At 37.8% G+C, this 72,089-nt stretch overlaps 10 protein-coding genes across 10 annotated transcripts; all 10 read right to left on the bottom strand.

The window, feature by feature from the left end:
* Positions 1-18,020: 18,020 nt before the first annotated feature.
* On the bottom strand, positions 18,021-27,487 carry LOC149286832 (olfactory receptor 5AR1-like). The gene is made up of 2 exons (XM_089493657.1): positions 26,600-27,487; positions 18,021-18,092 (listed from the first exon to the last, which is right to left on the bottom strand). The coding sequence occupies exons 1-2, from the start codon at positions 27,485-27,487 to the stop codon at positions 18,021-18,023; spliced, it is 960 nt and encodes a 319-aa protein (XP_089349783.1).
* Positions 27,488-31,009: 3,522 nt separating this feature from the next.
* On the bottom strand, positions 31,010-31,954 carry LOC149286831 (olfactory receptor 5G9-like). Its single transcript, XM_089493656.1, has one exon. It carries the CDS (start codon positions 31,952-31,954, stop codon positions 31,010-31,012), a length of 945 nt encoding a protein of 314 aa, XP_089349782.1.
* Positions 31,955-36,091: 4,137 nt separating this feature from the next.
* LOC149286830 (olfactory receptor 5AR1-like) lies at positions 36,092-37,027 on the bottom strand. The gene has a single exon (XM_089493748.1). It carries the CDS (start codon positions 37,025-37,027, stop codon positions 36,092-36,094), a length of 936 nt encoding a protein of 311 aa, XP_089349874.1.
* Positions 37,028-41,318: 4,291 nt separating this feature from the next.
* Positions 41,319-42,284, bottom strand: LOC149286829 (olfactory receptor 5AR1-like). Its single transcript, XM_089493654.1, has one exon. It carries the CDS (start codon positions 42,282-42,284, stop codon positions 41,319-41,321), a length of 966 nt encoding a protein of 321 aa, XP_089349780.1.
* A 2,797-nt stretch (positions 42,285-45,081) lies between these two features.
* Positions 45,082-46,482, bottom strand: LOC149286828 (olfactory receptor OR9H1-like). The gene is made up of 2 exons (XM_089493653.1): positions 46,473-46,482; positions 45,082-46,022 (listed from the first exon to the last, which is right to left on the bottom strand). The coding sequence occupies exons 1-2, from the start codon at positions 46,480-46,482 to the stop codon at positions 45,082-45,084; spliced, it is 951 nt and encodes a 316-aa protein (XP_089349779.1).
* A 2,345-nt stretch (positions 46,483-48,827) lies between these two features.
* On the bottom strand, positions 48,828-49,766 carry LOC149286827 (olfactory receptor 5V1-like). The gene has a single exon (XM_089493716.1). It carries the CDS (start codon positions 49,764-49,766, stop codon positions 48,828-48,830), a length of 939 nt encoding a protein of 312 aa, XP_089349842.1.
* Positions 49,767-52,861: 3,095 nt separating this feature from the next.
* LOC149286826 (olfactory receptor 5V1-like) lies at positions 52,862-53,800 on the bottom strand. Its single transcript, XM_089493735.1, has one exon. The coding sequence runs from the start codon at positions 53,798-53,800 to the stop codon at positions 52,862-52,864; it is 939 nt and encodes a 312-aa protein (XP_089349861.1).
* Positions 53,801-57,529: 3,729 nt separating this feature from the next.
* Positions 57,530-58,601, bottom strand: LOC149286825 (olfactory receptor 5A2-like). Its single transcript, XM_089493652.1, has 2 exons — positions 57,841-58,601; positions 57,530-57,689 (listed from the first exon to the last, which is right to left on the bottom strand). The coding sequence occupies exons 1-2, from the start codon at positions 58,599-58,601 to the stop codon at positions 57,530-57,532; spliced, it is 921 nt and encodes a 306-aa protein (XP_089349778.1).
* A 6,898-nt stretch (positions 58,602-65,499) lies between these two features.
* On the bottom strand, positions 65,500-66,435 carry LOC149286824 (olfactory receptor 5A2-like). Its single transcript, XM_089493616.1, has one exon. The coding sequence runs from the start codon at positions 66,265-66,267 to the stop codon at positions 65,500-65,502; it is 768 nt and encodes a 255-aa protein (XP_089349742.1). The 5' UTR covers positions 66,268-66,435.
* Positions 66,436-69,000: 2,565 nt separating this feature from the next.
* LOC149286823 (olfactory receptor 5A2-like) lies at positions 69,001-69,918 on the bottom strand. Its single transcript, XM_089493651.1, has one exon. The coding sequence runs from the start codon at positions 69,916-69,918 to the stop codon at positions 69,001-69,003; it is 918 nt and encodes a 305-aa protein (XP_089349777.1).
* Between the last annotated feature and the right edge of the window lie 2,171 nt (positions 69,919-72,089).

Raw genomic sequence — 72,089 nt, 5'->3', positions numbered from 1 at the left:
TTAAACTTTTTTAAAAAAAATCTAATTTCACCATGGTTTCAGTTCTGTGTCACGCAACAAATGTATTTATTTTTTCTTGCTAAGGCGAAGGCAATAATACCACAAAAATGTATTATAGCCTTATGTTTTCTAAGGCAAACTAAATATTTTATATATTTTATTAATTTTTTTATTAAAAATAAATTAATTGAAAAAATAAAAAAAAATGAGTATTTAGAAAAACACCTGTAATAAACTTAACTTAATATTTAATAATACATATTATTTATTCTAACACATGATAAATATCTAAAGAAAATACAATTTGTAATTATTTTTTACTTGTTATACCACATTCCAATTTAAAAAAAGCTTTAAAAAAATATTGGTACTTCTTGCCATTACGGATTTCCACTCTCTTAAGGGAATTGGTTAATTAAAGTGTTCCATCTTTCTGTCCATATAACTTAATGAATTCATACTTTCTGTTTTTGATTTTATTTTTTTACTATCTTCTGAGTAATATGGCTAGGCTAGTCATTAACTTAACACTTTGTGCAAAGGAAGCCCGTAAAAATGATTTTAACGAGTATATTTTGTTGCGAATGAATATATGTAGTGGAATCTTGCGCAGCCGCGGCATATGTTTATAGGTTCTATCTATTTGTTCGGGGTTGCTATGGGTTTTAAATCATTCATAGCTTTTATATCCCTTCGAAGCCTAGGAATATGTTTGTATTATTTTTTCTTATTCATATGGAACTTTCTACCTGTGTCGGTCTCAGAATAATTTGGAAGTTTGGATACGGCAAGCAGCATACCAATCAGGCCATGATGTAGGTTAGGTCGGCCAAACGTCCTCACTTTAAAAGGACGGTCTTCTGATTGAGATATTTATCGCTGGTTATTATTTGACCCTGTAAGTGTTCCCTGCCAAAAATGGATGTAGCCATATTAGTTCAAGAGAAAATGGGGTTGATACATTTCATGGAGCCAACATTAAAAAAGATCTGAAGTTACATCAGGTCCGGACCGGCCATCTGGCACACTGGAGGGGCGGATTAGGTGAGTGAGTGGCTCTGACGGCCAGTGCCCCCCCCTGGGCTTTGGCCCAATGTGCCAGATGGCAAGTCCAAGCCTGACTACATATATGTGTGTCTATACACAGAATGTGTTTCTCTCTATTAACTTGTACTTCAGTAAATTCTCTCCATAAACTTATATTTTTAGTCTCTGAATCCCAGTGTACATAACTATGCTAAGATAGCTAAAATTTTCCTTAAAATGATAAAAAAAGCATGTTATGTCTTCTATTGGAATTTTTACTGATCAGCAAACTCAGAGTGAACAAATTCTGTATAAAAAAGTAGTAAATAAACTATTTTAGATTTTTTTTCTCGATTTAATCGTCTACATGACCTTCCACCATTTAACAACAAAAAGCTGTCATTATTCAGCCTCCCTCCCAAGCTACGTCTCTGGAACGATGTTCTCTTAAACAGATAGACAGAATTAGTTGAAAGCACCTGCTATTCGTTCAGCGACCAAAAAAATCTTCTCACACTTAAAATACTTGTATGATTCTGAATTAATGTATGGCTATAAGGTATTTTCCACTGTCTCTGTCTAGATACAAAATGCAAATCTTAAGTTAAAAAAAATTCTCCTTATATTTGAGTCTGCTTTCCTCCCACTTCCTATCATCAATTCTTCTGAGATAAACCCCCTTCATACAACAAACTGTAACTCTGACATCATCCCTTTTGCCAAGCGTTGCGCCGCATTCTAAAAGCAGAAGAGTTAATTATATAGAATGCTTTCCTATCGGTCTTGGCTGCAATCATGTTGCTTAGCAACCTATGAAACGAATGTGGCGTCAAAGATAACGGAAAAAAAAAATACACATAAAATCTCTCTTGGGAAAAATGTACTGTTGAGAGAAATGATTAGACGCTACTTAATGTCGGGTGTATTTGATGATCGCGTTGACCTTTTGCTTGGTAATTTACATTTAGTTAAGTAGGCAGGAATTTTAGGCTTGTTTCCTGAATCTTTACTAACTGGATATGATACATCTCCCTTGGATACAAAGTATCAGCGTGAGTGGATTCCTATTATACAAGTCACAGGGGACGGAGGAAACTTTTTTACAATGGCAAAGACTCGGAGAAGTTGGAGCGCACGCGGTGATTCGGCTTAGCTTTTTATTGGCACTTTGGTAGCATTTTGTAGGGTAAGACACTTTAGCTATACATTGTGCTAGCCAATTTGCTAGGAAATGTATAGGTGCAAAGTTATTAAAAATAGTAAATACGTATTATCTTTGGAAGCATGTCGATAAATGTGTCGAATGGCTGTGGATTGGTTTGTGAGTGATCCTTGGTGTCTCCATATGAACACATTCTTCATGTTGAAGATGTTATATGTGTTAGCCGTTAACCTTATAACCTTATAACCTTATGTAGGTTCACGTTTGTGAATACCAGGTAAAGATGGGGACGTTTTGGCCATATCCAAGGAACCATTGGAAAAGCAATCATTTGAAATATGAGCGTTATGGCAAATATTATTGGGTTTCTATCCTTGATCTGGCCCAAAGCAGCTCCCCTTTTCCCCCCAGGACCCACATTGTGCTTTCTGAACGCCTGGACATGATGTCATGTCCCATCACTCCTCTTTTGAAGACAGACAACAATGGCTGTGCCAGCTGTACCTTACTACTTTTCTAATTAGGGGAGGATTAGCATTTCCAAAATCAATATGGATTCATCTAGCGTTGATATCTATCGAGCAGAGGTCGACCTTGATGAACTTAGGCCTCTTTTCAACATTAAAACCTTAATTACTTCTTAATTAGTTTAATATCATTCATAAGTTGGTATGGATTGGGGCCCCAAAACAAAAGACATAAAACTTGACTGGCAACTAAATGAAAAACACAATGCCAAAGCAAACATTGTTCTCTTCAGAAATCTGACCAAGGAGTGCTTTATAAGGTGCAGCGTGATGTAAGTCGGGGTTAGAAGGAATATATGTGTGATGTATATCAGGGTTGAGAGAAATACAAATCCAATTTGAAAGGAGGAGGAAGCATCCGCTTATATGAGACATGTGCCGATGTAAAAAGTATTATCCTTTCTTTAAAAATACCTTTTAAGGGCAAATGTATGCTATATTTATAGAGTTTCTCTCTTTCTTTTTAAACAATCAGCCATTCCCCTCAGCCTTTACGGCTCATTTAAGAAACTAATCTCTTTTTTAGTAAACTAAGCTTTTCAAGTTTTTTTTTAATAGAATATTTCAGTTTAATGGTTATTTCAAATTAACTTTGAAAAATGTAAAAATAAATCAGTGTTATATTTACCAGCCTGACCATTATCATCATACTTTTATTATTATTATTATTATTATTTGTTATGATTATTATTATTATGATTATTATTATGATTGTTATTATTTGTTATTATTATTAATATTATTATGATTATTAGTATTGAAGTTGGGATGATACGGCCTCATTGTTACTTTGTTACATTTGCTCTTTTTGGAACAATAAAATTGTTAATTGAACAGTCCTTTCAACCTAAAATTTATAAGCTCTGCATGAAATGCATGGTTAAAAAACGCAACTCTCCCGATGGCATTGAGATACAAAAAGCTATTTTTCTGATTTGATTAACACATTGAACATGGCATTGTTCCTGTCACTAGCTTAACAAATTGTATTTTCAATCCATTTCTTTGGCAATCTTTTATTATGTAGAAGTCACATCTGTCAAAAACAGTCTTCTACCGGTACCATAAATAAAAGAAAAATGAAACTGCTTGGAAAAATTGGATCTCAAACTTATGATTAGCATTCGCAATGTTCTAATCCGATTGACTATATATTATTATAGACTTTCAGGCAGGGCAATTAAGTGCTTATGTCTGAATGCGTCTCACCACCTGGAGATATCGGGGAGGAAGCCTCTCTTGTACCTTTCGGTGCATGCGCCACCAGTTGAGAAGGCGTAGGATAAATCAACGACAAGTCGAAAGAGAAATAGAAGGGCCTTTGAGTGCTGATTACAAGTTAAATGGAACAAAAAGGAAAAAGAGGATTGGGAAATGGCACATTTTATTCGGTTTAATTGAGTCTTTAGAGGAACTTGATCCTTTTTTTTGGTATCCAACATTGGAAAAGATGTAGAGCTACATCTTTACAGAAAACTTTAATCCTCAACTTCAACAATGAAACCAAAAATTGTGATTCCAAGGATATATTTTATATAATATCAAATATTATTTTATTATTATAATATATTATTATTAATATAATAATATTATTAATTAATATTAAAATTAATAATAATATAATAATAATATATTATTATAAATATATATATATGATATATTCATTTTAAATATATATATATATATATATATATATATACAAAATTTATTGTATTGTTTTCTACCTATGAGTGGTTTAATTAAATTTATTGGAGTCTGTCTATCTATCTGTCTATCTATCTATATCTGTCTGTCTGTCTATCTAAATATCTATCTAATTTTCAGCGCCTTGTTATGCTCTCCAGATGCTACTCCAAGGTCTTTTCTTAAAGTATGAAGGTAACTCTATCCCAATAATAGTTGCAGAGAGGATTCGATGAGCACTGGAGATTCTAAAAGTCTAACATTCATAGCGTCTTTTTTATTTTTTGGTCAGGCCATGGGTTTTTCTGCCATGTGCTTTAGAGCAAATGTCACCCTTTTTTTGACGATAATTATTTAAATCACATCATTTTTCTCATTATGGCTATACTCCCGTCCTCTTCAATGCCAAAGGAGCACGCCACCGCCATTATTTCCTTCCACCTCAGCACATAATTCTACAATTTGAGTGGCTTAAGTGGGTTACTGTCCTTAGTAATCAATTCTTGCATTAACCTTTTATCTCCCGTAGGACATGTATTGTATGTATATGGTTTTTTTTATTGGTACAGCATCAATAGATATGTTGTAGGCGACTAAACATTATAATAGATGCATTCGTACGAAATCTTCGTATTATGAAGATCTGCGTGGGCCTTATGTATTTCTGCTTCAAAGTCTTTATGGTATAGAAAATACTTTATATTTTTTGTATTTAAATAAATAAACGTGTGTATTGGCTAACATAAGCAGCTCTAAACTCCCTGGGGTTCTCCATATTTTCTATATAAATGCAAAAAATCAAAATTCGGCCCATGAATAATGGAAACTAAGTAGTATAACATACTGTGAGAAAATCACACATTTTCAAACAAATAATGCTCATAATAAGTGCAAAATACGAATGAATGTGAATAGCACAAAGTTCAAAGTAATACATATTTTGAAGAACGTATCTGTTCTTTCACCAAAATAGGAATAACGTGGGCTTAATGTTGCCTAGTTAGACCACTCTGGTTATTTTATTGCATTTAACAAAACGATATTTTAGCCTTAAAATCAGGTTTTAAATTATAAAATTGGGGTTTACTCACCAATGGCAGATATTTGTAAGTGGATTTGCAGAAGATTTGGAGCTCACTGGTTTAACAATATGTTATGAAGGTGCAAAAACTTTCCTGGCGGAAATGGCATCATGGCGGTTATTGGCATATTAATGCGGGACAACGGTTTCCAAGTAATGGTTGGTACCAGATAATTAAAGGGGGTACCATGCTGTTAGCGTCTGTCACTTACTTGTCTAAAGATGGTGGGCTCCATGGGTTGTTTAAAGATGGTGGGCTCCATGGGTTGTCTAAAGATGGTGGGCTCCATGGGTTGTCTAAAGATGGTGGGCTCCATGGGTTGTCTAAAGATGGTGGGCTCCATGGGTTGTCTAAAGATGGTGGGCTCCATAGTCAGAGTTAATAATCCAATAAATGGCCAGTGTTGGTTATTCTTTCCAGAATATGTAGGTGGACATTACCAATATGTAGAAAGATAGGACTCGTGGGTAACCAACTAGACCCCATAGAATTCTGCGCTATCCTCTATAGACGCTCCATTAATAAGATGTGTCGGTCTAATCAATCTTGGATATACTTTTCCTAAAGGTTAGGAGCGTGGCCTGATTGAGTAGACATCGTCATAACGCATCCTTATTTAGACCTCATCAGATAAATTGATAGAATGTTTCAATAACCTTGACGTCTTCGGGAGAAATAGATCAGCCTCATACAGGAATATAATAAAGAATATTTATTAACGTATATTATTTTCTCATGCCTTCAGGAACTATTTAATATTGTTTGATATTGGTTTTAAATTAAACCCTTAAGGATTGTGGTGATTATGTCTTGCAACTTAGAAATAATGTACTACGAAGACGTGATTAGATTATGAGTGTGTCTGACAATCGTATTAAATGCCATATTACAGAAGGAATGGATTTGATTTTATACAATGAGTTTTTGCTTAAGAAAGAGGGAAAAAGGTAACTTTGAATATTCAGCAAGACTGGGTTTTAAAAGTAGGAGATTGTTACTTTTTTTGAATATTTATGTGCTATTTAAAGGCATATCTGGAGACACAGAAGGACATCAAAAAATGAGGTGTATAAAAGCAGATTATCTTGCAGAATTGGAGGCAACCAATGGAGTATTCCAATCAGCTAACTTGTTTTAATGGTTTCTATAGCTGTGAAGCCTCTTTAATGCGCTCTACAACATTTGTTAAGTATAGTTATTGGCGGAACCATTTTCAACTCATTTTTGGTTTGAGTGCACTTGACTATTATAATACAAACATTCATCCTAAAGACATTTTGCGAAAAGAAAGAACAGTCCATGGCCGTAGATAATATTTATTTCTTGCAAAGACTTAATTTGTTATTCTTATCTTGTCTGTCTGCATCGTATCAGAAAGGTTGTGTTGCTCTGATACTGTGACTTCTGTCAATCCTATAGAACCAGGATTCAAGCTACCCATCCATATGTGGACAGATTTGAACATTTGTTCCTATGGGAAGAGGGGGACGCCTCAAAATGTTCTCCGGTAATTCCAATGGGAACAATGCCATCCATTAAAAAGTTGGGGGAAAACTACCAGTTTCTGATGCCACCCTGGGTGGGGGCAAGTCATCTCTTTACAAAGGAGAAACCTACTGAGGTTGTTTCAACACTTTCGAAAACTTAGAACTAGGCCTGCGCATTCAGAATCGCCTAAATTTAAATTTTTACAAAATCTGCCAATTTTAAGTTACACGAAAACGGAGCTCGGAATTTTCCTTTGCATCTCATTGTTTTTTTCACATTCTCTCTCTCTCTGACGAAAAGTTTGTCCGTTTTTGGTCCATTGTTGGTCTACTTAGCGCTTAGTTCATGATTTACAAACGTGGTCCTGTATATGAAGGATTTGAGAAAAAAAACACTCTTGTAGACAGAGTTTAGATTAATTAAAAAAAAATGGTTTTAGGGTAATTGTTGTAACCCAGCATTTTTTTTTTTGTTTAAAATACATTTTGATCGCAATCTCATCTCTCGGTGTCCTTTATACTTGTGTTATGATAATTGATAACATGTTTATCCATGGTTCCTCCTTTGTGGCAATACTTACAGATAACGTGTTTCTGTTAACGAGCTGCATGCAGATGGTGAATGTCTCGCCTCCAAGCATGAACATTTATCAAACAGATGCGGACGTTCTGCGCTATATACAAACCGCAGCTGTGACCCGTGCCGAACAATTCAATAACAGCTCCCATCCCTTCGTTTCCACGGAGAAATGCACCCAGAACCCATCTGACATAGAAATATTATAATGTTTTTTTGTGTTAAACTGTAATAGATTGTAAGCTCACTAGAGTAGGACCTTCCTCTTCTTCTTCTGCATCGTTCTCTTAACGTGTGTTAATCGTAAACTTTGTGTATTGTCACTCTAAATGTTACTGTTAATTTTTGGGTGTCCTCCTATTATAACAGCGCCGCAGTCGCTCTATTTATAAATCTAATTTAATATTCAAATATTTTAAGTCATGAAGCTCGGTGAGAATCAGTTCTTGTGGTCAGTAAGAGTAAGTTTTTTTGTGACTTTCACTAGTTATAGGTAAATTACGGCGCCCTTGTCATTGTAAAAATGATATAATACTGTTTAGATTTTTTCACGCTTGCATTTCTTGATTTTAGTTCTTTAAATTTCTGACTTATTGATCACAGTCACAGGTCTATTGAAGAGAATTTATTTATTGAAAGCTTGCATTTCTCTGTCAATTTACATAACTCTTTTGGAGAGATTTTAAGTAAACGTTCGGCGATACGTATGTAGCATTTTTTTAAACTCTTATCCAGCTCTGTTAAAGCGATAATATATCCATACTAATAAAGTGGTATCATAGCAGGTAAAACAGCTTATTAATTGCTTATAGATCATTTTAATATCAATGATATACACTATATGTCCAAAGGTATGTTGACGCCTGACCATCACACCTATATGAGCTTGTTAGACATCCTTTATCTAAACCATGGGTATTAATATGAAGTCGGTCCCCGCTTTGCAGATATAACGGCTTCCGCTCTTCTGGGAAGGCTTTCCACAAGATTTTGGGGAGTTTCTGTGGGATTTTTTGCCCGTTCATCCAGTAGAGCGTTTGTGACGTCAGGGGCTGATGTTGGACGAGACGCCCGGCTCACAATCTCCGTTCCAGTTCTTCCCAAAGGTGTTCGATGGGGTTAAGGTCAGGACTCATCAGGACTCATTAGGTTCTATGCACTCCAATAGGTAGCGTTCTGCTGGCATCCAACAAACCCAGATTCCTCCATCCAACTTCCAGATAGTGAAGCGCGATTCACCACTCCAGAGAACACGTTTCCGCTGATCCCGAGTCCAGTAAGGGTGGCTTTACACCACCCAACGCTCATCATTGCACATAATGATCTTCGGCTTGTGGCTGATAACAATAGATGTGGCTGAAACACCTTAACCCGATATTCAGGAGGGCTGTCCATGTACTTTTGTTCATATAGTTTATTGTGCTCGCTCTCCAAAACAAATTTTAAAACTTTCCTCTTATATTTCATAAAAGTTAAATATTTGTAAATGTTCTGATTAAATAATGTGTCTTGCTTTGTGTTATTATTATGGAAACCATAACTTATTAAGAAGTATATAGTTAATATTCCTCTGGTATTTACTGGAAGAAAAAGGCTTGTAAAGGTTTTAATTACATTATTTTCTACCACAACTTTGTTTTTAATGTTCCGACGGTAGCTGTTTCAATTTGAAATGTAAATTGGGCTGCATCTATTAAAAAAGTCAACAAATGAATAGTAAAAAAAACAAACATGTTAACAAAGTCAATAATTAAGCAAAGAATAAATAGTACATATAAAAAATCGTATTTTCTTGAGATATTAGCCACGTGAAATCTGTACAGCAAAATTATGAATACGCTGCATGGTGTGCCAAATAAATTGTCAACATAAGACAAAAAATACTTCTATGGTTTTTTTTTGTCTAGTAGAAAAAAGTTGCCTTTTTACAATGGTTTTCTTCATGCTTAGTAAATATTTCTGTAATCAAACACATTGTATCCTTAGACCAATGGAAATGGGGTGATTTATCTTAATTGAGCAAATGTGCTTTGAATTAACGTCAGCTAATCTTTGACATTTTGTTAAATTCACACGTCATTTTAAGAAATCCCGCTGTCTGTTGTGGGTCTTAGAATGTTGACGCTAGCGGTGATACATTTTGCTTCTTTCGACAATCAGTATGCGTGTAAATCCCGTGTTTACACACACATGCAAGGATATGTACTGTAATTGTCATCAGGTGTTGTTCTGTATAATTGGGGAAATTATATAGACTAATAAAATTAATACAGAGGCAGTGGGGAGAGCCCTACTTATTTGCGATTATTTAATAAAATGGTGCTAGATGTATCCTTTAAAGGATCACTTTCACAATATTTGGCATAAATAAATTTATTAAAACAACCTACATTAGTGAAGAACAACCTCATATATATATATATATATACAGATTTTTTTTGTCCTCAAGGTAGGACTGCATGGCGCAACTACTTAAGTTGGGGCGTATGGGCCACTTACTATTTCCTTGCTATTCCACACACATCCACAAGGGGCATCTAGCGTGATAATATCTTTAGGCAGCATTTGTACAATAGCTGGATCCTTTTTTCTGCACGTCAGACAGGACTGAATCATGAGCACCAAGCTTACTGTTCTACATAGGTATTCCTTCGGGATCTGCATGATTACCCCCCCCTTTAAGTTATCTTCCTCTATTTTAAGTTGCTGATTGTTGATGATTGGCCAGGCATCCAAAAAGACGAGCAAGAACTTCAGGAGAGAAAATGTATCAGATTATCCTGGCTCTGCCACAGACTGCCACCAATCTCAGCTTCCATTAAGTTAACTTTTAAACAATATATATCTCAAAAACAATTACATTGTTACACTGTTACAGATTAGAACTTCAATTTGCTGAATGTTGATCAGTCTTGGTAAGAGAGAGGAATGGAGAAAAGCAGAATACTGCACATAGTTTTTTTTCTAAGAAGACCAAATGTATCATTTATTTCTCTATTTAGAATTGCTTAATTTACATCTAAACACTTTCTAAGAGTATTTATTAGTCTTTAACAATCCATTTAAGTCTTAAGCGTCGGCTCAGCGTATAACAACGTTAAAAGCATCCACTGAAAGCCACCCGAGTAAGTTCTAAATAAACAGGCAACTCCTACGGCTCTCTTATTTCCCAGTTCGGAGAGAAGCTTCGGATCGTTTCATCTGATTTTAATAGTCTGTTTTCTCGTGGCAGTCATCTCTGGGGGAATGGAGATGGCAGATGTAGCATGCTGACCCCTATCAATACCATCAGTGGTGCTGTAGCAAAACACAACGCAAAGCCAAGAGACAGCTTTCACACACTGTCGCACAATGGCCGTACATGAGGCTGACTTGTACCATGACACATGTCTGTGCAGTGAGGGAAACCTGATCGTATTGACGGGGACGGCTGGTGATTATGATCCAGAATTTTAACAGGGGAGGAAATACGCTAAGAAACAAAGACCCTGGAGAATCAGCACTTTTTCATATTATGGGGATTATCGGGACATGACTAATCGGTTTTATGGGACGCATTTGAGATGACTGTTACAAAGTATCCAGCTTTATGTCACGAGGAAACTAAGTTAGGAATGATGATGTGTATTTTCATGTTTTAATTGAAGTACTTGAAATAAACTTGTAACGTTTAGGACAGACAGCCAAAGAAAACATGTCTCTCACATACCTACCAAGTGTCCTTGTCTAGGAAGGACAGTCTTAACCCCCTCTGTAAGCATTAGGCACTTGCTGATCAGCAGAATGAGAAATCTGATGTTCCAAGCCAGGTCAGAAATCAGTACAGGCAGAGGGTTGGCCAACCTTGGCCACCGTTACTGAGGGTAGACCACCATATTGGGTACACTGTTGGGTCAATGTGCCAATTGGGAAGATCAAGGATCTTTCTGTAACCCTTGTACTAGGGTTGTCTGAGGCCGGCCGACATAGTCTCCAGAGGACTTTGAGTGGTCTTCTGAGTGCCGGAATATGATGTCATGACCTGGTGTTCAGTACAGAGGACGTGCGGCATGAGGCTTCACTCAAGGTAGGTCCTAGGGATGGTTGGAGTGCTGTGCTGGGTTAGGCATAATCCCGAGACCCCAATAATTACACCATTGGGATTTTGTGAGAAATCTAAAAAACAGACCATTAATAAAGCCTACCATAATTGAAAACTAAGGCTGTGGGACTCATAGCCGAGGGAGACTGGTAGAAAGGACTAGCTCTCCATAAAGCAGACGAGACATCATGCTTTAAGCATCTTTGGGATGCATTCTTTATTTTAAGCAGATTTAAAATCAAAGTGGGAAATTGGTCAGATTTAAATATTTAATTATATAATAAAGAAATAAGTTAATTATAATTATCTTTTAATCAAATGTTGTTATTTAACTCAATTGTCATTTAAATAATCAATTTCAATGGTCTGTTTAATTATGTGCATATACAATTAAACCGTTATTGTCATATACCCCGCCGTTTGTTTTCGGTTAGAATTCCTGGTTCAATTATACCTCGCACGAAATGACTCTTGTAAGTTTATCGAACACTGTAAAAAAAATACAAAAACCCCAACACTTTCAAAAGACAAAAAAAATCCAATCAAAATGAATCTAAGGAGGGTATGATATTTTGATTAAGTATAATGATATTCGTTCACGGATTTCTGCAGGGAACAATTTGCAGAGGAATTATCTTTCTCTTTTGTGATTGCATTACCATATGGAGTAATTTTTTTGACATGTGGGTCATTCGGTAAGATGAGCTTTTGAATCCTACCGAAAGCGACTTGCTTCCCCGACAGGAAAGGACGACCTGACTTATTAAAATTTTTACAATTAGCGATTTTTATTACTTGTTCCTTGCTGAGTTACAAAGGGAGATCAAAGCATAAATACATTTACCGATCCCCACGGGAAAGATTGGAGGCGATGGATTCGCTGCCGTTTTATTCTGCAAACATTTTTTATTGTCGCTCACTCGGTGGGGTAGATGCCCTCCTTTTTTTTTTGAAGGGGCATTTAATTAGATAACGAAGTGTATGTCAACCAATGTTTTATACACTAAGTTTACTTGAACTTGTTCTGAGAAGACAGCTCTTGATAGCTAGGGCTCATTCATCAAACTACGTCGGTTTAAATCACTGTGCTGAAGGAAAACCTATTACTAGAGAAATTGTAACACTCATTAATAAAATTTGTGCAGCAACGAAAATTAGATATTTGACATTATGTGAATGCTCTCATATAGCCCGGAATAAAGGCTTGTCTTATATTACACTGGTACCCCCACTCTTTACAAAAAAAATAAAAGGCTTTATAGAAAGGGTATTTGCACACGATTTGGGGTATAAAAAAAACACGGACCTGGGTTTAGATGAGACTGAGTGGGGTACTTTCTGGGGTTGACCTGGAGTCTCCAGGTAAACAGCTGCTTCCTCGGATCTCCCAGTCACTTTTCTCTTTCCCCGCCTACTCCCAACCCATTTCTAGGTTGTCCAGGTCTAGTCCCGCCCCACAAGTGGCTTGCCCAGCCTCCATGCAGAACCTGCCCAGCCCTCAAGGAGCCTCAACCTCAGAAGCAGCAATATGGCCCTCAGACCAAATGCCACTTGCCGACTTCACTCCATACACACCCGAGGTGACACTCCAGTTGCAGATTGGGTGCTGTAGCGTACGGCTAGCAGTTCTGCCCCACAAGAAGGTACGTGAGCATAAAAACGTTGCATGCGGCCTCTCATATCCAGCCGTCGGTCACACTTACATAAATGGCTGCTAGCCTTGAAGTGCCAGGGCAGCCATATCTTCACCACCCTGGACCTGCTCAGAATAAGGGTAGACTGGGCAGCTTCCAGGTATGGTGGGGTTACTTCTAAGCCTCTCTTTTTATCCGATAAAAAAGCCCCTCTTTTTTTTAGGTATTTTTCAAGTTGTACCTTAAAGTTCTACAGCGGCCGTAGAAACATGGGGTACGCACTTCTAATGCCAGACACTGGAGAGCAGACTTAGCCGGAGCTGCATGAAGATCTGAGGTCACAGACGCCGGGGAATGCGATTAAAGAGATATTGATTGGCTGAGTTGAAAGTGTCAGATGGATCGGCTACGATCCTGATTGAAGAGTTCAATTTGATAAAACACGCTGGATATTTGGATATTGATGGAGAAGCAGTACGAGCTTACGCTGCAGTATGAAGCGCAGACTACAAAAGGTCCAGGGGTCAGCCAAGAACTTTCTACTAATTTAAACAGACTGGAGAGGAAATTTTAAACAAAATGCTTTACTTTCAGTTTTTTTTTTTCAATTTTTTTTTTTTCCTGGCGGCATTTTTAAATCTACAAAAAAAAAAGAAAAATAATCCATAATATAAATAAAGCAGCTAAAAGGGGCCCCTATGATGCAAGAATGCAAGAGACCCCAATTTAAAGCAATAGAGAGATTTTCCTTTTTTTTAAAAAAAAAAAAAACCTATGTAACCATAGCAATAACTCCTATATGTTATTTCGGCATTCTACAGACTCCTGGTTTCTATAGCAATTGCTCCACGTTGAGATCTTTGGCCTAGAATTGTTGGTTTGATAAATATAACTTTTCAGAATAGGAACATCGCACTAAATTTCGGTCTTTTCACACATTTTAATGAGCCGTCCCCCGACGCGTCCTGGCCGCACAGAGTCGCTCCGTGAACGTTCATTTTTATTTCTGTGGGCAGCTCATATAACTTCCCACTGCAGAGTAATTTTATTTAATTGGTCTTGTTTCAAAACGGAATAAAAGTGAGAACTAACTGTTCCTTTTAAAACCTTCCATGCGTTTTCTTAAAACCCCCTTAGAGCTCGACCATTAACTTTGTGGTCAGAGCCTTTTATTACAGAGCCTTTTAGAAACATAGAATTCGGCCCCCGCTTAGTCGCCCGTTTCTCCTGCCGTAAAGACTCAAACCTTAATCAGTCGTTGGTCTCGTCTTAGATTCTAGAGCCATATGTCTATCCCATGCATATATAAATTCCCTTACTGTTTTAGCTTCTACCACTTCTGCTGGGAGGCTGTTCCACTTACATACCACCCTCTCAGTAAAGTAAAAGAACACACAATTTCAGCAAACTAAATTTAAAGGGGAACTTCTGTTGCATTAACCAAAGGAACCTTCCGATTTTCATGCATTTAGGTCTCATGGTGCGCTAAGTCATGTCACATGGGTGTACCGTATCTTGAAAAATGTCCATGTTGTGGTTACCATGGAAACTTCACATTTTTATCTGCTTCCTTAGTAACACTAGCGAGAGAAATGATGAGCGAAAAAAAAATATTTCTAAAATGTACTAATGCTAAGCTATATGAGCTAAAACCAAGGCCAATTTTGTACCATTTTATTATTATTTTTATTATTATTATTATTATTATTATAGCGCTAACCATTTACACAGCGCTTATCTGATGTTTCCCATGGAGATAGGGTCCAGACCCCCCACACACACACTTAATAAAGTTAAAGGGCTCCGATCATACAAACAAGGAGGTTTTTTTTAACTCTAAACTCTCTAGTCCACCCAAAAAATATATAAAATCAGTAGCCGTTTAGGAGATCGGGCCCCAACGCCTTTGATCTTTGCGCTCCATTAACTTTTACGAGTGGAATACGAATTCACAAGGATTTACAGCAACATTCCGTTTGCATTCTTCCAACAGACCGGGTTCCGTAAGCCTGGATTTCCTGTTTCTAACCTAAAAGTGACAGTTTCATGTAAAATCACACATTAACCTGACATTAAAAAGGCCCGTGTTTACATATTCGCGTCTTTCTTTTTTTTCCCCTCTTGTCATGGATGTTTGAAGTGAAAATTAAATAATTTAAACAAAAGGAATTTTTCCCATCGTTCGGATTTCCTGTGGGCCCGCGCAGAATGTTTTGGACGGTTTGGGAGACTTAGGAGACGAAACACATGCCAGGAAGTGGTCGGAAAACATATTTCATGGGCCGTGTTCCCATGACCGCGTCCCACCGACACATTTTTAGCACCAGGGTACACGGGGTCATACTTTTCCCCCAAAGTTTGAATAACGTCTACGCTGGGGAAATGTTAGTAAATTTATTTAGTAAAATATTTATAATTTGGCGTGTTCTCATGTTACATGTTACACGCGTGAATAAACACATGAACGTGGCATCGTCTATGGAACTGCGTTATAATAAATGTTTAATAAAAGTATAATAGAACATCAGATATAAAAACATAATCAGGCACTAAAAACTATCCAATAGCCTAGCTTTAAACTTGGTGACCAGCCTAGGGGGTGTGGCCAAGATCAGAGGGGGGGCTGGCTAGCGGTTTGAAGGGACAGGAAGTGGGTAGAAGAGTAGGCAGGAAGTGAGTGTGACCAAACGCGCTCCCCCACCCGGAAACTGACAGTACTAACCTGAAACGGTATTTCTGTGACTTGGGTTATTATTTTATTATTTAAAACTCTATTTTTAAATTGTTTGAATTCCTTTAGATTTTTTTTACATTCACCAAAGTTTTAAACTTTGATTTCCCATGATCCCTCGGGGAAGAATGTGTTGGAATCCTGTTAAGGGACAGCTTAATGCGCTGGAGCTGGCTGGGGGTTAATATATTACGTGGGGGGGGCAAATGCTTATGAGGGGATTCCATGCAAAAACAATATCATGAAAATTTAAAGGGACCATAACGCTATTATATACATTAAAGGGCATATGGTGGGCGGAATGCGCCTTTAAGACCCAAATGTTGTATTTAGTGAGTTTATACATGAAAATGATTCTACAAAAAGTAAAATTTTCCTAATATCAGGTCAAGAAACCATATTTTTTAAAACAAATTTTTAAATACAAAACCGACCGTCAACATAACGCATGTTAATAAAAGAATGGGGCGCTTGGGATGCAGCCGCTATCTGCAACTTATTTAATGAAAATATGGGGCTTTTTGGCTTAAGAGTAAAAAGCGAATGTCTTAGCGGCGCAGTGTCAGCTCTTTTTACATAACTTAAATTGCATAAGAATAGATTTATATTGTTGTTTCCATGGTATCCATTCCACTCTGGGTTTTTTTTGCTTGATTGTACTGTATAAATAGAACATAGTGTCACAGATCAGAGCTACAAAAGGTTCTCACATCTGACGCCATTATCACCCGTGAAAGAGCGCAAAAAGAATAAAAATAACCTCAAAAAGCCAGTTTTTGCCCTTAAGGCCGAGAAGAAGGTCTATTCACTGCGCATGCATAGAATCAAGCCTTTTGGGGTTTAAGACTAAATGTACGGAGTAAAATTATGTTTTTTTAAATTTTATTTTATTTAATCCACACAGTATTCATTAACCTCACATAACCCGATAACCCCCCCCCCCCCGTATCATTAATAAAATCACATTTTCCAGAAAAGACACTATATATTTTGGACGTCTGTTTCCCTGCTTTAGAAAAAATTGAATTCCTAATGTAGAAATTTTTACATGGTCTGATTGTTCAATATAGAGAGAAAAAAAAAACCCCGCTCTTGGGTGGCAAATTTAACGTAATGAATGAGTCTAATTATAAAAAAAACAGCAAGGATAAAATGGGATTTCTTTTCACAATACTAATTACAAGCAATTACATCAATAACAAAGAGCGAAATTAATACTAAAACGTGGCTTACGAAAGCTTCATTTTTTAAAAATGTTGTTTTAATTTTTACATTAAACAAGGAAACGCTAATTTATGGATTGTTTGCCCCGCCGTTACCTCCATCCAATCCAGAAAATGTGTCTCGGGTCTCAGATTGGGAATTAATGGATATTTCTTTTCCGGCACAATCTTATTTATATTGCATTGGGGGTGTGGCAAAAGGCAAGGAGGGGTGGGGTCAATGCCAGAAGTTGGTGGGATCGGGGCGTGGCCACTCACTCACCTTACAAAAAGAGCCACGTTGCGGCGTTCAGAGCTCCATCCATCCATGAGATCAGATGATCTCTCCATGATCCACGATCGCTATTGTGGGACAGTGGGCAGCTACATGGGGGCAAAGGGACATTGTCCCCCCAAAAACCCTTTCACTATTTAAATATTAACCCTTTAATGACCCATCATCCAGATTCTATGTAGTGACTCACCAACTGTGTTAACCTGACGGCTCTAATACCGGTCTTATTTGAAGATGCGCTTAATCGAGTCACCTGCATTCAAGCAGGGATATCAACCATAACATACTGGGAACAAAACCACTATTGGTTAAATAGCCAAAAAAAGAATTCCAACTCAACCCGGGAGAGGTTTATATTATTACCCCATAGGTCTCCAAAGGAAAGTTTACAACATATGGATACATAATGTGTAATGTTTGGGGTGAAGTTACCCACGTACATTACCTTTGGTAGATAGGATTTAATTTCCCTCATATATTTAAATTCTCTGCTTTTTAATGCTGCACATCTTTATTCATCAAGCAGCTTGAGGCTACAATCCTAAAATCAGAGTAGCGGAAGGGGTAATTGGCTTCTCCCCGGCATCCACCAATCCAGCCCTTGCCTGTACCCAGCCGTGTTTTACCGAGCCGTGCTTTAGGAGCATGAATGTTACTGCGCCGGGAGGTGGCTAAGCGCGAGAGCAGATGTAATGTAATTGGTACGTAAAGCAACAGACCGGTGTGAATTGTCCCTTTAATGGTATTCTCAGAGGTGGCGCAGGCCATACTAGCAAAATAACCAGCTTCTACGGCCCCCGGTCGGCCCCCGTAAGTGCTGTTAAGCGTCAGAAGCTAATTTGTCTTAAAATGATATAATCAAAATTTATAGACATTCCTTCTTCTATGCAGAGCCCCCTCAAATAGTTTTCTTTTTTATTGAAGAAGCCCCAAGATCTACTAAATGTGCATGAAAAGCCGTCTACGCGACGTGTATGTATTTTTCTATTCTATTTTTTTGTTTTTGTTTTCGGTAAATCAATATTTATTGATTTTCGTAAAGTAAAAGTATACAGACAAGGAAAGAATCAACAATAAGTTTACAGTCTAGGTGTAGAATGTTAATTACAGACTATATAAAAAACTTCTATTTGCCATAATCGACGTATTTATTTTTCTATTCTTTGCCCTCTTCCTCCCCCTGCTGGTCGGTTTTATGTTTTACAAACTTTTACATTTCTTTCTTTTTTTTTTCTTTTATTGTCAAGATGGAATTCTGCGCAACGCGGAATTTTCTCATTGGTTCGACGGACAAGACATGTTATATTGCTCACCCTAAACGAAACTCCAGAACGGAATTAAAAATGAGTCGCTATACGGGGGGGACGATCAATCCTCTGATCGTAAAACAGAGATTCTTGTCTCCGTAGCGTTAAGTGACCGACTATACTTCTTAAGCTGTCTCCTTAGGACTGAAGGACACTTCAGACCAGCCAGCGGCATGCCTTATTGTGCATTCCCCCCAACATTTACTAGAAGCTCTTTATAGCCGCACATCAACTAGCCACACAATGCAGCATTTTGGCTATTATCTACTACAGGGAAAGGAGTACTAAAAATGATTGAAGCTTACCTTTATGGGGGGGCATGTAATTCCGGGGGTTCACCCATTCTGTTCCTCTCCCCACACACAAAATACAGTATAAGTTACACATCTTTTATAATAAAAAGTTTCTTTCTATCTGCTCTGCATAGATACTCGCTTGATACAATGAAACACGCTAAATTATCCTTCCAGTGACTTAATAGCCTTTTCTCTAATTACCTTCTCCAGAGCCCCCCAGGTAGAAATAGTCGTTTGGCTCCCCGGCCTCAATCTTTTCTCTCCTTTTTTAGATCGTATAATGTTTGTAAACAACTACTGTGTGTTTACGTAAAATATTTTTTTCGTTTAGAAAGGAGGGGCGGCCGTTGGAGGAGAGAAGGGCAGAGGGATTTAGGGTCCAATGGTGCTGGTTCTAGTAAAAGGCCCAGGGCACGGCTCAGTGCCCCCCGTGGTTGGTGCCTGGGAAGCCAAATTTGCCATCTATGGTGCAGCCCCATTCCCCGGGGCAATGTGTTTTCTAATACCATGGCTATGGACAGTCCACCTTACAATACTTAACAGTCACCGTGTGATATATGATGGATAACAGCCATTTGGATCATGCAGTCTGCCATTTTTTTCTATACCCTTACTTTGCCCTTGACCTTCTCTTCCAATCTGGGATAACCTATCCCACATATTCTTACATTTTCCCCTTCTGCTGGCAGGCTATTCCACGTATCTACTACTCTCTTAGCGAATAGTGATGACTGCTGCCAACATGTTTCTACTTTGAATTGTACACTCCTCCGGTACTTTCTGTTCCATTATATACCCATTCTCTTCCCACTTAGCCATACTGTACTCCGGAGTATCCATATCCTTCTGGAGCTGAGCCCTCCTGCACTGTACTCACTACTCCAGATGAGTGTGATAACTACCTCCTTTCTACTCCAGCCAAATATTTTACGCTAATTACGACAAACCTACATGTTCAAATTATAGCCCGAGAGATCCTGTCTCACACCGAAACGTAGTGACCCGTGTTCCTGACGCATGTCATTTGACATTCATTATTTTCATGTTTCATTTGCAGAAACAACATGGAATAAATTACCTTTTTTTCCCTCTCCTACAAAGATCCACCTGTCACTTTGGCTCATACCTCCGAAGATGATTTAGTAAAGTCCTTGTGTTATCTTGGTGTCTTTAATTTGTTTGCAGACGACCAACACAATCATCGTCTGATCGGTACAGAGTGTCACATATTTATTATGAAATTCTCGTGTAATTAGAGAAAGATATATAAAAAATGCTGCTTTTAGATGAGCGAACCCTCAGCTTCCGCCATACAATTGTAAATCCTATCAGGCCCAGACTGATCATCTGGCACACTGGCCATTTGCCTGGTGGCCAACAGCGGCCCATTGTGCCAGGACCCAACCTGAGCATAATGCATAAAAAATGTAACTTGTCAAAATAGAGGCGTTTTAATTTGTAGCATGCCTTCCAACTGTCTCGCTTTGCACGGGACAGTCACAATTTTGCCACTCTATCCCGCTGTCCCACTTTTCGATACACTGGTAGAGCTCCGCAGGACAGCGGGATTCAGGACTGAAATCCTGCGGTCCGGAATGCATACTGCACATGTGCAGAATTGTGCACGTGCTCAGTAGCTTGCCTCCCAAGTGTCTCGCTTCGTGCTGGACAGTCCCAATTTTGCCACTCTATCACGCAGTCCTGTCAAGCTTTATCTCTGTCCCGCTTTTCGGGACAGAGGAATAGCTCGGCGTGACAACGGGATTCGGGACTACGATCCGGAATGCATACTGCACATGTGCAGAAATGTGCACATGCACGGTAGCACTGCCAGTTTGATTGACACTCTGCCTTCCAAGCTCCGCCCCCGGGCGGGTGATATGTTATGGTAGGCCTCCTAAGAGACGGTTCTTTAACATCATTGACTGTTAAATAATGTACAAAATTTGTTAAAAGAACCTTATCACCAACCCATTACCTTAATAAGTAATACATTATTTTCATAACTGTACACAACCCATTTCATAAAGTCAGAAAAAAATATTTAAATACAATTTTATTTTTCCAAACTAGTAAGAATTTCTAGTAGCCAATATAAACATTCTGTCTATCTATCTATTCACTCTCAGCCATACACCATATAGATTTATATATATATATATATATATATTAATTCTAATTATATTAAAATGATAATAAAAAAAACATAAGAAAATCTAATTTATTTTCATATTTTAAACTGTTAGACATGATAATAGCATTCGTTTGTGAATTTTTGTATCATTATTTATTGTTTTATATACAATATATATATATATATATATTTATTAATTGGCTATATGTGTCTGCAACGTGTTACGCGAGACTTACCTGCCTCCATAACTTCGCACTGCTGGCCGAAGACGTTGGAGAAGGTGACGGGCCCGGTGGCATCCATGGCTCTCAATGTCATGCGCCTTTATCCTAACAGCAGACGTTGCTTGTTTACCATAGAAATAAATTCGCACTTCCTTCAGATTAACCAATTCTTGAAAAATTAATAAATAAATAAATAAAGGGCATCAGTTTTTTTTCAGAGTTCCGGAAAAGCCTCCCTTGTTTCTATCGCTATTTACATCCTTGAATCAGAGGCAATTAAGGAGGGAGGAAAAAAAAAAGAAGAAGAAGAAAAAAAAAAGCTGTCAGCTGCAGCCGTCTTCTAAAGCGGATTCAGCTATCGTCTCCCGAATGGAATAAGCGGTTTTATTTTGGGGGTGTTTTGGAGCCTGGACATCCTCCCAGCTGTAGGCTTGATTGAAAGCTCAATTTTGCCCTCTTTAAAATTCCAGAAAGATGTGTAGGTTCTTGATGTTCTGCGTGCGAGTTTAATGATACGCGGTTCTGCAGTCCTTCTAAAGACTCCACGAACGCGTCTGTGTATAACCCGTACCTGCCTCTCCACCGGCTTCCAATAATAATAATAAAAAAAATAATAATTAAAAAAAAAAACCATAAAAAATCCTATTTTATTGTACAGCTGGGTGACACGAACGTCCGACTGTAATTTTACAATAAGAACCCCAAGGAGATCTCTTACAACAGAGCGTCGGGAGCGGAGGATTTATGAGCGTTCTAGAACGATCGGTTGTAAAGCTGCATTCTGCATTATCGGTGGATGCTTGTGATTAAATGTTATTTTTTTTAGGGGACAAAAAAACCCCAAAACACTTTAATTATTCTGAATGATTGTATCCTGGATGGGGTTTTTATGCAGTGACTGTATTTTTTTCTCTCGGCTGCAGTAATTACCAGCAGCGTTCGCAGCTCCTGTTATTTTCGCAGCGGCGGAGGGAGTGCTGGCAGAGACCGGCAGAAAGGAATGATGTCATCGGTTTCTTGCCTGGCTTGTTCTGGCCGGCGTTGCTGCATACAGAGTGGCCAGGTGTCTGGGCTTGGACTGGACCGTCCAAAATGTGGTCTAGAGCCAGAAAAACAAAGACGGCTACAATAACCAATATAAACAAACACACACACACACACACATATATATATTGTTTATTGCAGCCGTCTTACATTATAGATGTAATGTACAAATGTTTTACTTTACTGAGATGGTGGTAGTTAAGTGGAGCATCCTCCCGGCAGAAGTGATAGAGGTTAATACAGTTTTCATATATATATCCTTCCTATAACAACCAACTCTTAGAGGTTGTCACTGTAAATCTATAATGCATCATTATATATGTACTGTATGGGTATGTGTGCATAGACTTGGGATATATAGGGATGAAGTATTCGGAGGTTGGGCAGACCAGACGGGCCGAATGGTTCTTATTTGCCATCACTTTCTATGTTTCTATGAAAACTGCAAACAAACAAAAAAAAAAGTGTTATAAAGAGATTTGATACAAAGAAGCGTATACATAATGGAAGATAGATGTGATGGTAACAAATGTTTCCACTGCAGCCACAGCACCAGTGTCCAGAGAGTAACACCAAAGGGGCGATTAGGGGTGGTAAATAATTATATCCCCGGGTGTTATTAAGTATTAATCATGGCAGTAAAACTGCAGCAGAGGTAAATGCCAATTATGTTTTTACATTGCAAGCAAATGAATACTGAAAAGACGCAACATGCACACTGCTTATTTAAAGGGACAATCCAGCCATCATATGCAGCGTAGTGCAGAGGTGCCGTCCCCCTTTTTTGCACCAAATCCCTGATGCCCCTCTTCCTTCCCCGGTGCTCCTCTTTCTTTTTATTTTTTCTGTCTTCGTCCGCTTCTCCCGTGTCTTCTATCTTGGCCCGTGAGTCAGGGCTCCAGGCGCACTTCTGCTACAAAAAAAGGCAGAGCTTCCAGGAACATCCTATCCCCTGTTTCTCCAATCAGGGAAGGGCATTTTTCGAGAAGCTCCACCCTTTCGCAGAAGTGCACCGGGAGGCCTGATTCACGCACACAAGGACCAAGAAAGAAGCACGGGGAGAAGTGGACAAAGACAGAAGAAAGAAGACCTAGAAGATGCAAGATGAGAAGCAGAGATGCGGAAAAGGAGACAAGGACATGGATGTGGTCGGTGGAGACGGTACGAAGACTTTCACATTTCGTTATATGTCATTTACTTAAAGTCGCGACGTTGAATGAGGACTGACTGTACATTCTTTAGCACCGGCTGACCTAAAAGTGCCTGGGCTGCTTTTCCGGTCCGGTCCTGGGGTCTACTACACACGAAGAGAACAAAGTGCCATTCCATTCCTATCTGTCTCCCGTCTCGGAGAATATATCACATTTCAGTATAAAAATTGGATATTTTCGGCTTCGCCATTGATGACAAAAAGGTTTCACAGCAAAAATAAAGCAAAGGCTCAAATTAAATCAGCCTTCCCAGGGTACCGGCTAACACACTTTTAGCCGACTTACTAACAGCCAGACAAGAGAGCTGTTTACAGACAAAAACAATTACATTTCCAAACCTTCCAAATTACCAGCAGCCGCTTCCCACAGCAAGAAATTCAGCTTTCCTGTTACGCTCCCCCAGAGAAATTAATTGTCAGTTTAAGAGGCGTTCGCGTAGATTGCTATATACTGAGCGAGTACGCGGCGCGCGCTAACTAGATTAACACACACAGCTGCGCCGTATACGTGAATTAATAAAAGCTGGTGTCCTGTCTATATACTGAGAGATGTGGTGTGTAAGTAAATGAATACATTCTGATATACTGTACCGAGATGTATACTGTATAAATAAATTAATAACATCTGATATACTGTCCATATACTGAGATATAAGTAATTTAATTAAATACTGTATATATATACCAAGACATATACTATATAAATACATTAATTAAATACAATATACTGTCTATATACTGAGAGATATAGTGTGTAAGTAAGTGAATACATTCTGATATACTGTACCGAGACGTATACTGTATAAATTAATAACTGATAATATAAGTAATTGAATTAAATCTGTTATAGTGTGTATATACCAATACATATACTATATAAATAAATTAATAACATCTGATATACTGTCCATATACTGAGATATAAGTTGTTTAATTAAATACTTAATTAAATATACCAAGAAATATACTATATAAATTAATTAATTAAATACAATATACTGTCTATATACTGAGATATAAGTTATTTAATTAAATACTGTATATATACCAAGACATATACTATATAAATAAATTCATTAAATACAATATACTGTCTATATATATATATATGAGAGATATGGTGTGTAAGTAAATGCATACATAATCCGTGACCGCCGTTATATACTGTATATGGTTCAAGACTTAACAAGAATTGGATGATGCAAAAAAAAAAAAACACCCCAAAATATTTGTAATAGTTTATTTTGTTAATGCCAGGTTGAAAGCTCTGGAGGATTTAAGGAACTGAAGCTATACTATGTTTTTAAGGTTCAGAGGTTGTCCTGAGCCTCCATGTGTAGTTGAGTTTAAAACAGATGAGATTGTGGAGTTTAGATGACCTAGAAGTAAATTGGCCGAGGAACCTTTGGGGCTGATTTGTGCGCCACGTTCCCGACCCACGGATAAATAGCACTCTAGCTCAGGCAGCTAATAAAAAGATTCAGACGGCGAGGAGTTACAATGTCTTCTTGACTTTGTTCTTTAGTGACTATAATGCAATCACCCAGCTGATTTATGCAGCCCACTGCAGCTCCTCTTTACTAGTATATTCTTTCTCTTTTTATTACCCGTGCGAACTTTGCTAATTACCTTCATGACCTTGGATAGTCTCTCCAGCCTTCTCCAGGAGTTGGTCAGTAGAAGTTTGTCCTGGAGTGAGAGATGTCCCTACCTTGTGCATGGAACAGCCAATAAAAACATCACAAAACAACGCAGTCGCCCATATCCCGCCCTTGGTTGATTTTATGTCATCAGGCGTCCGTTGGCCTTAAAGTACCAGGGTCGTCCGGCCCGTCGATCCCTTAGTCATGAGTGGTCTACTGGCCAAGCAGAGGAACTTGTTGGATGTATCAAATCCCTCATTCTTCTCCATCTGTGTCCACCTACCTGGTGATTGATGATCCAGGTTACCAGGTTATAAAAGTATTGGGTAGCATCATATTTTTCCCAAATTTGGAGACTATTGAATGAAAACGAAAGGAAGCAAAATCATAAAGAGTGATTCCGCATCTCCCAAGGTTTCAAGAAGCCAAAAAGGGACACTTGTTGGGCATTTCCAATACTTTGTACGTGGCTCGCTGACCTTTTAATAGCTGTTATTCGATTAAGTCAGGCATTGAGACATATAATAACGTATTTGGGTTACACAATTTAGTTAATAACCCCATTTTTTTTGCTGTTTCTATACCCATTATTGGATTTTTTTAAGGCTGTAGAATCCTGTGATACCCTCATACCCACAAATCTCCAAGAACAGAGGGGCATCAGGGCACGGAAAAGACTGATGTGTCCGAAATCCTAAGGAAAGGTACTTGAGAATTATGCTACTCAACAAAAATAACCTTCCCCATTGATACATTGTTTAGGCAGAAAATTCCCGACAGCCGATGAGTCTTCACTCTGACATGTCTTCTACCAAATAGAATTTGATGTTATTATCGGTTAAACCCGACACCTAATATTAAGTGAAATCAGTTTACTAATTAATTATACACCAGGTTCGCAGTAACTGTAAGAAAAATGAGATTGTATCTCACTGGAGGTACTATTATCTTTGCATGTGCTGCCGCCTGGACTAAATTAATTTTATGGGCTCCCCATTAAAAGCAAATTTATTAGGAGATAATCTTGCAGAAGATCGTTCCGTCTGACCTTGCACCAAGTAACATAAAATAAAGGGGAATGCAGAAGAGAGCTAGACGAGAGGTAGAATATTTTACCAAAGGAAAAAAGATTAACATTTTTGGAGATAAAGAGTAGACGACATTAAAAAAAATCTCATTCGGTGAAGCATATTGCTCTCAGTATGTCCGTTCCATAATTATCTGGCACACCGTCTTCTTGATAGCTATTTTCACTTTGCTATTTCTGAGGCTGTATATAAAAGGGTTTATCAATGGCGCGATAACAGCATACATGGCGGATATTAACCTGTCCTGGTCCATGACGTAGCTTGATTTGGGTCTAAAATACATAAATATGGCAGAACCGTAAAACAAGCACACGACGATTAAGTGAGAGGTGCAGGTCGAGAAGGTTTTCTTCCTTCCAGACGATGAGCGAATGGTCAGAACAGCCAGTATGATACGGATGTAGGAGAGCATGGTGATTAGAAACGAGAAGACGATAACGCAACCACAAGTGACCAGGAGAACAAGCTCGTTCGCCCGGGTGTCCGTACACGCCAGTTCCATGAGAGGGGGAATGTCGCAAAAGAAATGATTGATCTCGTTCGAATTGCAGAAGGATAGCGAAAAAGTCAGGACGGTGTGGATGAGAGAGTTGACGGCCCCAACGAGCCACGAACCGGCTATAAGCTGAATGCAAACGCTTCTATTCATAAGAGCGCTATACAAGAGCGGGTGGCATATGGCGTTATGGCGATCGTACGCCATGGCTGCCAGCATGTAGCACTCCGTGCCGCCCAACAGGATAAAGCAATACAGCTGAATAGCACAGCCGTGGAAAGAGATGGTGTTCCTGGTCGCCGACAAGCCGGCTAACATTTTGGGGACGGTAGCTGAAATGTAACATATTTCTAGAAATGACAAATTGGCCAAATAAAAATACATTGGAGTATTCAGATCGGGGCTGAATCTATAGGCAAGAATTAACGACATGTTCCCGAGTACACTGATCAAATAGGTGCATAAAAATACAACAAATAGTAATCGCTGGATCTCAGGAACCTCTGATAGCCCTACAAAGATAAATTCTTTTATTCTCGTATAGTTTTCTCTGTCCATTTTCCCCATTAAAATCTGTTGGTGAAAGAGATTTATTAATAGAAATTTATTATAACAAGCGCTTTGTGGGAAGATCTGTAAAATATCAAATGATATTCTGTTAAAACAGAGTGATCGGTGTTTCCATATTGCAGACAAATTTTGACTTTCTGACTTCTCACTTGCTTTTCGAAATTATATTAAGGTATTTTAAATGTCACGTTACATAGCTATGTCAGCATCAGTATTATATATTAAATATATATATAATATTATTCCATTATCTATAATATTGCATTATATTGTACTAAAAAAGTGATTAAATAATACATAGCTTCAGACAAGGGTATGGTGTGACTGATTTTTTTATTTAACTTTCACAGAATGATTATTATTTTATCATTATTATTATAATATTATTTTTTTATTTTTTTGTATTATTACTATTTTTTATTATTATAATTTTTTATGATTTTCGGGTCTCACATGTAATTATTATTTGAATTTCAGGTTGATTTTGCTGTCATGAGTGAAACATAACATCAAAGGCACAACATGAAACCTTAAATCTCCAGAATTTAGAATAAAATGGCAGATCCGCTAAGATTTTTTTGGTAATAAGTAATGAGAAATGACAGGTCCTTTATATTAAAATTATAATGAAAAACAAATATGAGCATTGTTTTAAATGTAAAAATGATCTTACCTCTTCGTCATGTAACGAATGCTGATTTGAATTAGTGAATATTGGAATCATGTCTCTCGTGTGCCATTTTGACATGTAATATTCGTGTTTAATGAAAAAATGGGTGGAACAGCCTCCCAGTAGAAGTGGTAGAGGGTAATACAGTGAAGGTATTAAACATGCATGGGATAGACATACGGCTCCTGAATCTAAGACGAGACCAACGACTGATTTAAGTTACAAGTCTTTACAGCAGAAAAAAATGTCAGACTAGACGGGGGCCGAATGGAGTTTCTAATAGGAGTTGCGGAGACAGCTGTTTGGTTTTCCTTTTAATTGTTTGGGTGGGAGGTAGATAATACCCTGGTGTATGATCCTGCACCAAGGGACTTGTCAAAAATATATTTTCTAGGGAAACAGTCATTAAGCATCATTTTCTTGACTTGTTAGGGATTCTTTTCATTACTATTTAGTATTTTAATTAGCAGATATTTATTTTAAGTTTGACAAAGTTACTGTCACAGCTACGCGGATACTTTGTATTAATGCCTATTCTATACTTCTTGTTTTAATCAAGATTATAGAAATATTCTAAATGTGCATCTGAGAATTGATAGAGAACCGTGGGATGTGAGAAAATTAAAACTCTAAATTATATTGTAGCTAATGACTGATAAAAAAAGGCTTTAAAGTTGAACTTAATTCCAGATAATTCCGAAAAAAGTCAAATTCAGCGGAAAACAATGATGACAATTAGCAGACACAGGGCCAACATGAGACAGATCAATTTATTATGGTTCACATGGAGATAAAACTGAAATACATCCCCCAAAGCCTTGGGGTCCTTTATTCCGCGGCGGTCGGTGGTTTCTGACGCAGAGGAGGTAACTTGGTCACGGGGCTGCGCTTGGTTCTCCCCGCTGGATAGTCGGGAACCTGAAGAGGTCTCTGACTCCTGAGCTGTAAGCTCTTGTTGACGTTGTTATGAGGATACATATTACTGGACAGAGCGCGGGGAGCCACTCCATAGCCGGTGACCGCAAAGGCAGAAGGCGGCAGATTCTTGTAAGAAGTGGAATAAACGCTTCTCACGTCTTTGGAGGAACTTTCTCTCCATTGCATTTCTTTCACCTTCTTCAGACCATAGTTGGTGGGAGGCTCCGAAATTGAAACGTTTCACTAAATACGTTACCATGTAGCATCGCCCTCTGTAACAAATGTCAGGCAAAGATACGGTAGGCCGGTGCCTGGCACCGCCTCCCAACAACCTTTAGCGTTGCAGACGCACATCTGTGAATTATCGGCGATTGGCCTTAAAGTGCCAGAGCCGATTTTATCCCTCCAATTTGGCCCTGGGTGTCATATATAACTTTTATTAAAGAAGAATTAATAATAAAAATATTTTTTTTATATTTAATCCTAACTTTTTCATCTATTTTTTTTTTTGTTTGCGTTCTATGTTAATAATATGAGCAGAAACAAACCAGAAACAAATCTTTTATTTATATCGCGCCAACAATTTCTGCAGCATTTCTTACCGTCTGGGTCTCACAGAGCTAGAACCGACAGACTAAGAAGAACCGACGCATTGGGTAAAGAGGGCCCGGCTCGCAAGCTTGAGAGATTACGGCATTATTCAACGCAGAGCAACCATAAATATGTTTATAAGCGCTTATTATGATAAAACATAATACTTTATTAAATAAGGTTGAATAAAAGTACACACTGACAGCTAATTTATAGAAGAAAGTCTACAATAATAAATATAAATAATAAAAAAGAGATGAATATTACTAAGGTAAGGAGCACCATCTAGTGCTGCAATAACATTCATGTCCATAAGGTTTGTGAAAATATTACATTTTCCAAATATATATTAATTTTAAAGAATTATGTCGAATTAATTCAAAATGAAATTACTATATTTTGATTTGTTAAGGTAATACAGGGAAGAGAGAGAATACATAAATAAAATTAAAATAAAAGAGTTGGTATTTACTGGAAGGCCATGGAGCAAAAAGATTGCTTCCCAGTTACATGAAATATTAGTTTGCCGCATTCTTCATCTAAACAGTGACTACTAGTCAATTAAAAAATAAATAACAGAAATAAAATAAGAAAAAAAGTTAGGAAAAATATTATTCTTGGTATTTGGTGACATAAAAAAAATTGTCCAAAATGACTTGGTATGTCTCCTTTCGGATGAACCACGATGGAGATTGCGAGCCGGGCGTCTCGTCCGACATCAGCGCCTGACCTCACAAACGCTCTAATCAGGGCCGGCCCGACAATGGAGCCGAGTGTCAGCTTTTTAAAGCGAAAGTGAGAGAAAGGGGCGCCGGTGTCAGTACCCGCTCGGCGCCCCTCGCTCTCTCCTCTGCGGCGAGTCTCCCTGTTCGGTCTCGGTGCTGGCTTGTAATGCTGAGTGCCGGAAGATTTCCGGCGCTCAGCATTACAAGCCTGCACCGAGACCGAACAGGGAGACTCGCCGCAGGACTGCTGAAAGGTAAGTACAAGAAGGGGGGGGGGGCGGCAGGGACGGAGGGAGAGGAAGGGTAGATAAGGGGGGGGGCGGCAGGGACGGAGGGAGAGGAAGGGTACATAAGGGGGGGCGGCATTTTAAAATTCGCCCCAGGCGGCATTTTGCCTTGGGCCGGCCCTGGCTCTAATGGATGAACGGGCACCAAATTCTCACAGAAACTCCCCAAAATCTCGTGGAAAGCCTTTTGTGGAAAGTTTATATTAATGTCTATGTATTTAGAATGTGATGTCATAATAGTCCCTGCTGGTGTAATGGTCAGGTGTCCCAATACTTTTGTCCATGTAGTGTATGTGATATTTTGTGTATTACATGTGTATTATATCAACCTAGGTAGTCGAAGGTGCTGTATTTCCTTTAAGACCGTTGCCTTGAACTCGTTATTCCTTAAACTATATATAAAAGGGTTTAGCAGAGGCGCTACGATAGAATACATCACCGAGACCAGCCTGTCTTGATAGACTGAGTCCGTCGACTTAGGAGTCAAATAGACAAAGAAGAGGGACCCATAGAAGATAGAAACAACTGTGACATGAGAGGTGCAGGTCGAGAACGCCCTCTTCCTTCCGGAACTCGAGTGGATACTCAGAATAGCCAAGATGATCTTGATATAAGAAATCATTGTTACCACGAAGGAGCTAACTGATATTGCTCCACTGACGATGAAAATAACGAGGTGGTTGACCCAGGTGTCTGCGCATGCTAATTTAAGTATTGGTGAGATATCGCAAAAAAAGCGGTCAATCTTATTGTCGTCACAGAACGGCAAAGAGAACGTAAGAGCGGTGTGCACTAAAGCGTTAGCGGCACCAACGAGCCACGAGCTGCTTATCAGTTGGCTGCAAAGTCTTTTGTTCATGATGATGCGATACAAAAGCGGGTGGCATATGGCATTATACCGATCATACGCCATGGCTGCCAGTACATAGCACTCCGTGGTACCCAGAAGAAAAGCACAGTACATTTGGAGAGCGCAGCCATAAAACGAAATCGTTCTCTGGTCGGCTAGGAAGTCCGCTAACAGTTTGGGAGAGAAGACCGAAACGTAACAGATTTCTAGAAAAGAAAAGTTTGCGAGATTAAAGTACATAGCGGTGTGAAGGTTTGCACTGATATTATACATAAGAATGATACACGTGTTTCCAGCCACGGTTAAAACATAGATACATAGAAACAGAGCGAATAAAAAGGGCTGAAGTTCAGGAATCTCGGAAAGTCCCAAAAGGATAAATTCTTTTACTGTTGTGTCATTTCCTCTATTCATTCTTCCGTGATTTTTTTCTGTAAATACAAGAAAATTATTTTTCTATTTTTTTTTTTTTATTATGTTTTTTTAAAACACGATAGCATAGAATTTACCGGCAGATCTATTCGTACCTCTAGTCGCCCATTTTTCCTGCTGTAAAGACTCAAACCTTAATCAGTCGTTGGTCTCGTCTTAGATTCAGGAGCCGTATGTCTATCCCGCGCATGTTTAATACCCTCACTGTATTACCCTCTACCCCTTCTGCTGGGAGGCTGTTCCACGTATCTACCACCCTCTCAGTAAAGTAAATCTTCCTTACAGCGTCTCTGGTGCAGAACAAATCCACAGTTCGCCATCTATTTTAAACAGATCTCGGTTTTGCCAAGTAGAGTGTCCATATCTTCTTAAATGTATTTAATTAAAAAAAGTAGGAAAAACCAAAGATAAATTCCTTCTTTGTAACACAAAAAGCTTTGATATTCTGAAAATTAGTGTTAACCCATTCAATACCAAGCTAGATAAAAAAGTTTTAAAAATTTGCTAGCTTTAAAGTTGTGACTAATACATTTGTGTACATTAAAAAAAAAAAACATTAAAAAGTGTGTCATGTCAACAAAAAACACATTGTGAACTTACTGTGACCAAAGTATCTGTAATCATTAAGGACACAAATGTAAGGATTTATGTCAACATTCCCGGAGAATGCTTCTCAAAGACTTTATAAGAAGCAATGAAGCGCTTTCTCGTCTAGACGCGAAAAAAGGAAACTTACACATTTCTCTTGTGTTTATAATTTACTCTTCCATTAATATAGGAAATAAAATTCGATATGGTTTTATTTCCGAGAAAAATGAACACGTTCCAGCCAAACACATTAGATGAGAACGAGTGTTACAGATCCATGTTAAAAATGTAGGATTTTATGCGGCGTTGAAATTACTTCTAATGAATCCTTTATATACGGTGATAATAAGTCGTTGGGAAATGATCCTGACAAGCGCTTTTTATATATGATAAACAGAATGGCATCTGTGTTTCATTAATGTTCAAATGGGGAATTCATCATGCTAAATAATTACATGTATATTTTTCCTTTAATTGCCCTGATGCAGACAGTAATACTCTAAGGTTTACCCCAACGCAAACAAATTCTAACTATAGGGTTTAAAATATAGCTATACGCTTCAACTTTAATAAACTTCTAAGATGATTTTGAAAATTTTGAAGGGCAAAAAAAATGTAGGACTCATTAATGCGATAAAACACTAGAAGCTGGTAAAATGTGTATAGAGGATTTCTCAAGATGTTATACCGTAGACCTATAGTTGGTTAAAATTCCACAACTACATGTTTCTTTCACTAAGTCTTTGAGTCATAAAGATGAGTGAAAGGAGAGAAGGAAAAGGAAGAGAGGAGGAAAAAGAGATAGGAGAGGTGTGACAAGAAAGAGGAGGGAGAAGGGTGAAAGGAACAGAAGGTGACGAGAGAGGAAAGATGGAGGATGAAGGAAGAAATAGGAAAAGAGAGAAAGAAGATGAATGGGACAAGAGAAAGGAGAGAGATGGATGAAAGGAGAAATATAGGGAGATGGAAGAGAGACAAAAAAGAAAAGAGAAGATGGAAAGGAGGTAATGAAAGCGAGAAAGACAAAAGAGAGAAAATTAAGAGGCAAGACAAATACCTACACACAAACACACACTAATTCTAACACAAATACTCAAACTAAAGGACACTCACTCTAACACAGACACGCACTCACACTAATACAGATACTAACACACAAAGACACTCACACCGATACACACACAGACACTCATACTAACACACTCTCTTTCTCCATCCCTCATGCAGCTCATATACTCTATGCCAAGCCTCAGCCTGTCTTCAGGTCAACTCACACTTAAACCTTAACTCTTTAATCAGGGACTATCCTGGTCAACTTGGCATGTGTGGCAACCCTGATAGAAAGAGATCTTGTGTACTTATTCCTTCTTGCTGCTTATATTACTATAACTCACACGGTATTCTATAAAACACTCAAGTTATTTTATTAAACACACCATTTTATACAATGGTTCCCTGAGTATTCCCCCCCCCCCATAGCAACACAATAGATCTTTATTGTGCAAATTAGCATATTCTTCATTAGAAAGATCACTAGAATTACAATAGCTCATTTAATTTTTGTTTCACAAAATGTATTTGAAGGTAAAACTTTAAATTAATGATTATTTTTCATACTTAATACTCTTGCGGATATGGGAATTCTCTGATGAATACACAAAGATGATCATCCCTGCTTAACGGTCACTTGGGGCAGACTGCACCCTGCTCACAGATCAATACTACAGGGTTTCACGACGAATGAACCCTGATGAATCAGTTAGAAAACGCACCGGTGGCCGCTCCGTGACTTTTTTGTTTGAGAAAAGGTTACCGCCAACCAATTAATGGGATCTTTCCTTGAGTTAGATCTCAAAACTCTCCAACAGGTGAACTTGGTAAATACAGAATACTAAGTAATCATAACCAACCGCGTTGGAGCACAAAATATTCCCCCCAATGAGTAGTGATTAAAATTAAATTATAATTAATTATTTATTATTAATTAATTAATGTAATAATTTTACTCTATCACATTTTATAAAATTCATAAATTATTTTAACGTCTATATGATTATATACACCATACTTACCTGCTCAGTGGGGTATTCCAAATACTATATATTTATATATTATTTTACAAGACTGGAATTATATTAAGATGCACATATGACATCAGAAGGACATCCTATTCCCTAATATTATAACATGTGCAACATTTAACATTTGTCACAAACAGCCAACTTTTGTTTCACATATATGTTTAAACTTTAAACATCCATGTAAACATTCTATAATGTAAGAAAAATGTTAATTAGTTTAAAAAAGTTAAGAATCTTTGGGATGGCTATAAGGGAAGAGATCAGTCTTAATATAATCGTTCTTGTCTATAGGTTGGTTATCGATAGAAGGTTGTGGTCATTACTACTTGTCACCATAATTCATATAGATATGTGGTTGTGTTTAATATCCCACATTGTCTAGAAATTTCGGAGTTGCCACTTTTAGCAAAGAGGTTTTCTTGACACCCTTTGAGAAGTTGCATTTGGGGTTCTGGCCATGGGCATGGCTTTACCAGTGACATACAAAAATGTTTGCTTTAGCAGACAGAAAGGAGATGAGAGAGAGAAGAGAGAAGAAAAAAATAGAAAGCAGAGACATAGTAGAAAATAGAGGAAAAAAATAGATTAAAGAGAAAAAGGAGAGGGGAGGAGAGAGGAAAAGGCGATAGGAGAGATAGAATGGAGAAAGAAGATGGGAGATGAGAGAACAAAGAGAAGAAATAGAAGAAAAAGGGGAAGAGAGGAGAAAAAATAAAAAAAGGGAGGAGAAATAGAGAAAGGCAAGGAGAAAAATAACATGGAGTGTAAACCAGGGCTCACCTCTTTCTTCTGGGTTTATCCAGGTGAAACCTAAACAGGTGGCAACCCTAGCAGCAATTAACAGTTTATGGTAAAAGTTCACAGTAGGAGACATTAGTAAGAAAAAAAAACAGCATAAGATTAGCATTTCTTACTTCTCTCACGTAATAATAAATAATATGAAGAAAGAAGGACTCTAAACACACGATGGAGGATCATTTGTTTTTATTAAAATGTTTTATTAAAATTTCTGTATTGAGTGAAAGAGTAATCAAAGGAGAGAGAAGGGGTAGGGGGAAGGGAAGAGTCAATAAAAGAGGGGCGAAGAGAGGGGACAACCATTTGAAATATGAAACACTTAATGAGATTGGACCATAAATCGCACACACATTCATCTGAACACGCGTACATTTCTGCTAAATATTGTCACATCAACATTTTTACTTTCTTTTTGAGATTTTAAAATTTATCAGGTAGCTTTTGGGTTTCTTAATCAATGATACATACATATATTATTGGCACATGGTATATACCGTATATCATTTCAGCCAAGCCTGACATTTGCCTTAGATATGAGCCAAAACATGAAATATGGAAAAAAAAATATATAAAATAATATCTTTTAATTTATTTAATAAACTAAACATTCTTTTTTTGCCTTTTCTATGTAAATGATTAGGATGAGTTCCTCCTAGAATTTTTTTAAGCCACGTGTTATTTTTACGAGAGCTACTTTTACATCATTATTCCTTAAACTGTATATGAAAGGATTTAACAGGGGAGCGATGACCGCGTACAAAAGAGAGGCCAGGCTGTCCTTATGCATGGAATAACTAGATTTGGGTCTAAAATACATAAAAATCCCCGAACCGTAGAAAATTGAAACAACCGTGAAGTGAGAGGTGCAGGTGGAAAAGGCTTTCTTCCTTCCAGAACTGGAATTCAAACTTAAAACGGTGGAGACGATTTTAACGTAAGAGATCATCGTTAATAGAAACGATCCAATTATAACGCAACCGGCTACAACGAATAGGACGATCTCGTTGATCCGGGTGTCCGCGCACGCCAGTTCCAGTATCGGTGGGACGTCGCAAAAGAAATGATTGATCCTGTTGGACCCACAGAAGGATAGAGTGAACGTTAGGACGTTGTGTATTAAAGCATTAATCGCACCAATGATCCAGGAGCCAGCTACGAGCTGAACGCACACTTTCCGGCTCATAATATTGCAGTATGAGAGCGGGCGGCATATGGCGTTGTATCGATCGTACGCCATGGTCGCAAGTATGTAACACTCGACACCGCCGAAGAGAAACGCACAATACATTTGGATGGAACACTCGCGAAACGAGATCGTTTTACGGTCGGTTAGGAAATTGGATAACATTTTCGGAGCGATGACGGACACGTAGCATATTTCTAGAAAGGAGAAGTTGGCGAGACAAAAGTACATCGGGGTTTGAAGAACAGAACACAGATGATAGGCGAGAATGATACACGTGTTACCGCTCACGGTGACGACGTAGATACATAAAAAGACGGCGAAGAGAAACGGCTGGAATTCAGGGTTCTCCGTCAGTCCAACAAGGATAAAATACGTTAACGATGTCCGGTTTCCTTCCTCCATTCAGTTTGGTTCTGTAAAGGGATTATGAAATATGCAGAAAATATCTTACTTTAATGAGACGGTAGTAGATACATGGAACAGCTTCCCATCAGACATGTTGCAGGCTATTACTTTGAGGGAAACACACATGGGATAGACATACGGCTCCTGAATCTAAGACGAGACCAACGACTGATTACGGTTTGAGTCTTTACGGTAATTAGATAAAGACATAAAAAGAACCCAAAGAGAAAAGGCTGATATTCTGGATATTCTGCGTTGCCTGATTGTCCAGCAAGAATAAACTCTTTTATTTTTCTTACATGGATGATTTTGCATTTTTTTTAGAGGGTCATTTTGTTATTTTTTGTAGGATTAATACTATTGGCATAAATAAATTACTGAGAAGAAGAAAAAAAATCCTCCGTGACGGAGTCTAAATGTTACGCAGATCAAACAGATCATTTTTCAAGTGCATTTTCTAAACTGCTGAAAATATAAAATGAATGGGAACGATAATTGTATATCATTATTTTTTTCATATTTTTTTCAGTTTTAGGATTTGCCATATAATATGTACAGGAGACGCTAAATCTAAATTTAACTTGTAGATCCCGGGTGGCATTTTTGTAATTCAGTGTGTTTCTTCAGTTGGATTCTCTGGGTATTTTCTTATTTAAAAAGAAAAGGTTTATTTAAAAATAAAAAGATTTTAATTAATTTGATTGTTTACCTCCCCCCCCCCTCTGTTTATATATAATATATATATATATATATATAATGTTTCTATAGCATTTTTACAGCTAGGGACAAGTGTACTTATTATCAGAGTAATTTTTCTTTCTATTAATTAATCATATTAAAACAATATGCACATTTTAAAAATCTATGTTTAAAAAAAGAAAAAATATTTATTGTAATCATATATTTATTCACAATGTAAAATGTATTATTATTCTCATATTTTCCCTAAAGTATGGACTGACAATTGTATCATTTTAATGAATTTAATGAATTCACCATTCTTCCTTATTCAAACCAGTTTATTTAGATTTATATTTATGAAACCCAATATTTGAAAAGGTTGGGAAAATAAGACCAAAAAATGATTAATAATATTATTAATATTATCCTTGTTGGATTCAAACTGAACAAGGCAAAAGGACGACGTACATTCTACAAGTAATTATTTCCGATAATGCAGTCCGGAAAATGTTGTTGGTGCATTATTTATGAATCATAAACCTAGAAACGGATTAAAAATAGATAAAATTTACTGAGTATAACATTTTTTTTTTAAATTAAGGGAAAAATACTAAATAGGTGCCAAATTATAAGGAGACGCCAGTGAACTTACTGTGTAGTCATGTATACAAGTTATTGAGAGGAATTGCTGCTGATTAAGGATGTGTTCCAGGCAGAAATTACTCTTTTGTCCTTGTTTTTAAGGAAGAAATTGTATCGCCCTCGCCATTGATTAGGAAATAAATGTCCGTGATAATTTGTAGTTGATCTGTAAACTGGATTACAAATTGAGATGAAAGGGTTAACCAAGCTCCTCTCGGTTGTTACCAAGAATGTGATTATTTACTGATTTATACCCTTTAGAAGGTCTTTTTTTTGGTGACGTCACTTACGTTCTGGGCTAATGTTGCTCTGGGGAAAACATTAAAGTGATATTTTTACACACAATGAAAAGTTTACATGTCATTCTGGAAACAAACAATTGACATTTTTCTTTCCATATTTTCCTAGTGCGGAAGTTAATATATATTTAATTAATAATTAATTATACTGTTTTAAAAAATGTATGTTTTTGGACATAAATATTTTCACATGTATTGGGTTTTTTATATAGGAATGCATAATATTTATATGCAGGGCCGGCCGAAGACTTAACGCCGCCTGGGGCGAAGTTTAAAATGCCGCCCCCCGCCGACGCCGGGGGGGGGGGCGGCATTATCTACCCCCCCCACCGGTACTTACCCTTAAACAGTCCTGCGGCGAGTCTCCCTGTGCTGCCACGGTGCCGGCTTGTAATGCTGAGCGCCGGAAATTCACGTCACTTCCGGCGCTCTGCATTACAAGCCGGCACCGAGACCGAACAGGGAAACTCGCCGCAGAGGAGAGAGAGAGGGACGCCGAGCGGGTAAGCGAAAACCACTCGGTGCCCCTCTCTCTCTCTCTCTCTCCTCCGCTTCAAAAAAAACAAACGCTTGGGGCGGCAAAGTGCCGCCCCTTCTGAAGTGCCGCCTGGGGCAATTGCCCCAGTCGGCTCCATTGTAGGGCCGGCCCTGTTTATATGTTTCTTGTATTCTGCAGGGAAAATCTAACTCCCAAAGAGAGAATTCTGGATGCAGTTATATAAAAAGTACCTAAAACTTTAATGCAAACGTTTCTTCAATTAATTCAAATTCAATTTACTGTAAAACTAACCATTAACCCCTTATCCATTAAGAACAACGCATCGTGAGCCCATACATGTACAGGGTTTGTCATGAAGGGGTTAACCACCTTCTTTACTGTGGACCGAATTTTCACAATGACCACTTCAACAATCCATGGTCGTCCCACTTTTGGATCTATTCACTAAGATGTCTATTAGTCAGCTGAGTTATGGGTCAACTTGACTGGCTAGATTTGACTTAAGTTGCATGCCTTCACTTGTTAAGACTCACAAATTTGTGTGTTGTTGGTGAGGTCATGTGACTTTACATTTTGCCAGTTTGGCCTGAAACTCACACAAATTTAGCCCCCACCCCCACAAATACATAGAAATTAACCTATAAATAAATAATTTATGATAAATATGAGAGAGAGTGAATGAGAGTGTGAGGGAATGTGAGCACCAGAATTTTGGACAACATTTCGGACAGAATTGACTCATTTTCATCCAACTTGTAAGGGGTCTGGCCACGTTTTCATGGCTTTGTACCGAATTCACCAAAAGTTGTTAAATTTGCAATTTGTGCAAATCCGGATGCTCAAGTCTAGTATGGAAATACTTATTTCAATGCTTATAAGCATCTACGTTAACCCCTTAGGGTGAACCTTCTCTTCAGCTTCCTATAGGAGGCAGTAAGGCGATAAGTATAAGGGTGGGTCTAGACCCCCAAAGATTGAAATTGCTAGGAAGCAGCTCGTAGATTAAACAAGTAACCTATAGGCCCCCAAGTTTTGGGGCAAAGTCTGGGATATGATTATCATACCTAGGAACTTAATTGATGAGCTGACCCTGAGAGTCTTAAAATAATAACCCTTTAATACCCTGGCATGACTATTCTGTGTAGTTACTCGTCAAGTGTGTCCAGTTTGCTATAATTTACAGAGAATTTGGAGTTTTTCTTTCTATTTCATCTTCATAGATCAAACTTTAGCGAGTCGCCTGCGGAATCTTAAACCTTGATTAAGAGCTGATGAAGAGATTGTTATAGCAATTACTCCAAATAAAGGAAACGCAGACATTAGCTCTCTCTAAAAATGTCACATTAAAAAATAATAAATTAGTACATTTCTCACATCTAATTAAATATAATTAATGGAAATAATTTGTTTTATGTTACCGTAGCTATTTCTCTCATCCACAATGTATTATAATTTTGGGCCTTTGTCTTTTTTTGCCAATGTATTTTTAAAGATACATTAAATTTCGCATATTGAAAATGAAAGTGAAATATTTTATACAAACATATTTACACAAAATATTAAAAAATAGTATTTTTTATTTAACAGTAAATCATAAAAATATTTACCCTGACATATATTTCACATAAAAAAAATACAAATTGCTTTTCTTGGGGTCAGTACCTTTAGTCCAATATTGAACAAATATTGGTTTAAAAACATAATTTCTAATTTTAGATTATTTATTATATTTTTCAGTAAGTAGATGTGCAAAGGTTAGTCTTCTTCGAGAGGTGTACAAAAATGTCATATTCAATCTTTAATTAATCAATATTTAATAACACAAATATTCTTTTAAAAATGTCTGTTTTTATTTTACAGTATTCATTATATTTTTTAGTATTTCTGGATATTAATGCCCTCTTAAAAGTCTTATCATCGACTATCATGTAAACACTTCAATGCAAAAATAATCATACAAAATAAGTAGACCGCGCAAGTATACGTCATTAAATTATTTTTTAAGCATATTTTTTCTTCTTTTTCGGGGTTTAATTTTAAGGTTTCAATTAATTAGTGAAGCATCTAAACTAACAAACATAAGACATTATTTGGCCAATGACTGGATCCTTTATGTGCTCTATGGGGGTTCCATACAGTAGGGTTTGGTCGATGTGGTTGGCTGGAACTAGAGTTTCACGTCGGCCGCTTTATTATTGGCCAAAATGCTTAGGATTAGTTTGATGAGAGCTACTTTAATATCGTTATTTCTTAAAGTGTATATGAAAGGGTTCAACAGCGGGGCAATTACTGTGTACATCACCGAGGCCAGTCTGTCCTGATACATCGAATACGCTGATTTGGGTCTAAAATACATGAAAATGGCGGAACCGTAGAATATAGCAACAACCGTGAAGTGGGAGGTACAGGTAGAGAACGCTTTCTTCCTCCCCGAAGTGGATCGCATGCTTAGAACCGCTGAGATAATTTTTATATAGGAAAACATGATTAATACGAACGAGCCGATGATGACGCAACCGGCTACGCCGAAAAGGACCGCCTCGTTGATCCGGGTATCCGCGCACGCCAGTTCCAGTATAGGTGGGACGTCGCAAAAGAAATGATTGATCCTGTTAGACCCGCAGAAGGGTAGAGCGAACGTTAGGACGTTGTGGACCAAAGCGTTTCCTGCAGCAATGAGATATGAGCCCAGTACGAGCTGGAGACAAGCTTTCCTACTCATAATAGCGTTATATAGGAGCGGGAAGCATATGGCGTTATAGCGATCGTAACCCAAAGCCGCGAGCATGTAACACTCCGCACCACCGAAAAGAAATCCAAAGTACATTTGAAGGGCACAGCCCCGAAAAGAGATCGTTTTATGTCCCGCAAGAAAATTCGCCAACGTTTTGGGGACGATAGTCGATACGTAGCATATTTCTACGAAGGAGAAGTTTGCGAGACAAAAGTACATCGGGGTTTGAAGAACAGAACACAGATTATAGGCGAGAATGATGCACGTGTTACCGCTCACAGTGACGACGTAGAAACATAAAAAGACGGCGAAGAGAAACGGCTGGAATTCAGGGTTCTCCGTCAGTCCAACAAGGATAAAATACGTTAACGATGTCCGGTTTCCTTCCTCCATTCGCATTTATTCTGTAAATATAAGAGATTATGGTGGTAATTTGAAGGAAAAAAAATAAATAAGAAATTATATAAAAAGAATTATATTCAAGCAAAGTTTGAGAAGTATTCTTTGGAATTCTTTGGAATGGAATGTTCCTGCTCATTGGAACGTTTGGTTACTATGGTGATAAAACCACTTTTTCAGACTTTGTTTTATTTATTCAAAAACGTCCAAACATAATCTGAGTAGCGTCTTGTAGAAGAACAACAAAGAAATACAGACATCAGGTCTCTATAAAGAATGTCACATTTAAAAAAATAGTAAAACAGTACACTTCTTACATCGAATTCAATGTAATTAATTGAAATTATTTATTTAACGGCACCGTACCTAGTTATCTGATCTCTTGGGTTTTTTTTACAATTTATTTCAAAGGGTCATTAAACTCGATTTTCTATAGAAACTTTTCAGCATTAAAACACATTTTGAAAGTGAGATATTTTCAGAATGCTGTAGTATGTTTAAAGATAAATAAATATTAAAAATAGTCATTTTTTTTTATATAACGGTAAATCGTAAAAATATTTACCTTGACATATATCTTGTTGAGAAATATTCTTTTAAAAACATCATTTTTTATTTTATATTATTTATTATATTTTTCTGTGCACAAGTAAATATTGTTACAAAAATGTAATATTAAATCTATCAGAGTTAGATAAAACTTTATTTTTATTGATTTTTGGCTAATTTTAGTACATTTAAAAAAAGTGTAATTGAAAATACTGAATTTTAATGGAAGCAATAGATACAAAAAGATAATGTGTTGAGTTGAAAATACAAGCATTTTATAACGGATTAAAAGGATAAAGTCTGGAAACGCCTTACCTCTTGTTACTTTGTGTAGGTGATCGATGAGACCTGCGAATACCTCTGATATTGATTAGCATTCCAAAATGTGACAGATGTTTCTTTAACTTTAATAGCAATAATTAAATACAAGTCATCAACAAACCAAAAATGATCAATTATTAATAATTCTTCTAGCACCTTCAGCAACGATCAAACAATAAGGAATTGAGACATCAAAAAAAAAAAAAATGTCTCTTCTGTAATGATAAATAAACATGCAGAGATGTAAATGCTGGGTAAATGGACATTAGACCCGAGATACAGTAACTCTAAAATAAATAAATTTATGCTTTTTTTATAGTTTTACTCTGGCTGACATCACGGATATTCGTTGCTAATATTACCAGCTGCCGAGGGAATTCGCCGTCGTGCTTTACACACAATGAAAAGTTTGCATTAAGTCGAGGTGAAAAGACTTTAACCATGTAAAAGAAAATCTTTATATTTGTTTATTTCATTTTGATTAACCTGTTCCAGGGGGGGGGGATACACTTGGGTGTACTTTACCTTGAGATGTGTTTCTTTGGAAATATAATAATAGCTTTTTTTTTTTTTTTATTAAAATGTGTATAATATTGGAACATGGTGAGTGGAGTTATTTAACTAAATATTACAGAATTTGTCTATTAAGATCGGAATAATAAAAAAAAAAATATATATATGTGACATTTTTTATAAAGGTCCAGGCTTATGGGACTAAAATGTAGATAGACCGTATTGTTGCTTTAATAAATGTTCAAGTGTTTATAGGTCATTTTCCTTAAGGGTCTGATCGTCGTGTAGCCAGAGACGTGTTTACCTTGGGTGCTTTCCTAGGCCTGACTATGCAGCCGCTTTCATCACTGCAATGTTGGGATATGACATCATACCCTGGTGATCTGTGTCTTAAAGGCATATTCCATCCTGCGGGGGCTGTGCCGGCCCATGAAGAAGCAGCACACTGAGGGTGATCTGCTCCCTGGTTTTCATACCTGGGAACCTTCTGGCTCCGGCTGATGTTGCAGGCGGTACCCTCTATGTCACGGGACACATGCTATTTTTAATGGGGAAGTGGGAGCGGAGTGGGGAGTGCCGCACTGCCGAGGTCCCCCGTAGTGAGCTGGAGACCCGGAGAAGTGGCTCTGACCCAGAGTCTCCGTTCGAAACCCAGAGAGTTCCAGCTGGTTTTGTCACAGGCCTGGGCCGGAATAAATCACTGCATGAAGCACCTCAGCCACCAAACCCTCACATCTTGTGCGATGGTCTAAATCCTGCCCAGCGCGTCCTACACGGTGCTCTGCCATTTATATGATTGGAGGTGGTGGGCTGTATCCTGAGCTCCACAGCTTACCTGCCTGAATGCCCAGCGAGTTACCCACTTTATGAAACCAAATGAGGTCCATGGGTGCAGAAGTGGTGCGTTCACTCTATGTCGTAGCCACCTTGTTTACAGGTATCCCACAGCACAGCCCAACCTTTGGCGAGCGTAGGAGTCCTCCATGTCGTATCAGCATTATTGTGCAACTGGAAGTCTCGCTGTAGGGTGAATAAGGGTTCCCTGTTTGTTCTAATGTCTCAATACATCCGCTGGTAAGAGAGAGGGGAGAGAGAGAGAGGGAAGAGGGGGAGAGCAAAGTTAAAGGCGGGAAGAAGGGTTAGTGGAAGAGGGAGAGGAGGACACGGTACAGTGAAAAAAAGTTTATTTTTATGCCCATTACTTTATGTCACACACATTAGTATATATATATATATATATTTAGTTATATACAATTTCAGAGACTGGGATAACCAGAATAACAGGACAACTGTACATAATGCACAGCATGCAGCCGGACGTGTAGATGTGTTGGTGTGATGTTATATGGTATTATCACTGATGACATCATAAAACATTGCACAGGGAGTGACATCAGGGGTCGGGAGCTGAGCTCTACTGGTGCTTCATTCGCATGAGAGCTTCTTTAACATCATTATTTCTTAAGGTATATATGAATGGATTTAATAGCGGCGCAATTATGGTGTACATAACAGAAGCCATCCTGTCCTGATACATCGAATAGGCCGATTTGGGTCTAAAATACATGAAAATAGCGGAACTGTAGAAAACAGCAACAACCGTGAAGTGGGAGGTACAGGTGGAAAACGCTTTTCTCCTCCCTGAACGCGAATGCAGGCTCAGAATCGTTGAGATTATCTTTACATACGAAAGCAAAGTTAATATAAATGACCCGATGACGACGCAGCCGCCGACCATGAACACCACGATCTCGTTGATCCAGATGTCCGTGCATGCCAGTTCTAGTACGGGCGGAACGTCACAAAAGAAATTATTGATCCTTCTGGAACCACAGAAGGACACTCGGAATGTAAGGACGGTGTGTGTTAAAGCATTTGCCGCACTTATGATCCATGATCCAGCTATAAGTTGAACGCAAACGCTTCTCCTCATGGTTACCATATAAGTGAGCGGGTGACATATAGCTTTATACCGATCGTACGCCATAGCGGCAAGCATGTAGCACTCGGTGCCGCCAAACAGAAAAGAGAAGAACATCTGAGCGGCACAAGCTTTAAAAGAAATTGTTTTACACTCCGCCAGGAGGTTTGCCAACATCTTGGGGACAATGACAGAGACATAACATATTTCTATAAAGGCGATATTGGCCAGATTAAAGTACATAGGGGTATGGAGAGTGCAACTCAAGTTATATATAATGATTATGCACAAGTTTCCACTCACGGTAATCAGATAGATACATAAGAAGACCACGAAGAGAAACAGTTGATCGTGAGGGTTGTCTGAAAGACCAATGAAGATGAATTCCTTTATCTCCGTCTGGTTTCCTTTGTCCGTTTTATCACAGTTTGTGTCTGTAAATAAAAGAGAGACACTAAGATGGATTTAACTGGTACATACTGGGGATTTTTAGGCTTGGAGTACATGAAACACTATGGGGCACAGCATTGTTAAATAATAATGGGTGCCCTCACCTTCTAAATGAATACAGATGTTAAATATTATACATTGTCTCCATTGTATATCGCTGTGGAATATCATGTAAATCCACCTCTAGATTGTAAGCCTGAGAGCCGAGCTCCCTTTACTTAATGTATCGGTTTGTCTTAGTCTGTCAGTTCTAGTTTTGTCAGACTCTTTGAATGTAGGGACTGTAAGGAGTGCTGTGGGAACTGTTGGCACTGTATAAATAATAATAATAATAATACGTAACGATATAGTAATAATAATTAAAAAAAATAATAATAAAATAATTAACATATACAACATGGCATTAATAAATTTGTTTTTGCTGTAAATTTTACCTCTGCTCATGGTTGAAGTTTTCTCTCCGAGATATGTAGCTTCTTGCACTAGATGGTCAGGCATGCGCAGACTCATGCACAATATAATGCAGGTATAGTCCTGGAATCTGGTACTTGGGCAGACAGTACGATTCCAACACAATCTTCACAGAGCTAGCGTGGAAGACGAAGGGGATTTTACAATGTATGCCAACGATGTGCCTCGGGTGGATGACAGAGCCGGAAAAATAAAAACCTAAATGACTCGAATAATGAAACATTAAATTATTTTAGTTGTCATCATTTTTAATGTGATTCAAGAACAAAATCACAGATTTGATAAAGTCCATGGGCTTAAAATACTAGACTAGAATTGTCCAAGTGGAACTCACCCTTAAAAGTTTCCTTGTTGCATAAATTAAAGGTACAGAGCACCCCAGGTCAATGCCACTTAAGGCCCTCTTTAAAAAATCATTAAAATGGTTCTTCAAGAAAAGTGAAATGTTTAGAAATATTTAATCTATGAATTGCAATAGATAGCGTAAGCAAATACCTTAAATTGTACTTTTTGGGGATTTTTTCTTTTCACCCATTTACATTTGCCATATAGGTGAATCTGTTTTTGGAGCTGATGTGTATGTCTAATAATGTCTATTAACCTCACTTAAAGATCGTTCTTGATCTGTATATTTGGCAAGATTCTTTTTATTTATGAATGGGCGCACGCATGCGATGGGCAATGAAGCAAGGAAAGAAGAAGGCTGAACAGCCAATCAGATCACACTCTGTGACCTAAAGCCCTCCCACTTTTCTTGCCTGGGTGCAGATGGACTTTAGGATAGCTAGATTAGGAGTACGTTTGAATTGGTACCCACCTTGGTGCTTAATCTGTGATGCTATATTATTAATTCTAAATATTAGTATTGGAGTTTTGTGAAGAATCGTATCCAGAAAAATGTCTTTCTTTCAAAAACAGGGACATTCCTAAGTGACCCCAAACTTTTAAACAGTAGCGTAAAGGGAGAAGCGAGAGGAGAGATGTGTTAGAAATATTTAAGTACATAAAGGAATTTAACAAAGTACGGGGGGGGGGGTTGACTTTAAGGGGGGAGAATGTTAGAGGCCATAATCTAAAATGGCTTAATGTTTAATTTGAGGTTTTTACAACAATAAAAAATGGACAAATAGATTAGCCGAATGGTTCCTTGTTTGAGCATTACTAAATAAAAACTTTATTTAATCAGGTATTTGTGTCGGTGTATGGGTTAAAAAAACAGATTGATAAGGTACAGATCAAAACAATCAAAGTTAATTAGGTCAGGATAAGAAGAGTGAGAAGGGGCAATGCAAGATAAATGGAGAAAGAAAGAAAGAAAGAAAGAAAGAAAGAAAGAAAGAAAGAAAGAAAGAAAGAAAGAAAGAAAAAGAAAGAAAGAAAGAAAAAGAAAAGAAATTAAAAAAGGAAAGAAAAAGAAAGAGAAGAAGAAACAGAAACAGAAGCAAATGGGTCAGTTTATGACGGTAATATGACAGGAATCCAGGAATCCAGAAATCCAGTGTCTTTAGTAAATCATTGTGATTTCATGTCTTTACTGCTGAGGCCTGGAGCCTATACCTATTACCTCTACCCAAACCCTTTAAATAAAGACACCAATATGCGGGTAGGGCATCGGTCACAGCTTTATTGCCCCATGCCAGCATAAACAACCAACACAAACATTAACCAACAACTCGCCAGCTGCAGGGACGAGCCCCAGCTTGCCTAAAGTCTAGAGTCCTGGTCCAGCGGGTGCCATGAGCAGTTTGGGCCCAGTTTGGGCACCTCTTCGGGTAACAGAGCTTCCATGCTGGCCAATGGGTGAACTCTTCGACTGCTGTGACTACAAATAATGAGATAACAAAATATACAATACGTCTTAACCTGTCCAGGGAGGATTCAGGCGGGGAAAAGGTAGAACCCTCTCCGCACCCCCTTTATGAACTCTTAAAACCCTGAAACAATGTTGCCGGCACCAATCACTAAACCGCCGGCATCCTTTAAACCGGCCCAGCCCAGCAGTCATATTCCCCTTACCTTATTGTCCAGGCTGCCCTTTCTCTCTTGAGTTCCCTTTTGCGTGGTTTGGTTTTCTGGACGGAGTGGTGAGAAGTGGTGGCCGATACTTATTATTACAATACGTTTTTTGTTTCACACTCATTGCTCTGTATCAACGCAGAAATGATTGATTTTCAGGTTTTTGTCAAACAGTGATAACATATTGCTCCATAAATCTATACTCATAGCTTCATATATTTTATATGTATTTCAGCTTTATATGCGTTTTATGGACGGCTTCATACAAATAAACAGTTGCCGAAAGCATTACAGAGAAACTACTACCTGTGAGTTCCAATTATTCGGCGCCCTACATTACTAACAGCATCTTTTACATCATTATTTCTCAGACTGTATATAAAAGGGTTTAACATCGGTGCGATAATTGTATACACAACAGAGACCAGTTTTTCCTGATATTTAGCATACTTCGATTTGGGCCTAAAATACATAAATATTCCAGAACCATAAAATATGGCAACAACTGTAAGGTGAGAAGTACAGGTCGAGAAAGCTTTTTTCCTCCCTGAACTTGAATGAATGTTTAGAATTGTTGATATTATATATATGTAAGAAAGTATTGTTAATATAAGTGAACCAACAATAACGCATCCGGCGACCAAGAAAACGACAATTTCATTGGTAAAGGTGTCGGTACAGGACAGCTTCAGTAACGGGGGTACATCGCAAAAGAAGTGATTAATCTTATGGCTGCAGAAGGGTAAAGTGAAGGCCAGGACTGTGTGTATAAGAGAATTGAGGGCGCCAATAATCCATGACCCCGCTATAAGCAAATTGCAAGCTCTCTTGGTCATTATAGTGCTATATAAGAGCGGGTGGCATATGGCGTTATAGCGATCGTACGCCATGGCTGCCAGCATGTAGCACTCCGTGCCGCCCAAAAGCAAAACGCAGTACATTTGTAGGGCACATCCATAAAAACTGATTGTTTTATCCTCCGCTAGGAGGTTTGACAACGTCTTGGGAACAGTTGCAGACACATAACAGATATCCAGAAAGGAGAAATTCGAAAGGCAAAAGTACATGGGATTGTGGAGTTTTTGGGTAAGTGAATAAGCAACAATTATAGTCATGTTTCCAAGCACGGTAATCACATATGTCAATAAAAACACCAAAAACAGGAACATTCGAATCCATTTGACTTCAGAAAATCCCACAAGAATAAATTCTGCGATTTCGGAGTAATTGCTGTTTTCCATTTTAATGACTGAATCTGTTAAAAAAGAAGACGCGTTCAACACTATTGTGATCAGTGACTCGGTAGAAGTGGCCGATACAAGAGTCCAAAGAGGTTGATCTAAGCTCCTGCCTGACAGCTGCAAATACTTCAGAAATGCTTATAACAATGGAAGGGTCCAGCTAATGGAGCTTCATAGATACCCATCATTGTGAACAGGTGTAAGTATGTGTGTGTGTAGGTGAGGTTGGTGTGTGTGTGGTTGGTGGGTGTGTATGTAGGTGAGGATGGTGTATGTGTGTGTGGGGGGGTGTAGACAGCACCAGGCATGAACATGTTAAAATAAGCTTGAAATCTGTATCTTTTTTGTTATTATGTCATTATTAGCACGGTACATGACGAGCAGCACCGTGAAATTCAATGACTTTTAATAACTGTAAAAAAACTGTAACTGAAAAACAAACCTCCCTTATACTGCAAACACAAATGAGCTAAAAAAATAAATATATTGTCCTGTATTCTTTAACTGAGATAAAATGTGTTAATTTATTCAAGAAAATGGGACAATACATGTCTGATTTTTTTATTGCAGTCTACAGTCTACCTATCCATCCTTCTATCACCTATATTAGCGCTACAGACTTTGATGGCGCTATATAAAACAATAAATAATAATAATAATAATAATAGAAATATAGATAATTTGCACATAGCAAATCAGTACATTAATTGCAATCTGATTGTCACACTCCCAGTAATTGAATTACTGTCCTTATTATAGAGCATAATTCACACACAAACACACGCACACACTCACACACACACACATACAGACCGGCACACACATACACACCGGCACACACACACTCACATACATACATAATTTTTTTTTCCTTTGGGCTTTTGAAAACACTTTACCTAAGACTGTCTGCAGACCTCGAAGATTTGCATTAAATGTCCCCGTTTCGCATTCTCTTCTGGCATTGGAGCTGCTTATGCTTGAGAACTTTCCACATTCAATTTATGCTACATATATAATTATTATAATAATTATATAAGAATGACATTAATGAGCCAGCGTTCATTTCAAATGATTTCTAAAATTGGAAAATGTTGTAGCCATGAAAAAATACAGCCTGCAAAACAATACATTACACATATGGCCAAAAAACTTACTTATTAAATATGTGTATTTTAAAAATATTCAATCAATGCCGTAATTTAGGAATGTATCTTCCGTGTCCAGAGGTGGTGGGATCATTCACATCCCTTTTATTCTTTCTCGTTGGATAAAGCCAGTATAAAGATCCACTAATGAGTAACTGTCCATTAACAATATTTTAAAAATGAATGGTATAAAAATCTGTAAAGTGTGTGAGATTTATCAGGCAAATGGAACCTTGCTTGCCGGAGAGATGTGACAGTATTAACATATTGCTGATACTAAGGAATAAACTCCGACACAATGCATTTAAGAATTGCTTTGAGTCCCACAGGGGGAAATCCCAGAAGTTTAACAAGTATGTATACACTGTAGAAATTACTGATTTTTTTCAAAAGTAAACTTTTAAATCAGGGAAAAAAAGTTAAATTAGAAAATATTTATTAAAGTGTGAAGGAAATAAATAAAGAAATAAAGAAAAGGAAAGAAAGAAAGAAAGAAAGAAAGAAAGAAAATGTGTCCGTTTATGATGGAATCCAGCAATCCAGTAATCCAGAGTCTTTAATAAGTCATCTTGATTTTAAGTGTCTTTCTCTCTTGAGTTCCCTTTTGCGTGCTTTGGTTTTCTGGACGGAGTGGTGTGCAGTGGTGGCCGATTCTTATTATTACAATATGTTTTTTGTTGAGGTTTTTATTAGACTTGTGCATTCGTCTTCGGGTGAACATGAAAACAAACACGAAGAGTGCGTTTTCGTGTTCGTTCCGAAGACACGAAGAAGAGAAGAGAGCGGCGGTAAAACGTAGGCAAAGACAAAGACACACACCACGAAGATTCTTCGTGATCGTCTTCGTCTACTAATCTCCCCGGTCCCTTCCCCATCTAGCCTACCTTATCTTCACGGCATCGCAGGAGTTGACAGGGCAGTGCGAGTGAGCCTATTGGTCGCCTGCAGGGACCTCCTCTGGCATCAACCAATTGGTTGATGCCAGAGGAAGACCCTGCAGGTGACCAATAGGCTCACTCGCACGGCCTTTTTAACTCCTGACAGAAACCTACGGATTTCCTCTCCCGTTAACCCCTGCGATGCTGCGTTAGATAATGGGAGTGGAAATCCGTAGGTTAAAGGGCCAATTAAGCCCACCTCCTTACCTGAACTGCAGATTTCCCGCGCAGTCCCGCAAGGCTGCCCTCGAGTTGCTCCCTCACAGCATCTCTTCTCTTGCTCCGCCCAGGAACAAGGCGGGGTCACGGGAAGTGACATCACGTGACTCAGTTTTGTTTCTGGGCGGAGCAAGAGAAGAGACGCTGTAAGGGAGCAATGAGAAGGCAGCCTTGCAGGACTGCGCGGGATTACCGGGACCCGCAGGTACAGTGCCTGACCGCCCGCAACCCCAGCAAGACCACCCGCGCCCGCAACTTTCTTGCCTCCCAATGCAGTCCTTTATAATAGAGTTGCTCATACGATCATTTAAACTCCTGCCGCCAGAGCTGCTGCGGTACGTGTTAACCTCGTATTAACCCTTTATTTAAAAAACGAAGGGAAAACGAATACAAAGAATGTCCACGAATATTCGCCCGAAGAGAAGACAGGAACGGGCGAATATTCGCGGAATACGAAGATTTTTCTTTTGCCGAAGATGAGCACAAAGCGAAGACGAAGAGCCCCCTGGTGCCCAAGTCTAGTTTTTATTTACTATTTGTGTGAATTCATCTTGGGTTAAGTGTTGGTCGGTTTCAATCATGTTAGAAGAAGTTTCACACTCATTGGAGAAATGATAGATTTTCAGGTTTTTGTCAAACAGTGATAACATATTGCTTCATAAATCTATATTCATAGCTTCATATATTTTATATTTTTCAGCTTTATATGTATTATAGCTTTATATGCGTTTTATGGACGCACTACAGCTTCATAGAAAAACAAACAGTTGCCGAAAGCATTACAGAGAAACTACTACCTGTGAGTTCCAATTATTCGGCGCCCTACATTACTAACAGCAGCTTTTACGTCATTATTTCTCAGACTGTATATAAAAGGGTTTAACATCGGTGCGATAATTGTATACATAATGGAGACCAGTTTTTCCTGATATTTAGCATACTTCGATTTGGGCCTAAAATACATAAATATTGCAGATCCATAAAATATGGCAACAACTGTAAGGTGAGAAGTACAGGTCGAGAAAGCTTTTTTCCTCCCTGAACTTGAATGAATGCTTAGAATTGTTGATATTATATGTATGTAAGAAAGTATTGTTAATATACAGGAACCAACAACAACACAACCGCCGACCAAGAAAATGACAATTTCATTGGTAAAGGTGTCGGTACAGGACAGCTTCAGTACTGGGGGTACATCGCAAAAGAAGTGATTAATCTTATGGCTGCAGAAGGACAAAGTGAAGGCCAGGACTGTGTGTATAAGAGAATTGAGGGCGCCAATAATCCATGACTCCGCTATAAGCAAATTGCAAGCTCTCCTGGTCATTATAGTGCTATATAAGAGCGGGTGGCATATGGCGTAATAGCGATCGTACGCCATGGCTGCCAGCATGTAGCACTCCGTGCCGCCCATAAGCACAACGCAGTACATTTGTAGGGCACATCCATAAAAACTGATTGTTTTATCCTCCGCTAGGAGGTTCGACAACATTTTGGGAATAGTTGCAGACACATAACAGATATCCAGAAAGGAGAAATTCGAAAGGCAAAAGTACATTGGATTGTGGAGTTTTTGGGTAAGTGAATAGGCAACAATTATAGTCATGTTTCCAAGGACGGTAAGAGCATATGACAATAAAAACACCAAAAACAGGAACAATCGAATCTCTTTGACTTCAGAAAATCCCACAAGAATAAATTCTGCGATTTCGGAGTAATTGCTGTTTTCCATTTTAATGACTGAATCTGTTACAAAAGAAGACGCGTTCAACATCATTGTGATCAGTGACTCGGTAGAAGTGGCCGATACAAGAGTCCTGCCCGATAGCTGCAAATACTTCAGGAATGCTTATAACAATGGAAGGGTCCAGCTAATGGAGCTTCATAGATACCCATCATTGTGAACAGGTGTAAGTATGTGTGTGTGTGTGTGTGTGTGTAGGTGAGGTTGGTGTGTGTGTGGTTGGTGGGTGTGTATGTAGGTGAGGATGGTGTATGTGTGTGTGGGGGGGGTGTAGACAGCACCAGGCATGAACATGTTAAAATAAGCATGAAATCTGTACCTATTTTGTTATTATGTCATTATTAGCACGGTACATGACGAGCAGCACCGTGAAATTCAATGACTTTTAATAACTGTTAAAAAAAAAACTATAACTGAAAAACAAACCTCCTTTATACTGCAAACACAAATGACTTAAAAAAAGAAATGAATAGTCCTGTATTCTTTACCTGAGATATATTGTGTTACTTTATTCATGTCTATGTCACAAGCGATTCAATAGAAATCCTCCCATCTGACAAAAACTGCTTAAAATAGTGATACATTTTATCTCAGTTAAAGAAAATGGGACAATACATGTTTTTATTGCAGTCTACAGGGGGTCTATCTACGTATCAATGCTTCTATCACCTATATTAGCGCTATGGACTTTGATGGCGCTATATAAAACAATAAATAATAATAATAATAATAATAATAATAATAATAATAATATAGAAATATAGATAATTTGCATTTAGCAAATCAGTACATTAATTGCAATCTGATTGTCACACTCCCAGTAATTGAATTACTGTCCTTATTATAGAGCATAATTCACACACAAACACACGCACACACTCACACACATACACACCGGCACACACATACACACCGGCACACACACACTCACATACATACATAATTTTTTTTTCCTTTGGGCTTTTGAAAACACTTTACCTAAGACTGTCTGCAGACCTCGAAGACTTGCATTAAATGTCCCCGTTTCGCATTCTCTTCTAGCATTGGAGCTGCTTATGTTTGAGAACTTTCCACATTCAATTTATGCTACATCAAAGATAATAATAATTATATAAGAATGACATTAATGAGCCAGCGTTCATTTCAAATGATTTCTAAAATTGGAAAATGTTGTAGCCATGAAAAAATACAGCCTGCAAAACAATACATTACACATATGGCCAAAAAACTTACTTATTAAATATGTGTATTTTAAAAATATGCAATCTATGCCGTAATTTAGGAATGTATCCTCCGTGTCCAGAGATGGTGGGATCATTCACATCCCTTTTATTCTTTCTCGTTGGATAAAGCATAAAATACAAAGTATAAAAATCCATCAATGTGTAACTGTCCTTTAAGATTATTTTACAAATAAATTTGTACCATATTTGCAAGAGCCTGTGGTATAAAAATCTGTAAGGTGTGTGAGATTTATCAGGCAAATGGAATCTTGCTTGCCGCAGAGATGTGACAGTATTAACATATTGCTGAAACTAAGGAATAAACTCCGACACAATGCATTTAAGAATTGCTTTGATCCCACAGGGGGGAAATCCCAGAAGTTTAACAAGTATTTACAAATTCCGTAGAAATAACTTTTTTTTTTAAAAGTAAACTTTTTCATAACAGAACAAAGTTAAATGAGTCACAACTTCATGTATGAGGACGATATATATATATACAGGTTACTGGGAAGATAAGCCATGGAACGTTCAAGATTCTGATTAGTGGTTTTCATACTAATTGTTACATTTTCTTTTTGTTTTCGCAGGTCATAATTTGATTTAGATCTTAAAGCATGGTCAGATTTCTCAACGTGCAAAAGTAGAATTCATTTTTTGAATACCTCTGCAATGTCCCTGAACCTTCAAGGTCCTACAAGGTCATATGGGAGACTGTCTTATTCAAGTATACTATAAACCTCCAACCGAGTCGTTACATATTTAATCTTGTATAATGAAGCAATATAGGGGTGCAAGGTGGCATGCAAGTAATGTTCCTCCTGCCTCCAACCCTCTCCTCATACAGTGGGATGGGGTGGTTAAAGGCCCTTTATAGGAGATACTAAGCTTATTCTGTGTCTCCCATATTCCATCGGTGGTGGGCTGAGATTTAACATTCTAAACATAAACTTGGGGGACATAGAAGCTATTGATGACCTCATGCTCCACATCTCCTTCCTATCAACTAAATATGGGTGACTGGCCTGATGACTCAATGGTGGTCCAGTTTGCAAATCTGACATGTGGCTGACTGCCCATGGGACTCAGAGGAGTGGCATGTTACAATATTAATGTTAAAACTTAATATAGCTGACTGTCCAGATGACTTGAGGGTAGGGCTTTTAATACACAATATGGCTGACTTCCTGGCCCTGGGACAAATTTTAAAAACAGCATATGTGATTTTGCTACCATCTTTTCACAGCCTACTTACCGATCACTTGTAATGGTTGCTGGTGCGAGCATCTCTACGCCTTTACATAAAGAATTCCTGATTCATAAGATCGGGCATTCCTTTCCAGTAGACATCACTGCTGACATCAACCAGAAGGTCATTAAATGACAGGATATCCCCTGAAGTGTCTGTCTAGACCAGCAATGGCGAACCTATGGCACGCATGCCACAATGGGCACGCAAAGCCTTCTGTTGTGGCATGCGGCCCCGTTGCCGACTGACAGGGCCGGCCTTTGAGATGTGTTTGAGGAGAGAGAGGGGCGTTAATTTGAATAAATTAATGTGTGAATAAATTGTATATGAATGAGAGAATGAATGAATAAATGTGTGAATAAATTGTATATGAATGAGAGAATTCATTAATGTATGAATGAATTGTGTGAATGACTGAGAAAATTAGTAAATTCATGTGTGAATGAATTCTGTATGAATGAGTGAATGGATAAATAAATACGTGGATGAGTTGCTTGAATGATTTCTGAAAATGCATTCATGAATATGTGTAAATGACTTGTCTAAATGAGTGAAATAATTAATTGATTGTGTAAATAAAAGAGTGAATGAGTGAGTGACTATACACTGATATAATTTCAGTGCAAATGCAAATCTTATTTAATAAAATCCTTTTCACGAATAGACCATCCTTTCATGTGTTTTTCTGCTTGGGCAGATAGATGGGCAAAATAGTTATTATCTGCTGACAAATTCTATGTTTCTATGCTTAAAAAATAATTGATATGGGCAAATTGATGCACACTGTTGTGTATAGTAATTTTGTACCTAAAAAATGTCCTCTCCATGTTCAATATGCAGTGTTGACACTTTGAGGTCTGCAATTGGGAACTCGGGCCATCACGAGTCTAAACCCTGCTGGTATTTTTGTTTGATCCCCCTGATGGCCGATGGCGGGCATTGCGACCACAGAGGGAAAAGGTAGAAATAAAAGCATAAAAAAAGAAAAAAATAATACAGGGAGCTCAGTGTGACATTAAACGCATTTAATTTATTGACCTTTCAAATGTAGAATTAAGGATAACTTACAGATATGCTTAATATTAAAGAAAAACTATAACATTGGACGCCCCGTAAGACAGGCTATGAAACATCTGTCTGTTTTTAGTGAGCATCTCGGACTTGTTTTGTATGTTAGTCATCAGGACAAAGGCTTAGAAAGGGATGGGGAGCTTCCTTCCTTTTGGACCGAGACTAACAGGTGGATTACCGGCAAACCTTCCCCATGGTTTCTAGCGTGATGATCGCTGTCGGTGCCTTGGTATAGTGCAGGAACAGACCGTCGGTGAGTGTGGTCTTGTTCATGGTGTAGCGGTTGTTATAACGACCGCACTGGTAGAGACACCAGTGGCTGACAACATTACGACTACACCAGGGTGGTTAATTTCAATGCTCGGTAAGGTTAACAGGTTCGGCCATATGTGAAATTTCATAACTTCATATATTTTATTCTGAACAGTATTTCAGCTTTATATGCATTCTTTGGACTGGAGTTATAAAAAAGTTACAGTCTGTACCTGTGAGTTCCAATTATTCGCGGCAAGAAATTTCTAACAGCAGCTTTTACGTCATTATTTCTCAGACTGTATATAAAAGGGTTTAACATCGGTGCGATAATTGTATACATAACGGAGACCAGTCTTTCGTGATAAATAGCATACCGCGATTTGGGTCTAAAATACATAAAAATAGCAGATCCATAAAATATGGCAACAACTGTAAGGTGAGAAGTACAGGTCGAGAAAGCTTTTTTCCTCCCCAAATGTGAACGAATGCTTAGAATTGTTGATATTATATGTATGTAAGAAAGTATTGTTAATATACAGGAACCAACAATAACGCATCCGGCGACCAAGAAAACGACAATTTCATTGGTAAAGGTGTCGGTACAGGACAGCTTCAGTACTGGGGGTACATCGCAAAAGAAGTGATTAATCTTATGGCTGCAGAAGGGTAAAGTGAAGGCCAGGACTGTGTGTATAAGAGAATTTAGGGCACCAATAATCCATGACCCCGCTATAAGCAAAATGCAAGCTCTCCTGGTCATGATAGTGCTATATAGGAGCGGGTGGCATATGGCGTTATAGCGATCGTACGCCATGGCTGCCAGCATGTAGCACTCCGTGCCGCCCATAAGCACAACGCAGTACATTTGTAGGGCACATCCATAAAAACTGATTGTTTTATCCTCCGCTAGGAGGTTCGATAACGTCTTGGGAACAGTTGCAGACACATAACAGATATCCAGAAAGGAGAAATTCGAAAGGCAAAAGTACATTTAGCTCCTCAGGGGCAGTATTTGATCTCTGGATAGGGGAGGAGTGATGACTGACCACACCTACACCCTGCCCTTTTCACACTTATTGGGGACTAACCCCACCTCTTTCTATATCAAGCCCCATTCCTCCCATACAGTGCAAGAGATGGAGGGCTCCAGGGATACACTGGGAATAAACATTAAAGCAAACACTGTATGATTTACTATATACAACAATACATGTTTTTCTTTCGTCATATAACTTTCCTTCTTGGTTTATAGCAAATTATCATTCCAGTAAGCTCCTATTCCTTGGCAGACAGTGTAGGTTACCCAGGGTGTTGAGTTATGATGTCATACCCTCACTAATAACTGCTGGACCACCTCAGAACCCTCCCACCCCATGCAGCCATGTGGCCGCAGGGTGGGATGATGAAGCAGATACAGGGGCCTCTAGGAAGTCCAGAAGATGAGGTCCCCTTGCAGCTTTGTTACTATTATGCCTAGATACAATGTAGCATTTGTTTATCTATCACCTAACTGATTCCAGCTCTGTTATTTGTGCTTTAATGTGTGGTCAGGATACGGCAGGAATGATAACAGGCTGCTTTAGAATGACCTTTTCCTGCTGAGTAAAGAATAAATGCTGGAAAGTCGAAGTGCAACAGAGGACAGTTAGTATAATCCTCATAATGGGTTAATGTACAAAGTGTTTAAAGGGCTGCAAACATTTTGCTGAATTTAGAATAAAACCGTAATGTCAGCGGTTGTCAGTATCTTTGGTTAAGGAAAGGGAAATACAGATGGATGTGTGAGAAAAATTCCAAATGTTCAGATGGAAAAGAAAGTTGATAGGAAATGTTTGTTTTATCTGTGATGTTCCAAGAGTAAAACTGAGATGGATTTTATGGCAAACATCGGAAACACGAGACATGAATAGAAAAAAACAATAGTTATGAAAATGTAATAATTACCAATTTTGTTTTTTCCATACATCTTTAAAATATTGAAAGATTTATCACATGGTAACTCAAAGTTGCTTCTAGGTGCGCCCAATGTGTTATTTTCCAGTGGCGGGTAAGCCCAGGGCAGCACTTTTTTAAGCGCTGTGATATGACATCATATTCCTTGGACTGGAAATACAGATCATCCATGGATGGGCAATGAAAAGTTAAACGATGATCTGTTCCCCCCCACAGGTTTTCACCCTTTGAGTGTCAAGCACGTGGACAATAGGTCCTTGCCTTCTATAGGCTAATTTTATAACTTTGAACCCTTTCGTCCCTCTGAGCAGGGTATAGGGGTTGGGGGGTAAATTTTGGCAATATATACCTCAACAGGTTAATTACCCTGTCACACATCACATGGGTTGAGGGACACCAGGTTGATTGTGGGTCCCCCTTCTTGTCAATATGGGAAGTACTGTTTCTTTTTTTTTTCTTATATTGCAGAGGGAAGAACTTGTGAGTTTGAGGCGAGGGCATGAGAGTTCTCATTGCATTTGCATGTCCTCTTCTTAAATATGCTATGTTTAATGTTGCAATTAACACACATTTTAGTGATTAGTGTGTTAAAACAAGCGTTAGCATGCAACCTAAGTCTGGTCCAATAATATTTCGACCACCATAGATGTTTTGCTTTTTTTTTTTTTTTTTTTTGAAGAAGAAGAAGAAGAAGAAGAAATGGTCAGGGAGAATAACATTTTATTAACTACATTCTAAAAATACATCTTTCTAACAACTTTTAATGACTTTATCTAGGTTTTTTTCTCTCCTTTTATCTCACTGTTAGAAATAATCTTTCTTTTCTCTTATTTTTTGGCAACAAAACCATTTGAGTTCACAGCAATGACTGTTTCCTGTTTAAAAAAAATGCTCTATTCATTTGTCTGTAAACAGCTTCTCGACGGTCCGAAATCTACACAGATACAAAAAATTCACATTTCTGCAAAAACTAAAGGGAAAAAGCAGCATCAAGTAACCCGTAAGTAGAAACATGTCGATGGATTCTAAACGAGGATGACAGATAGACGAGGATTTTAATATAGTAAATTATGTTTAATGAATGATAGTATTAGACAAGGCTGATGTAAGAAGCTCAATGACATCATTTGGTCATAGCCTGTGATGATGTAGGACAGGTCACTATGCTGTCCTATGTAAATGTTTTGTTGCAGAGTATAGTTGTTCATTTACCAGTTTGAGTAGGTAGGAAAAGGGACAATTCAGACACATCAGTTTGTTTGTTTTTTGTTGGTGCAGAACTTAAGTGAATCCATGGCCAAGCAGAATCCATAGATCGATTAAGACCAGGGGCCCTGGGGCAAGAAAGATACAAGGGTTCTGGATAATGTCCTGAAACAATTGCCCTATTTGATAGGTCATCAACCAACCCCTGGCTAGGTCCACATTGCTTTTCAGATGAAAATGGCAGGAATTGTGTGTCTCGGGCAAGTACCATAAATTTAACAGGACTGGTTTACTGTAGAGTGATATAGAACAAGAGGTCATAACATAAAACTATAGGGTCAGAGGCTTAGATGTAACGTAAGGAAGTTTAGTGGTAGAAGCCAATATAATGAGGGGATTTAAACATGCATCCAGAAAAGATAGAAATGGAAAGGAGAGAAATAAGCAAGACTTGGGTGGCTATGGGAGGAAACCAAGAAATTATATGAGAGAAAACACAGGAGGATGGAGAAGATGATCTGTAATAAGAAATTGCTCCTTAAAATGGGGTAACAAAGTCAACCCAGATGAGTGGGGATAGAAGTCAATCCTCTGCCCAAAAAAATAAGGTCCTTCCTCGAAAGCCTGGCCATCAGTTTCTGGACCTAAAAACATCAATGGGGAGTTCTGCTGGCTCTAACCCTGCACGTGGAGGTCTCCTGAAGTCTCCAATTACTTCATAGTCCATCCAAACCATAACGATATATGAATGGCATGCGCTAAACTGAACCAGTGTGAGTTTGGTGACGGGTCTTTCCATGACACAGGTGGAGAGCCATGTCTTCTGCGCAGCCACAAGCAGGCGGCATCATCATTATGTCTCAAGTGACTCCTCGAGATACTTCAACCCCCGGAAACGAGGAACAGCGAAGTAACAGCTTACCATCTGAAAAATCCCTCTCCAAATTTTTCAAAGGGGAGCCCGAGGTTCTGGGCGTAAGTGCTGACCATTTATTCTAGAAACACGTCTAGAGGGTGAGGCTGCTCGGTGATTAAAAAAAATGGGTGACCCACTGCTACCCCCTTTTACTTGCCTGTGTTGGGGTAAAAAAGATCGATGGGTGACTGTAAACCAGTTTCCTGATTGGGATTTTAACATCATATCAGCTCCAATTGTGTCCAGTAAAAAAAAAAAAAAAGAATTCTAGGTTTTTTTTTAATTTAGTTTGTCGAAAAAGTTAAGTTTAAAAAATATTCAGTTATTTGTTTTTTTTAATTTTAAGATCTTAATTTTTTTGCAAACTAGTTTTGTTTCCATATACTTAAATATTATATTAGTGGTGTATATCTCAGATTTCGGCAGGGTTACCTTTCGGAGCTTTTTCACTGGATTATTTGGGTATTATTACGTATTTTAAATACGTTTTTTTTTTTCTGTAGGTGACTCAGATATTTGTAGGATTGCTGCATATCAGTTTTGGAGTATGTCTTTATAATTTCTGTAAAGTAAGATGTTTTCCGCTGGATATACTTGTTAATAGCAGCGTGGCGCTTTGGTCTGGAATAATGGTAAGAAAATAATATTCAGAATTTATTCTTTCATTTGTCTGAAGAATTTCTGTAATCTCTATATATTGTTTCCCAATCTGTTTTTTACCTTCGCAGTATTGTATTTCGGGATCACTGTCTGTCACCGCCGCTAAAAAGCCAACAAAGAGATTGGTAAATATCACATAAAAAAAATTCCACTATACAATGTTATGGAATATGATGGCCCTATAGACAACAATAAATAAATAAATAAAGACATCGTTAGAAAATGGTAGCGTTAAGTTAAAGAGCCAAAAATGTTTATTTTTCCAACATTTACTAATTTACTAGTTTGTTGACAGACTCTGTAAGGTTAATCTGGGACACGGGTTTCCTTTTGAGATGAGTCCAGGACTGCCTGCTGACCTTGGTGGGCGGCCCCAGTGACCTTGGTGGGTGGTCCCGGTGATGTCAGTGGGCGGTCCCAGGTACATCAGGGGCAGTAATGGTTATTATTGAAAAAAAGGTAGTGGACTGGGTGTATTAGTGATCGGGTCCCACAGGCAAACTATATTTTATATCATAGAAATAACTTGGTTCCTTATACTAGGGAAGTAATTTGCTTTTCACCCTATTCTAAAGAGCCGGGCACTCTGACTAACGAATGTCTATGGAGGAATGGACTTCATTAGCATTGCCATAAAGCGTCAGCTCAGTGTGGTGTTTGATCAGGGAAAGTCAACCTAAATATCACATGACTGACAGCAATTACCCTGTAATGATGTGCAGGTCTGCAGATAAAGGGAGTTTATTGGAACAAAATTAGATAAAAACAGGTTTTTTATCAATGCCGATCTACATTATCTACAAATATGTTTTTGCGTGGGTTATTCCAAATAATGATCCAACTGCTCAAAGCTGGGAGCTATAAGAAAACAAAATCCTGGTTACTCTTCTACCCGATTGCCCCCACTCTTCTTCTTTTTAGAATCCTGTACTGTAAACATATATTTATTTTTTTCCAGGTAAAAGCAAGTTTAATTCTCAATACATTGAGCACAGCGTTCTCAGGCGTTGCCCTATTCATATTCTTCGTTTTTTTCCTTCATGGATCGACGTATTTGATGAGGTACGCCACGTACACGTACTGTTATTATTTGGATCCAATGGAGGATTGTGAAGGGAATTTCAACCCAGTGGTAAGTCAGAAATTAACGAGAAAATGATTGAAAAAAGAAATTTATTTTTTTTTAGATATATATCTATGCAATTTTAACTTTATGGGGGGAACAAATCATACGTTTATGGGTGAAATAGAATGAAATTTGTGGGTCAATTTTAAAAAGTTTTGCGGTAGACAAGTTGTAGAACTCCAGCTGTTCTTTTGTATGTTTACTGTATTGTTTAGCTTGTGAGTATTTATGTACGTATATATATATATATATGTTTAATCATTTAGCATGCTGTGATGGGCATCGTGGTCGTATTATTTCTTCATGCGCTGCTGGAGTTTTGTGTATCACTATCCATGTCTATTTTTGGATGCAAAACAGTGTGTCGGACGTCGGAGAGTGACGTGGTAGGTTTGCGCTTTTTAAATATATTTTGTATGTTTTTGATGTGTAACTGGAACATAAGCTAAAAACGTTATACAAACATAAAAGTAAAGTTTGTAAATTAGACATTCATATGATTCTCAAATAATAACCCCATTTTTTTTATTTTTTTACTGTAAATTAATTTACTATAAAGTACTTTCATTAAAAGTGTATGTCAATATATTTAATTATTAATATTTTTATAGAAATATAGAAAATATATTAAAGAAAAGAAGTAAAATATTTAGCATAAATAACCAATAACGATCTGATTAATTTGTATTTTGTAACCCTTAAAGTAAAAATTGTCTTTAATGTCTTTTTACCTAATAGCTATCCGAAACTCTTATAATTTACCCAATTGTTATTTAATTTTGTACAATAAAATTAGGAAATATTGTATTCCCGTACATATAAATGAATAATTATTCATTATTATTAATTAATAACATAAATGAATGTTTTCGACCGTTTTCTAACAATGCGTGTATTTTTCGTCGTAGGCGGTGGTGATTTACCAAAACGCTTCGATCAATGTCCCTGCAGATTCTGGGGCAATTACAGGGAGTTCTGATCATCAATAAAGGACCGACTTATAATATCATGAAGATAGTTGTTGTGTTTGGGGGGAAAAAACATGATTTAGAAGAAAATGTTCAGGATTCTGGTCAAGTAGCTCTGCTTTTGTTTCCTTTTGTTTGAAGATTTTACTGCCATCCCCCACAGGTCACCCACAGTCACCAAATATTTGTCGATGACTGATTTTAATAAATTCGATTTCTAATGACGTAATGATTTACAACATTTACAATCACATCCATCAAATTATGTTTGGCTCATTGCTATGTTGTATGCATTCCTTTGGTTTGTCTCCAAACCAATAAATGCTTCTAGAATCATTCTGATTATTCCGACTTATGATGACAGGGCTGCCATCGGAGGACCGGAAACCTCAAGGTCCCAGACTCTTTGGCTAAGCTTAGTTTGATGTGAAAGACAAGTCAGACAATAGCTTATATTAATTGTTGGTACTTGTGGGTCATTTTACTTTACCGAACGAGTGCTGGGTAAATGGAACAGCCTCCCAGCAGAAGTGGTAGAGGGTAATACAGTGAGGGGATTAAACATGCATGGGATAGACATACGGCTCCTGAATCTAAGACGAGACCAACGACTGATTAAGGTTTGAGTCTTTACAGCAGGAGGACTAGATGGGGGCCGAATGGGGCCGATCTGTCAGCAAATTCTATGTTTCTATCATATATGGCTCCCAATATTTCACTAAGCCAGGCTGGGCTGAAATGTTTACTACACATCGTCATCATCTCTGCTAAGCATATCATATGCCTCTTGAGGACATGGACATTCTCTACATCCGTAGGCCATTAGGCACATTTTCAACTGGTCCTTTGTAACCTCGGGTTAATTAAACACAAAGATATTCATTTTGTGGAAATACTTATAACAATGCGGACAAACATAAAATCCATGAATCAATAATCTGACGGTGTTTTAATTGTAGTCCATCCGTAGTCCCTCAACATTTCCCAACTCAAGATGTCCAGTAATATTTTGCTTAATTAAATGTTTACAAAGAACATAAATGCTCTCTTTAAATGCATTTCACAGCTCCTCGGTGGACACAAGTTTATGCGTTAATTTCTTCACAGCTGTTTTCACTTCTCCGTTCCTCAGGCTATATATGAAAGGATTTAACATAGGCGCGATAACGCTATACATCACGGCTATTATTCTGTCTTGATCCATAGAATAACTCGACTTTGGTCTAAAGTACATAAAGATACCAGAGCCGTAAAATAGGGTAACCGCCGTGAAGTGAGAGGTGCAGGTCGAAACCGCTTTCTTCCTCCCGCAGCCGGAACGGATCTTTAAAATCGTCGAGATGATTTGCTTGTAAGAAGTCATCGTCAGTATAAATGAGCCAACAATAACGCAGCCGCTAACGATAAAAACAACCATTTCGTTGACCCGGGTGTCCATGCAAGCCAGTTTCAATAAAGGAGGGATATCGCAAAAGAAGTGGTTAATTTTATTGCAACAAAATTTCAGCTCGAAGGTCAGGACAGTGTGTACCAAAGAGTTGACTGCGCCAATGAGCCAAGAGCCAAGTATGAGCTGCGTGCAAACCCTGTTATTCATAAAGACGGCGTATGAGAGCGGGTGGCATATGGCGTGATAACGATCGTAGGCCATGGCCGCCAGCATATAACACTCCGTGCCGCCCAGAAGCAGAAACCAATACATCTGTACGGCACAACCGTAAAAAGAGATCGTCTTACGGTCTACTAGAAGATCCGCTAGCATCTTGGGAACGGTGGACGATACGTAACAGATTTCCAGGAATGAGAAGTTGGCGAGATAAAAATACATAGGCGCGTGCAGGCTCGGGCTGAACTTATATACCAAAATCACAGACGCATTTACGAGAACAGTGACAACGTAAATACATAAAAACAAGAGAAATAATACAAACTGGAGCCTAGGGTCCGCTGAGAGTCCTACGAGTATGAATTCGGTTAGGATGGTTTCGTTTTCTTTTCTTATTGTTTCTGTAGATTAAAATAAATAAATACAATTAAAAAGTGGTTGTTATTAAGTAGTAAATGCTCCCCCCAAAAAAAATGAAATGGCAAAGCACAGTTTTTCTATATAATATATAAAAATATATAAGAAATAGAAATATAAAAAGGGCAATAGAGAAATTGAAACAATAAGCTGTGAAACTAACATTTTTTAACTGTTTTTACTCTTTTTTAAAAAAATTGGGTTGGAAATAATAATAATAATAATAGCATTTTACCGATACGCATATGACTTGGCAGTAGTAGAATATTATAACCATCAAATATATATATAAAAAATATTCACAAAATAGTATCATTATATTACTAGGAAAAAAGTAAACCTTCTGTTTGAGTCCAATTTTTAATGTACTATTTTGTTACTATATATTAAATATTTTGTTCTATTTTTTATTTCATTTTATTTTCTTGTGCTTAGCTGATCTATCGCATTTTTTCAAATTTCCTTCCTGTGAAGATTCATGACAATTTTCAAGTTGGGAATATTTTCAGTAAATTTGTTTTCCAGGAATCGGAATTTAGATTGCCTCTAATTAGATTTTTCAAGAGTAACAGATAATTAAAACCGAAAACAAACAAATAAATAAAACACAATAAATATAATGTTTATTTAAACCATTTGTCACTTTTCCCAATTCTTACAATTTTTCTTTTTTTTTGCAATGTTAAGAACCTGTTCCCTGTTTCTCTGTAATATATATATTTATTCAAATGCATTCAATTCTTTAGATAATTACTTACTGTACATTGTGTGTCCCGTCATGCTTGAATTTTTTTTTTATTAAGCGTTGCATTTTGTTACATTCTTTAAAAATCGAGAAAAAAATATTAAATGTTTTTTAAAAAAAATAAATCTAATATTTGATGAGTTTGATCTGCAGGCCTTAAATTATGTTATAAATTGGACAGCAACTAAACATATCGTTTGGACAAAAATAAATAAAATTGTCTTAAGTAAATTGCAAACACGACTTAGATTAAGCTAAGCGACGTCCAACGCTCCTTAATAACGTGTTCTGTCAACCGTTGGGAATAAATTCTAAAGGGCCATTTTTTACTCAGATCTGCGATTAATCCGCGTTAAGGAAAGTACCAATTAAAGCAACACAAAAATAATATTTTTAATAGTTCTCAGTGGGACTTCATCCTTTGTGACAAGATAAAGTAAACAAAAACTAAATTTAATTTCATTGTCTTTAATGTAGAAAGTTAAACCTTGTAGGATAAATAAACTACAAATAAACCATTAGTTAAATTAATTTAGACAGATTAATACTACCAAAGTTTGCGATGTTTATGACAGTAAAATATGTGTTTTTTTGGATAAGTTGTTGGAAGACAGTTAATTGAATGTCAATCATTGTATTGATCGCAGATTTAAAACAGCCCCATTTATTACCTAAGATAAAATGTATCACTAGGTCCGGACTGGTGATGATTAGATGGCGCTACCACTTTAAGGCCAGCGGCCTCTGGGTAATGTAAGTGCAGACAATGTCTGGATGAGTGCACATTTTTTGTGCCCCACACTGCGGTACCTGATCCGGTGAGTATTTGGCGTTGTTGGCCAGAGAGCCACCGGAAGTTTGGCCAGTGTCCAAGTTGACCAGTCCGGGCCGGTGTATCACAATTTTTTTGCCTATTTTTTTTGCATTAGAATCTATGGGTTATGCTGATCTCATCTACAACATTAAATACAGCCAACACGACGATATATTACATCACACAGGACTCCTGGGCAATACAGGTGGGAAAACTAATTGAAAAGTTTGCAAAGTGTTCTTATCCCCATAGCAACCGGTAGAATGTTCCAGTGAACGGATCGAAGCATGTGCAAAATCCCAATATTTTATCCATTTATTGGCAATTCATAATAATAATAATAATACATTTTTATGGAGAAAACTGCATTTTTTAGTTCAACAACATTACAAAATATTGTATTGAAAAATAAATCGGCCAACATATGTCAACCCCACCATGACAACATAGGGGAAACACAGGTTACCAACTCTTTCCAACCTCTATATAGATGATCATTGTAATTTTATACCTTTTTCTGCACAAACAGAGTAAAACATAATAATAATAAAAATATCCAAATAAACAATCTATAGGGAAAACTATAAAATAAGTCAATTTTTTTTGTTTATGTAAATATGTATTTACTTATTCTTTTATAATGGTTTTGTGGAGACACAGCGATATCATACTATAGTAAAATACATAAACAACTCCTTTTTACTGTTTGAAATAATCGCTAAAGAACACATGACATATTTCGCATTTTTACACTGATATTTATCAAATACTTGATCCAAAACCCCCCAAAAATGGAGAAAAAGGCCTATGGATGACGGAAGACACATAGACGTCGGCCTCCTGTGTGGAATTCCATAATAATAATTTTCTTTTTAAACTTAGGCCCCCCTTATTATGATTACTATTATTATCGGGTATTATTACCCAAGGAATCTTTCTGATGAATAAAAATGATGACTTACGAGCTTCTCTGTTTACCCTAAATATTACAGTTTGCTAATTTTTTAACAGCGTTTTTAACGTCTTGGTTTCTTACGCTGTATATGAATGGGTTTAGCAGAGGCGCGATGATTGTGTACATGACGGCCACCGTCCTGTCTTTGCCCATTGAGTAGCTCGACTTTGGTTGGAAGTACATAATCGACCCGGAGCCGTAGAAAATGGTGACCACCATAAAGTGGGAAGTGCAGGTCGAGAAAGATTTCTTCCTCCCGGAATTCGATTGGATTTTTAGAATTGCGCAGATGATTTGAGCGTAAGAAATCATTGTTAGGATAAATGAACCAAAAACAATGGAGCCGCCAATTACGAGGGCAATCTCATTGACCCAGGTCTCGGCACACGCCAGTTTTAATAATGGCGGAATATCGCATAGGAAATGGTTGATTTTGCTGCGACAAAACTGTAATCGGAACGTCAGGGTGGTGTTTGCGAGTGAATTTAAAACACCGATGAGCCAAGATCCAACTACAAGCTGGACGCAAACCTTTGTATTCATAATGGCGCTATATAAGAGCGGGTGGCATATGGCGTTGTATCGATCGTAAGCCATGGCTGCCAGCATGTAGCTCTCCGCAGTACCCAAAAGCAAGAACCAATACATCTGCAGGGCACATCCGTAGAAAGAGATCGTTTTAGGTTCCACGAGAAAGACGGACAGCATTTTTGGGGTTGTAGAAGACACATAACATATTTCAAGAAATGAGAAGTTGGCTAGAAAAAAATACATAGGCGTTCGGAGGTTTGGGCTGAAAATATACAGAAAAACTATAGACGCGTTTAGAAACACGGTAGTGAAATAGATGCATAAAAATATTAAAAATAGAAACATTTCATATTCCGCAATTTCTGTAAGTCCCACGATAATAAACTCCGTTACCGAGGTGTGATTTTCCATATGTTTTCTCTCTTTCTGTAGATTGGAAGAATAATAGTAATAATTCACTAAAGAGAACGGCTATGGAACACTTAGCACGTATGCTAAAGTCAAATAAATAATTTTATTGCGCAAGAAAAATAACAAGATTTTTGAAAGTTGAGTTAAAATCTGCTATTAAAACTTTTTTGTAGAAAATAAAAAAATTATGTTTTTTGAATTAAAATATATATTTCTTTTTCAAAGAACAGGTCTGATTTAAATCAGTTCTTTTACTTACATTAAAGCAAATTTAATGTTTTTGGGGTTTTTAACGTTCACTGGTACATACAAAATTTATCATAAGCACCGAAAAAAAAATTGGAAAAAATATTTAATTAAAGATTTTACAGTAAATATTTTTTTTAAAGATATTGCTACTGAACGCACACATTGAGCACAAAGAAAAAATAAATAGCAAATGCAATATATATAAAAAAAAAACGTAATAGCATTTCTGAAATATATATACAGTAACTGACATTGTTCATTTAGCTGTTATTAAGGTGGAAATTCTATTAATTTTTACTCACATTCCAATATAGACCGCATTTCCAATAATAGAAGGAAAACAATGTTATTCTACATTTATTGTTAAGGATACCGGCTAGCACTGAAACTGAAAATAATTTAAAGACGAGCAGAAAATCAGAGAAAATTATTTTCTATAGGAATTGTATTTCTTTAAATATAATTAGTATCGTGGCGCAATCTCTGTTTTTCCTCCAAAATGTGAATCCTCAGTGATGTCCGATATCTTCTGTAAAATAAATGATTTTTCAGCAGAAATCAGGTCTCTGTGCCTGCTGCGTGGGAAGGCGCTCTAATGGACGTCCAACATGCTTAATATGAGTTAATATCGCTTTTTCTACCGATGGGAACCGATCTCTAAAGGGTTGTATTTTTTTTCCAATTATTTCAATCTGCGCTTCATTAGTGCCTCAATAATTGCTTAAGACGTTATTACCGATTTATTTTTATTTTTAAGTAGACCTTGGGGTAAACATATACACTGGCTAATAACAAAGCATTTTGAGCAGAATAATGATTAATATAATAAATTATTTGGCCAACCATTGGTTTAAGAGTGTCTGCCCTGTCTGGTTTGGGGTCTCCAAGCCTCGCTGTTTGTGAGGGTCTACTTTTGTCAGGGTAACATAAGGTTCTGTTTAAGGCATTAAGCTTTCCTCGCTCAGTACCACTCATCTTAGTAAACTCGTTATTTCGTTATTTATTTTGATAGCGTTTTTATTGTTGGATAAACATAGATATTTATGATGTTCCTTGACCTCTTGTGTTCTTTTATGTCTCGGCTGTCTTGTGTTGACACGTCATCTTGCTCAGCCTAAAAAGAGCAGCCCTTTAAGCCAATGGTGAGTTCAAGCCTAGGCCGACTAGTGGTGGCGTTATGGAGAACTGTGCCTAGGTAGTCTCTGCTCCACGATGCAAGGGATCCACAGAGCGATCACGGGGTGACTACGTGGAGACATCACATCTTATGAAGTCACGTAACGTTCTAGACTCAGGGCTGGACTGGCCTACCTCGAGACCGGACCCAGGGCAGGCCAGCCGGGGGAGAGGGCGGGGGGGGGGGGGCGATAATTTATCTTTAAAAAAGTGTCAGTCCAACTTGGACCAGCCCTCTCATGGAGGCAGGAACACCGTGAGGTCACATTACGCAATGTTACGTGACCCCCACGGTGAAAGCGCGGCTGCTGCTGAAAGAAGCCTCCAGGAAGGGAGGTGAATGACTGAGTATGTATGTTAGTGTAAGTATGTATGTGTGTGTGTCAGCACGAGTGTGTATGTATAAGGAGGGCTGTCAGCTTAAGTGGTGTGTTTTAGCATTAGTGTTTATGTTTTGGCATGAGTTTGTATGCATAATTATGTTTGCTATCATGAGTGTGAGTGTGTATGTGTACATGTATGTGTAGGCATGTGTTGGGCAGATCGGCGCTAAAATGGTTAAATAAAAAGCATCCAAAAATCTATACTTTTTTTTAGTAGTTTTTCTTTTTCTGGCCACTATTGGGGTGCAACTCCCAGCATACCAATCTTGTTTACAAACAGCGATGCGCGTCATTCATATTTAACCCCATAAGTGTCAAAATAAATGAAAACACCAGGCATATGAGGTGTTTTCAAAAACAGGA

The sequence above is a fragment of the Sceloporus occidentalis genome, unplaced genomic scaffold, assembly GCF_023333645.1.
Source record: "Sceloporus occidentalis isolate IW3139 unplaced genomic scaffold, rSceOcc1.0.p SCAF_66, whole genome shotgun sequence".
Lineage (NCBI taxonomy): Eukaryota > Metazoa > Chordata > Lepidosauria > Squamata > Phrynosomatidae > Sceloporus > Sceloporus occidentalis.
Note: the sequence above shows the minus strand (reverse complement) of the source record. Positions and strands in the feature narration are given on the sequence as shown.

Coding starts and splice junctions, on each gene's coding strand:
- LOC149286832 (XM_089493657.1), bottom strand. CDS start 27,487: ATGGACAGAGAAAACTATACGAGAATAAAAGAATTTATCTTTGTAGGG. Junction 18,093..26,599: donor ACAGCCTCAGAAATAGCAAA/GTGAAAATAGCT, acceptor GGCTGGGTACAG/GCAAGGGCTGGATTGGTGGA.
- LOC149286831 (XM_089493656.1), bottom strand. CDS start 31,954: ATGAATAGAGGAAATGACACAACAGTAAAAGAATTTATCCTTTTGGGA.
- LOC149286830 (XM_089493748.1), bottom strand. CDS start 37,027: ATGGAGGAAGGAAACCGGACATCGTTAACGTATTTTATCCTTGTTGGA.
- LOC149286829 (XM_089493654.1), bottom strand. CDS start 42,284: ATGCGAATGGAGGAAGGAAACCGGACATCGTTAACGTATTTTATCCTT.
- LOC149286827 (XM_089493716.1), bottom strand. CDS start 49,766: ATGGAAAACAGCAATTACTCCGAAATCGCAGAATTTATTCTTGTGGGA.
- LOC149286826 (XM_089493735.1), bottom strand. CDS start 53,800: ATGGAAAACAGCAATTACTCCGAAATCGCAGAATTTATTCTTGTGGGA.
- LOC149286825 (XM_089493652.1), bottom strand. CDS start 58,601: ATGTACTTTTGCCTTTCGAATTTCTCCTTTCTGGATATCTGTTATGTG. Junction 57,690..57,840: donor CGAATAATTGGAACTCACAG/GTACAGACTGTA, acceptor ACCCTGGTGTAG/TCGTAATGTTGTCAGCCACT.
- LOC149286824 (XM_089493616.1), bottom strand. CDS start 66,267: ATGTATTTTTATCTCGCCAACTTCTCATTCCTGGAAATCTGTTACGTA.
- LOC149286823 (XM_089493651.1), bottom strand. CDS start 69,918: ATGGAAAATCACACCTCGGTAACGGAGTTTATTATCGTGGGACTTACA.